Source organism: Melanostigma gelatinosum (assembly GCF_949748355.1).
Source record: "Melanostigma gelatinosum genome assembly, chromosome: 13".
NCBI lineage: Eukaryota > Metazoa > Chordata > Actinopteri > Perciformes > Zoarcidae > Melanostigma > Melanostigma gelatinosum.
In genome coordinates, this window is record NC_136646.1 from 1,326,317 (window position 1) to 1,385,945 (window position 59,629).

The window sequence follows — 59,629 nt, forward strand, 5'->3', positions numbered from 1 at the left end:
TGTGACCGTCTGTGGCTCTTTTTTGACCTTCAAGTCTGTAGACTGGTTAGCTTAGCAGCTTAGCTTAGCTGCTGTGCTAACCCCCCCCCCCCCTTCTTCTACGAGGACTGTTGACCTAACTGGTATGAAAAGGTGCCTCGTTCATGCGAGCTAACCGTGGACTTGCGAGAATAGAACCATGATTGCGTTTTTTGTGAAATGCTACAGTTCGCCCACATGTTGCAGCACAACTTCCCCAGGAGCAATGTCCTCCAGCTTTCAGCTATGGCGTCTCGCAGTTGGGGAACGTTGAAGCCGTCCGTTGTGCAGTGTGTGTGGACATATAGCGGGTTATCTAGAGCTGATCCTTTGCAGTAGTCGATGCGTTTGGATTATCCTTTCTGACAAAGCTGACCAGGCCAACAGGCCAGGACTGCTGTTCTCGATCCAGTTGTTGCTGGACTTGACCTTTTGCACAGATATTTCCTCCAGTGATGTGGAAGACTTGCATGCATTGGTAGCAGTGTGTGCTGTGAACCTACGGTAACTTCCCAAGCTGTCAGAGCTGCAGGTCAGTGAAGAACAGACTGGCACCGAGCTGAAGCCTGCTAGTGAGTTCCAGTGCTTTCAGACTGTGAAACTATGAAGTAGGTGGATTTATTGCTCACATCTTTTCATTAAGATGACGCTTATCAAGAATTGCAGACCAACAATGTCATCACATAAGATGTATATACAACTCGTCTCTCCCGACAGCTGACAGCTTTTTGTGGCGCGGTAGTTGCACGTTCCTGAAACAGCCTCGAACCAGTCTCTGCAAGTGTCCGCCTGTGCGTGAGAACTCTGACTTCAAACTCTTTTTCTCTCCAGCTCCCAGCCATGTATGCCTGCGCCAAGTTCGTCACCTCTCCTGCTGTGGTAGGTCAGCTGTAACACTTCTCTGCCGTTACTTTACTTAAAACATGTAAAAGTACTGACATGAGCATCAGCAGCTCATTGTGAAGCTTTTAACCGTAATGCAGCTACGTGTGTTTATTCTGTGAAGCTAAATCAGTGAAGAGAAGTACAAACCTGTCAGGATCCAGGATCCCTGTCTGACCTGACGCCTCCCATGGCCACACCCTTGAGTGTGCACAGCTGAGGACACTCCAGCTGATCACCTCCTGCTGCCTGACACACCAGACTCAGGGCCCACTAATGAGTCTCCTACACTGTACGGCCCTAACAGCCTGCTGGAGGAGGTGAGAAGTGTCACTGCTGAAAATTGGCTGTTTCGTGCAGGAACTAGCACGGACAGTCAGGTCTCCACCAGTTCCAGCACCTGCACTATTCCCTCCAGTCCTTGCTCCGCCGGTCTGGGAATCCCCTGTGCCGGCTCCAATTCCCTATGATGGAACACTGGGGAAGTGCCATGGCTTCCTGTTGCTTTGCCGACGAGTGTTTGACCGTCGGCCTCAGACGTTTGCCTCGGACGGGTCCAAGGTCGCCTACGTGGTTGGATTACTGCGGGGAAGGGCTTTGGACTGGGCTGCGAGAACATTAAGTTTTGATCGGCCGAATACTGTGGGTTATGTGGACTTTGTGGCGGCTCTGATGAGAGTTTTTGACCCTCTGGGGGACTCGGATTATATGGCCAAGCACCTTCTCAGCCGGAGAGGGAGCCAAGCAAGTGTAGCGGAACACTCGGTGGCCCGGCCGACTCCGGCTCCCCGTATTCGGACGGCATTGCAGCCAGCTCCTGTTCCTGCCACCTCTTCGCCGCAGCCAGCTCCGGTTCCTACCGCCTCTGCGGCACAGCTTTCCCCAGTCCCGGCCGCCGCCGTCTCCGTACCGCAGCGACCTCCAGTCCCGGCCGTCGCAGAGCAGCAGCGACCTCCAGTCCAGGCCGCTGCCGTCGCAGTGCAGCAGCGACCTCCAGTCCCAGCCGCCGCCGTCTCCGTACCGCGGCGACCTCCAGTCCCGGCCTCCGCCGTCTCCGTACTGCGGCGACCTCCAGTCCCGGCCACTGCCATCCCAGAGCAGCAGCGACCTCCAGTCCCGGCCGCTGCCGTCCCAGAGCAGCAGCGACCTCCAGTTCCGGCCGCTGCCGTCGCAGTGCAGCAGCGACCTCCAGTCCCGGCCGCCGCCGCCACCGTGGCGACCTCCAGTCCCGGCTGCCGCCGTCTCCGTACCGCGGTGACCTCCAGTCCCGGCCGCTGCCATCCCAGAGCAGCAGCGACCTCCAGTCCCAGCCGCCGTCTCCGTACCGCGGCGACCTCCCGTCCCGGCCGCTGCCGTCCCAGAGCAGCAGCGACCTCCAGTTCCCGCAGCTGCCGTCCCAGAGCAGCAGCGACCTCCAGTTCCCGCAGCTGCCGTCCCAGAGCAGCAGCGACCTCCAGTCCTGGCCGCTGCCGTCCCAGAGCAGCAGCGACCTCCAGTCCCGGCCGCTGCCGTCCCAGAGCAGCAGCGACCTCCAGTCCCGGCCGCTGCCGTCCCGGAGCAGCAGCGACCTCCAGGTCCCGCCGCTGCCGTCCCAGAGCAGCAGCGACCTCCAGTTCCGGCCGCTGCCGTCGCAGTGCAGCAGCGACCTCCAGTCCCGGCCGCCGCCGCCACCGTGGCGACCTCCAGTCCCGGCTGCCGCCGTCTCCGTACCGCGGTGACCTCCAGTCCCGGCCGCTGCCATCCCAGAGCAGCAGCGACCTCCAGTCCCGGCCGCCGTCTCCGTACCGCGGCGACCTCCCGTCCCGGCCGCTGCCGTCCCAGAGCAGCAGCGACCTCCAGTTCCCGCAGCTGCCGTCCCAGAGCAGCAGCGACCTCCAGTTCCCGCAGCTGCCGTCCCAGAGCAGCAGCGACCTCCAGTCCTGGCCGCTGCCGTCCCAGAGCAGCAGCGACCTCCAGTCCCGGCCGCTGCCGTCCCAGAGCAGCAGCGACCTCCAGTCCCGGCCGCTGCCGTCCCGGAGCAGCAGCGACCTCCAGGTCCCGCCGCTGCCGTCCCGGAGCAGCAGCGACCTCCAGGTCCCGCCGCTGCCGTCCCGGAGCAGCAGCGACCTCCAGGTCCCGCCGCTGCCATCCCGGAGCAGCAACGACCTCCAGTCCCAGCTGTCATCTCGGAGCCGCAGCTATCCCCGGACCTCGCGGTCTCAGAGCCAGAGCCGCTCCCAGTCCCGCCGCTGCCGCCTCTACGCCAGCTCCAGTTCCTGCCGCTGCCGCCTCTACGCTGCAGCCCACTCCAGTTCCTGCCGCCTCAGCGCCGCAGCCAGCTCCAGTTCCTGCCGCCGCAGCGCCAGCTCCAGTTCCTGCCGCCTCAGCGCCAGCTCCAGTTCCTGCCACCTCAGCGCCAGCTCCAGTTCCTGCCGCCTCAGCGCCGCAGCCCGCTCCAGTTCCTGCCGCCTCAGCGCCGCAGCCCGCTCCAGTTCCTGCCGCCGCAGCGCCAGCTCCAGTTCCTGCCGCCGCAGTGCCAGCTCCAGTTCCTGCCGCCTCAGCGCCAGCTCCAGTTCCTACCCCCTCAGCGCCGCAGCCCGCTCCAGTTCCTGCCGCCTCAGCGCCGCAGCCCGCTCCAGTTCCTGCCGCCGCAGCGCCAGCTCCAGTTCCTGCCGCCGCAGTGCCCGCTGCCGTCTCTGAGCAGCAGCGACCTCCCGTTCCCGCTGCCGTCGCGGGGCAGCAGAGACCTCCCGTGCCCGCTGCCGTCGCGGGGCAGCAGCGACCTCCAGTCCCGGCCGCCGCCGTCTCCGTACCGCGGCGACCTCCAGTCCCGGCCTCCGCCGTCTCCGTACTGCGGCGACCTCCAGTCCCGGCCACTGCCATCCCAGAGCAGCAGCGACCTCCAGTCCCGGCCGCTGCCGTCCCAGAGCAGCAGCGACCTCCAGTTCCGGCCGCTGCCGTCGCAGTGCAGCAGCGACCTCCAGTCCCGGCCGCCGCCGCCACCGTGGCGACCTCCAGTCCCGGCTGCCCGCTGCCGTCTCTGAGCAGCAGAGACCTCCCGTGCCCGCTGCCGTCGCGGGGCAGCAGAGACCTCCAGTACCTGCCACTGCTGCACCAGCATCCTATTCTCCAGAGCCCTTCCGCCCGCCCGGCCGTCCGCCGGAGCACCCGTGTCCGGAGCCCTTCCGCCCACCCGGCCGTCCGCCGGAGCACCTGTGGCCGAGGCTCTTCTGCAGCCCCGTGGCCGGTCAGAACCAGTCACCCCTCCTCCGGACCCCCTCCGCCCACCCTGGCCAGCCTTCTAGCTGGGGGGCCATCCCTCCTCCGGACCCCCTCCGGCCGCCCTTTTTTGTGTCGGGTTGTACGTCTGGAATCCGTACCTTAAGGGGGGGGTACTGTCAGGATCCAGGATCCCTGTCTGACCTGACGCCTCCCATGGCCACACCCTTGAGTGTGCACAGCTGAGGACACTCCAGGGTGTGGCCATGGGAGGCGTCAGGTCAGACAGGGATCATGGATCCTGACATTTTTAGAACCCAGGCAAAGCCAGACCGAATATAAAAACATCCTAAAAGTGAGGATTCAGCATCCTCAGTTATGCGTGTTTCATTACATTAACGCATCTCATACTTTGCATACATTTACTCATTCAAACATATTAAAGTTGTTCACTTTTTTAATTGATTTCCTATACTTTTCCGACAGCAACGGATTTTTATTCATTTCTAAACTGTATTAAAATCAACTTGAAACTATTAGAAAATCAATCTCAGCAACCACCAAAAAGCATTGCAATCAGGAGTTAGACGGCAAAATAAACAAACTAAAACTTGGACGATCTGTGATAAATAGTACCTTCGAATATGCTTTAGAAAACGGTCTGGAGTATTTGTCCCTGTTGGACTAAAACATGTAAAACCATTATAGTGCTCCTTATTGAGCAGCTGTAGTGAACTGAGCTGGCAACAAACTGTAAATGCAGTGATCGAATGAAACCTGCAAATAGTCACGCTGTGTCACATGTGGGAAGTTGTCCTGATTAAGAGAGAAAGAGGGCTTAGATTGGAGCTTAAAGTTTCTCCTCAAATAGCTCAGGTCACTAACAGCGATCTGTCCCACACACGTGTCTGGGAGAAGGGGGGTGGGGGGGGGAGAGGCAGAAGGATGACGGCGAGGTGACAGGAGTGAGAGTGGGGGGGTGAGTGAAGAGACGGACAAAGAGGTCACTGAGAGGATTCTGCACAATCAGCAGCAAAGTGTATTAGTCGTAACTGTTTCTATGCACAGTGAAGTAACTTAAAGATCAAGGGTGATTACATCATTGTAACTCATATTTTCCTTCTGGAACAGGTTTAAAGTTTCAGGGATTTATCCAGAAAAATGTAATATGTTTGAAAAAAAAATAATTTATTTTGGCAAAACTGAATGTTTCAGTTGTCCATCTTTTTTCCACATTTACAGAGTGCATCAGAAAAACACAAAATCAATGTCCCAGAGACCATGAATGAGTTCCTCAACATGTCCGACGATGAAGGTATGTGAAGAATGCTCAAATGACTGCTTCATTCTACGATGTTTCACACATTTAGTACTAAAATTGCATTGATTAATACGTGCAAACCATTGCTGTGACTTCACGATTTGATTACAAAAAAGCAATGTCGATACCCTGCATGATTTCCGTACACTTGTGACTGTGCTATGTGATGTCGTTTTTCATTAACATGCGCATGTTTCACTGTATGTGTACTCAAATCACACAGTCCGGGCAAGACATTCTCAATGAGGAGTCTTTTTCAGATGTTGATGAAGGTATTTGTCACCAGTTTGCCTCCACAGCTCTGTTTGTTTGCTTCGCTTTAATAGAACACACTACAGCAGAACTCACCTGTCTCATTGAACAGCTATAGCCGCCAAGCCTTTGCTGTACTACGCTTCAGATTTTGCTGTTCATCGTCAATAGAAAGTCTCCGGGCAAAATCTGAATAGACTCAACCAACAGCCAGAGCACATACACTGTAACCGAATGCTGTGGTCATGCACTTTAGTTATTATGCACTTTATGAATACTGTTGATGTAAACATATTCTCATCCCACGAGCCAATAAGAGGGTCAGACAGCAGATATTCTACTTCTTTTGTTTTATTTACTGTCAGTGTTGCCATCGTCAGACAAAGAATGAATTCTCAGCTGTTTCAATTTGTTCAAGAAAACAGTCAACAAACTTCAACATGTTTTAGCTGTTTTAGCCTTGAATCTGTTCTTGGGTTCCTGGCAGGATTCAGTGTCCTGTTTCTTTTTCGCAAACTGACACTGCCGATGTTATTTTCGCTGCAACTTGAAAGCACATGTGTTATTTTTAACTACTCGCACATCATAGTCTCGTACTGCGTGATCGTCCTCATCGAAGACACTTTGTGAAGTGTCATCCGCTTGAAATCTCTTTGAAGGAGTTGCTGTGAAATAATGAAAACAAGGTCAATGTGACTCACTTTATGTTTTTATTCAGATGAGACAGACGATGAAAAAGGCCTGCATGCATTCAATGAAACTATCGTGTCTCACTTTATGTAAACCCTAATAAATTACATAACAATAATGATGTCAGACCGGAATATCTGCTGGACACAAGCCACAAGCCACATTGTAACAATCCACATTGTTACAAGCCACATTGTAACAAGCCACATTGTAACAAGCCACATTGTAACAAGCCACATTGTTACAAGCCACATTGTTACAAGCCACATTGTAACAAGCCACATTGTAACAAGCCACATTGTAACAAGCCACATTGTTACAAGCCACATTGTAACAAGCCACATTGTAACAAGCCACATTGTTACAAGCCACATTGTTACAAACCACATTGTTACAAGCCACATTGTTACAAGCCACATTGTTACAAGCCACATTGTAACAAGCCACATTGTAACAAGCCACATTGTTACAAGCCACATTGTAACAAGCCACATTGTAACAAGCCACATTGTTACAAGCCACATTGTAACAAGCCACATTGTAACAAGCCACATTGTAACAAGCCACATTGTTACAAGCCACATTGTAACAAGCCACATTGTAACAAGCCACATTGTAACAAGCCACATTGTTACAAGCCACATTGTTTCGGGCCGCCCACTTCAGTCGCCTGCCCTTTGTTCTGGAACCGCAGAGCCAACAGGCCTGTACAATTGATGAGCTTGTTCATGGGCTGTTGCTTAGGGGACAGTAGGAGGGGTGGGGGTGTGGGGGGTGTGGGGGGGGTGGAGTTTCTATGTCAGGTGATACAGCCAGAATCAACAAGTTACGTACTACACACGTATCAGGTGAAGAATGATGAGTTTGCGCCGTAGCTGCACGATGAAGATCCTCATTAGCGATACGATTCGATGTGTTATCGCTACCGCGCAGGAATTATAAATACGAGTCTCCACGGCCTCATGAACTCCACGTAAACTGTTTATACTGTGTGCATAATTCATCAGCATGGTAGTGGTGCAGCGCACACTTGGCTTTTCCACACTTGGCTAGTCCACTATCCCCAAGCTCCTGTGCTACCCACTGTTGCCAGGTCTAGATGGGACAAAGTGTGCATTCCAGGAATAGCAACACGACTCCAACCCCCAAACCCACCTGCTCCCCTCCCCCTCAGACAGGGTTTTTTGTTTTGTTTACCCATTCACCTCTGCACCTTTAACTGTGACTGTGAGGGTTCTCATGCAGTAACAGTTTTTACACAGGAAACTACATGACTCATTTACCTATGAAGCATCTTTATAACTTGTTTGCTCAGCTCAAAGATGTCCTTTTGTCTATTACCCTTGCTCATCTCTTTCCCTTCTTATGTAACAAGACAGATGCCAGAGGCGTGGCTCTGCCAGACAGACGGACATATTACAAATAATTAACACCAGCACATTTCTCCTCCCAGTCTGGGGGCAGCACTGACACAGCTTGTCCGTCAAGCACCATTGAAGAGAGGGAATGAGCATCCAGTTGATCTCAATGCCTGAGAAAGGGGAATATTTGTGAATTATAAAATAAAGCCATCCTGAAGCTGGTAGGGGAGAAGCAAGGAGGAGCATTGGGGAGAGGATGAAGAGGGTCCTGTGCTCAGCCCCTTGGTGGACTGAACCCCTCTGTTTGCGCTTTTTTCGTCCTTGGCACACAGGGCTGCCTGTGAGGAGTGGGTCGGAAATAGGAAGTGGTTGTGTAAGGCGATCTGCAGATGCAGCACAGAGCCCCTTTTCTACGGCAGACCCCTTGGTCCTGTTCTGCACAGCGACACATCAGGTAGTCCTCCTGCTGCAGCCACAGCAAGACACAGGCCACACCCACATGGGACCAGTAGGCAGAGAGAGGCTAGAGATGAGAGGAAAAGATATGACAGGGGACAGGAAGAGGGGGGAACACAAATAATGGGAATAATGCAGAAAGGGGATGGAGTGCAAGGAGTGGGCTTCTGCTACTCTTGTCACTAATCAGATGGGAAAAGATGTTTTCAGGAGCGCTGCTGAGGTCTCTGCCAGAATTTGACATGAATCCATGAAATCCTCTACTACAAAGCAATGAATGATGAAAATGATAATGTGGTTATTATTGTGACATCAGAGAAGGAAGATACATCTACAGGTGTACAGAAGGTTGAACTGCATCTGTCTGTCACAGAAAAGCTGCTGTTTTAACGCATTCTTGATCTTAAGTAGATTGGCAGTCGGCACTCAAAGCCCCAGGAGCTGGAATCTGTCTCCTCTCTGCTTGACTTCCTTATATCTCTCCTCCCTCCCTCTTTTGGACTTTTGGATATCCCGGGTGACCGAACTGATGTAGGTGAATTGCTGATATATCTGATTTCAGATTCAGTAACTGCCCAAGGTCCCCCCCCCCCCCCCCCCGCTATTTATAGATAGTTTTTGGAGCTGCACATAAAAAAGGGCCTCACTCACAAATGTGGCCCACTGATAAAACACTTTGTTTAATTAAACACTGAGCAGGATTATGAGGCACTCCAACTAGTCCATCACTTTCCCCTTCATTTAATTGTCTTGGTTATTTACAAATCATTACCATAAAGTGGTTTTGAGCAAGATGCATACCACCTCGTATCCCCCGCAGTGCAAAAATGAAGATACACAGTAAAAGGATAAAGTTAGAATCCTGCTGAAATTTCACTAAATGACAGCTCAACTGGGCTTCACTTGGTATGAATGAGGCTTTTGTTTGAACACGCTTCATTGTTATTGTTTCAAGCACAAATTTAGGCAGAACTGAAGTGGACCAAAGATCCGGTGCCTCAAAATAGAAACTATTATTTCATGGTGTTTGTTCGGGCAGGGCTGCTTTTGTGTGCGCCCATCACTGCCCAGAGTAGGAACATCAGTATGTACTTTGACTGCACTCTAGTAATGTAGAATGTATTACTGAAACCGCAGTTGCCGTTTGTATTTGTATTGTGTTGTGATATAGATTATTAAAGTGTGATGAAGTGATCTGGTCAGATGTACGTCTCTGGCAAATCGTTTAGGTCCAGTGAACCTTTGAAGGTCTGCCCAGGCCAGGCAAAGCTTTGAGAACCAAGACACAACATAGAGGAACACAGACACAGACAGAATCCAGCTCCCTTACCATTACGCTAATAAAACCAAACAGATGAAAAGCACGCTTCCCTACCACCAAAGTCCTGCTGTTTTGTCGCTATGTATATTTTTGAACACACTGTCACGCGTTGATGCGTGCTACTTAGGAAAGCCTGAGTCGTAAGAAGGTCATTTGGACATTTCCTTGGACTATTTAAAGGGAGGCAGGCAGGGTGAATTTGGCAAATGCTGGCACTGACTCACGCACACTGTGCCTGGAATTCCCTCGTTACCATTGGCCAGGGGACTACTGATTTTGGCATTGGTGCAAATTCGACTGAAGAATTATAAAAAGGAGAGAAAAATATTGCTCAATGTTTTTATTTTCCTTTGCGACCTTTTCCACCCTTCTCTAACCGTACGTACTGGAATAGTGCTGGAGAAAGAAACTACTCGCCCCAAAACACTTAACTCCAAATAACCTCAGCTCCTGATCTTATTCTTTGAGTTAGCTGTGTTGCTCCTAGCATTACTCCATGACTGTCAATCATGCGCTCGCTCCGCTGAGGTTCATCTTAAATCTTCTACAAATGTTTTTACTTCCTCCCAGCGCTAACCCAATCCTGCCCCTCTGTTCCCGTGACCTAATGCCAAACTGAAGAGATTTCCTTTCATGCATGTGGGTTGGAGAAAGAAAAAAAGACGAAAATAACGAAAGAATGAAGGAAAAGAGTGAAGAGGCGGGATGATGCATCTGGCACTGAGGAACTTAAGAAGGTGTTGCTGATGAAGTTTTCAGGTCCTATTCTTTTCTCTGCCCCGCCCTTCTAGTTTTGTTATTGAGCTGTTTCTCTCGGCGTGCATCACATATTACCTGGTGCCAAGACTGTAGAAAATGACTCACTTCCTGTTACAAGTGTGCTCTTTGTTTGATTTAAATCTCTGTGTGCCAGAAAGACAGCAGTAAATTTGACTGGAACACTTTGATTCATCTACTCGGGTAACATTATACCCAGTACTCTATAAAAACCCACTACCAAACTGCAAGTCGGTCCCAAAATGTATGCTGAAATTCTACATGAAATCCTGCTGCACAAGCACACTCAAAACAGTTGCACGTATATACAATTATACCCAATTCAGTGTGCAAATGCATTCACGTGCACTCGTGAGTGCATTCGTGTAAAACCTGAGACTCTCTCCTCTCCTAACTCCAAACATTACTATGACTAAAGGTTCATTCAAATGTAGTGCTTTTGTATATCTGTCTGCTCTGTAGTCTCACAGGGAAATTTTGTTTCATGAAAATGAGTGAGCTTGTTACATTTGGCACTGTTATGCATTTATGTAGCCTACTTTCCTAAGGTTTAAGGAAAACCCCTTTCACAGTCACGTGTTAGAACTTGATTGTCTGGAGGTTTATGCATTGAAATCTCCCTCTAAATCTTACAAGCAAGGGTCTTACCTGAAGGTGGGAGGTTACAAGTCTAACATTCTGGTACGTTGAGTAGACTAATATTCTCTGATGCATTTTGGACACTCCCAAGCAGCCCGAGTGACACTTGTTGGGATCTAAAGGAGCGTGTTTGGGTTATCAGCATTTAAGAAACTGAATTCTTGACATCAATAGAATTATTGATGTATGTAACAATTATTAATGATTATTAATATAAACGGGGCACCACCCTGCGAACAGGGACCAATAACCAAACGATAAAACTAAGTCTCATAATTAGTAGTCACTCATAATGTCAATAGTCTGCGTATGACTATTCATTCAGTGACAGTGAAGGTTTTTGAGTTCGAGCACAGGCTACTACATACAGTCTTATCAAATACATATGCACAAGTAATCACAGACGACTGCTCCTGAAAGTATAACAGAGTTTATTGAATCAAAATAATAAATGATCAAATCAATTAATATTGCAACCAACAAACGTTATCATACAATTTTATATGCCTAAACTAAAGAATGAATAAAATGGATGAGGGTGTATGTCTGTGTGTGTATGTGTATGTGTGTGTGTGGGTCTGTGGGTGAACAGGAAGGAGTCTTACAGCTACGCTAAAGACTACAAAGATGGCGGCGTCGAGTGACGCTGGCCAAAGGGGAGGGGCCTTAAGAACTACAGCTAAAAACTACAAAGATGGCGGAGTCGAGTGACGCGGACCAAAATGGCAGTTAGGCTGCTGTATGTAATTCACGTGTGCCTGGGCAGCACGTGATGTGAGGCTCGTTTGAACGAGGTTCCCCAGGGGTAGAACTAGGAGCTGTGTGTGTGTGTGTTTCGTGAAAGGAGGAAAGAGAAAAAAGGAGCGAGAACTCGAAGTGAATCACGCTTCGGCGTGCGATGTGGTAGGGAGCCTGGTTGCTGGTTCTATCATGCATAAATATACCGCTGTCGTCTTTGAACTGCCGGTAACTTATGCCGTGATAAACCACGCACCTCAGCTCACTCACCGAGTCGAGTTAATGAAAAGAGAACTTCCACACGGAGGGGAAGACAATGAATGAAAATAATCCCAAAAGAAACAGTCATAGTTGATACACAAATACAGCGGAGCTTCTCTGCTCCGTAATGATTGCGTAATACCTCAATATCACGCGACAGTCTTAAACACACAAAAACACGGGAATATTAACATATAAATGAATGGCCTGAATTAAACTTAAGTTAATTTAAGCTAAGCTATGCCCAAATGCCAAGAATCTTACTTGTAGATGCTTCGTTGCAACGTTGAAGGGTTCGTGAGCAAAGTTGTCCTTTTTCTTCGAGAGGAAGGGGGGGGGGGGGTGCTTCTCAGCGCGGCGTTGAGCTGGCGCTGTTTCGGTCTGTCGTGGCGCAGCTCGCTCTGGAGCAAACGCAGACGTGATCTGTCCTCGCGGCAGGGAGGGTGATCTAACTTCGGCTGACGGCGTGGTCCGTGCGTCTTACCGGGAATCGTCGGTGAAGGAGGGAGGCGTTGTCGTCTTTCCTTCGCCGGAATGTGTGCACCAAAAGAAAAAGGAGCAAAAAGCGCTGAACTGATCGCTGAAGCAGATTCGTTATCGCGGGCTGTTTCATCCAGCGAAACGGCTTGTCAGGGTTTGAGTAGGGTTGAAGGGCCGTTGCTTCCTCGTGGCCAGCGTTGCGCTGGCGGGGAAAGTTGGTTCTTCTGTGGCCTGGACGGGGGTGTCCGAGCAAAGAGAGCGTGGTGTGCTCCCTGTTCGACGGAGGTCGACGGGAAAAAGCTGGATTCTCTGTGGCCTGGACAGGGGGGGGGGGTCCGGGCGAAGAGAGCGGTGTGTGCCTCCTGTTAACCCCGGAGGGAGAGTTGGAAAAAGCATAGAAGTGGGGGCAGCAGATAGTTTTATAGAACAGAGGTCGAACCACAGGGGTCCTGGGGTCTCTTGGCTCTCGGCCAATGAGATTGCCGCGGTTACCATGGTTATTTGGGGGGGGGGGGGGAATTCACACCTGAGTGTGAAATCCCTTTGCTCTCCTCAAACTACAAGTCAGGATGAGACCTTTGCTTGAAAAAGTTAAGGCCTGATTGTCTTTGTCCACAGCACATGTTTAAGCCATATGGCCAGAGCCCAACATCCCCCCTTTGTTCTGAAGAGCGAGATGTTGGCTTCGGTCTTTAGAGCAAACCAAGGGCTGGCATGTGCATCCATGTGGTGGGGAAACCTGAAGAGGTGAGACAGTCCAAGTGTTCCTGAGACCAAAAGCAGTGGTTAAAACAGGCAGTGTTCATTGTTCATAGAGTTCAAGGTTCATAGTGGTCAAGTTCATGGTGTTCAAGTTCAGAGTTCATTGGCATCTGGGCAGATGACTAAGGTGGCATCTGGGCAGATGACTTTAACTACTTCTACCTACATCTACTATCATACACAATTCAAATCATAGGTGAGCAAAACATTATTCCCAAATAATTCAATCGCTATTATGATGTTGTGATAATCTAGCATTGCGGCATAGTGTCAAAGAAAGTAACAACCCAAATAAACAAAACAAAACACAAAAGAGAGAGAAGGAAAGAATAGAAAGACAAGAAGCAGGTGAGGGGCAAACAGTGGTTACTGGTTCAACTCCTAGACAGGACTGGAGTCCGTCGGTGGAGCAGTCGTAGGTTGGCTACGTGGTGTTATGAATAGGAGGGAATCCAGTTAGTCTGTCGCTTCTGGATCTATTAGTACATGATATGTGCGTCTATCTCTCTCTCTAATCGGTAGATTTAGAGCGAGTCCTGTGTCTAAGTTTTGGAATCTATCGATATTGGAGTTGCGTTGCCAAGACTATAGGCCAGAGGTACCTGTGAGGGTTGCATAACAGTAGTGGTAGCAGATTTACAGATTTCATTAGCACGGCTAGTGTGACTAGCTAGGCTGGTCTCTCGCTGCTCCAGCTGTTGACAGCTGAGCCTTCTCGGATGAGGTCCTGGGTTAAATCTGACTGCTACGGCAGAGGTTATGTCTTCTCTGGTTACTTCTGGTAGAGTCTATAAAGCATGCAAAGGGTTCTCTATGAGAGTGGAGCATCAGTTTACAGTCGCAATGGTTTGTCAGGTCATGCAACTGTTCTGGTTGAAGTTGGATGTGTTAGCGGTTAGTGCATGTCTACAGGGTGAGTTGGAGCATGCAGTTAAACGTTAGTAGTCAATAGTAAGCGGCCATTCTGCCGGTTGGGTTCGGCACTGGCGAGATTAGAGTGTACTTCCTGTGAAGTACATCTCTCTAAGTTTCTGTTGTCAGAGATCCACCCCCCCTCGCGCTGTTCAAGTGGCGAGGGCGGATATCCCACGTTACCGTCAGCACTCAGGGAAACGTCGCGAACAGTTTCACTCTGGAGTGTGTCATGGCGGGCTGGTGATATCTCCCTCCCCCCACTCTCCTAATTAGAGATGGAGACACGTCCGGCGCACAGGTCAAGTTCAGTTACCTACGGCACTGGCGACTTGACAGGCCCGGGCGATGACTCGGCTGAAAGAAGGCGATGGCTTTGTTGAACAAGCTGGAGGTGGCTCATGATGACAGAGCAGGAGAACAAGGCTTAGTTGACGTAAGATTTTACGAGCTAGGGTGCTCGAAGGGCCTCTAAGGTTGTGGCACCCTAGAGGTGTATGCGAAAAGGTGGGGGAACACATGAGGCTCGTTTCTGACCCGGAGTTGGGTAGAGCAAGAGTGTTATGACCCCCCAGTAAGACTGACGAATATGTATAGATATATACATAACGGGCATTGCCTTTGCGAACAAGGTCGCCCAAGAAGGTTGAAGAACGAGGTGCGAGAATGGGAGTGGTCGTTTCCAGAAGTGTGCTGAGTTATCTTCCCCCCCCCTACCACGTCGACTTGGCAGCAGGGGGAAAGGTCACTTGGCTTAGTCAGGTGGGCTGCGAGTCAGCGTTACCTGATATTGCCCTTGAGGGCGTCTTTCACCCCCCTGGTTCCGTTGGTCTTTCGACCGCCAGGGTCGTTTGTTCCTCGGGGGTGACCAGGGCTCGCTAGGCCAAGTCCTCTCGTCGTCTTCCGACGCTAGGTCGGAGTCGCTCGACTGTTGGATGCCTAAGACTATGGCGGTGTCTTCGTACCGATTTGTCGGCCGTCCGCGTGTCTCCCATGCAAGTTGCGCGTACTTCCTAATCTCTGGCATGGTGAGGTTACTCGTTCTGCAGTGCATAGTAACAGCGTATCTCACGTTGTCGTGGAGATTGTGCAGGAATAGCGACTTGAAGGCATGGTCTTCTTCTAGACCTGGGGCGTTACGTCCTTGGAAGTACGCAGATCTCAAGCGCCTGAAGTAGTCTCTCGGAGACTCTAGCCTTTCCTGGGAAATGGCAAAGGCGCCGAGGGTGGCAGAAGCTGAGTCGGTGTACAGGGAGTACTCCTCCCTAAGGGCGTGACAAAGGGATGAGTAGCAGTCGCGGATGCTCGGCTGGAGCGTTTCAATGAAAGCGTGGACGCTTCGCGCAGTGGTTTTCCACACTAGCTTTAGCTTTTCGCGCGATGAGGGGCGCGATAGGTCGAGGAGGCAGCGATCGATCTCCCTTAGGTAGTCATCGATGCTCGAGTCGTGATTATCGGGATTGAAGCGCTCTACGTCTTTTGCCAGAGACTCAATCTGTCGAGTACGCAGGCCTCCAAGGTTGATGGGGCCTGGGCCGTCCGAGTCGTCTGAGTCTCCATACTCGCGATGGTGGTAACGACTATCATCCTCCCTCCCTGAGGGGGATGGGGTCAGTTCTTGTTGTGCGCGTGAACTGCGTGGAGGATTGCGTTCGCCTGAGGTGGTTTTGAAGCCACCTGGGCTGTCTAGGACCTGGTGTTGGTCCTCTCTCCTCCTGGTTGGGGATGTCGCCTTCAAGAAATGCAAGGTGGTTCGGGTCTCGGGGAATGAGGGAGCCGAGACCAAGAAATGACTGGGCTGAAAGGCTCGGTAGGGGGTAGCAGTACCTACCGGGGTTGCTGGAACACCTTGAAGCGCTTTCAGTTTGTCATCACTCTCTGATGCTTTAGAGAGTTATAGGTTGACCTCTCTGAGGTCACTGCGCAGGCTACTATTTTCTGACTGTAGGGCTCTACAGTCACGTGACAACTCCTGAACCTCTGTTCGGAGTGTCCAGATCTCGCGTTGCTGCTCGTCGCTCTGTGCCCGGGTTCGGGCAGCTTGCAGCTGCATTTTCTGATGGTAGATGAGCAGTATTTCGCCGATTACGTCCTGAATCAGGCGCTCTCTGTTACCTGCTGGGTTATTTACATAAGCCACCAGCTGCTCTAATTGCTCGTCGCATAGGACAGCAGTGTATTTTGCAAAGTACTCTCTTTCCTTTGCTGTGAGTCCGAGGACATCAGCCACCGCATCTCGTAATGCGGTGTCTTCTGGAGCTACAGCTCCAGGAATGGGGGATTTCTCGTCACTCATTCTCTCTAATGAGTGCTACTCCCAGTGGTTGTTAATTCCCTAGTGTTAGAACGGAAACTGTTAGTGTTTACGGTTCTCAGTGAAATGTCTAGTTCTGTAACTTAGGATTTCTACTGTTAGATGTTAATTACTGTTAGTGTTACGGTTCATGCAGGCGCACAGTGAAATGTCTAGCTCTGTGACTTACGTTTCTACTGTTGCTGCTCTGAGGTATCACTACTGCTTTGCAGCCAGAGGTGCGAAAATGCTAATGTGGTTTAGCACTTTGGGCCTGTGACAGCTGTGTGTAACTTCTTTGGAGGGATTTAAGAAAACAAGCAAGGTATTACAAATAAACGATCAAATCTACTACACAGCTGGCTGTTAGTTTAAGAAATGAAACGAATAATTAAACCTGGAAACGAAATAAAATTTCGAGAAGGGAATTAAAGATTAAGATTAAAAATCTGGATTTAAAATCAAAAATTTAATTACAATAAGACAAGATTTTGAAGATCAAAGCCTACCTATTTTGGGAAATAAGTTTCAGGAATTTGGATCATTCAAAAGAAGAAAAAAAATAATTTTTCGAAAAAAATATTTTTTTGGAAAATTAATTATTCAAAAATAATTATGGATTAATGTGCATATATACTGTAACAAAACTGGAATAACGTACCCTCACACGGGGCACCATTATGTTGGGATCTAAAGGAGCGTGTTTGGGTTATCAGCATTTAAGAAACTGAATTCTTGACATCAATAGAATTATTGATGTATGTAACAATTATTAATGATTATTAATATAAACGGGGCACCACCCTGCGAACAGGGACCAATAACCAAACGATAAAACTAAGTCTCATAATTAGTAGTCACTCATAATGTCAATAGTCTGCGTATGACTATTCATTCAGTGACAGTGAAGGTTTTTGAGTTCGAGCACAGGCTACTACATACAGTCTTATCAAATACATATGCACAAGTAATCACAGACGACTGCTCCTGAAAGTATAACAGAGTTTATTGAATCAAAATAATAAATGATCAAATCAATTAATATTGCAACCAACAAACGTTATCATACAATTTTATATGCCTAAACTAAAGAATGAATAAAATGGATGAGGGTGTATGTCTGTGTGTGTATGTGTATGTGTGTGTGTGGGTCTGTGGGTGAACAGGAAGGAGTCTTACAGCTACGCTAAAGACTACAAAGATGGCGGCGTCGAGTGACGCTGGCCAAAGGGGAGGGGCCTTAAGAACTACAGCTAAAAACTACAAAGATGGCGGAGTCGAGTGACGCGGACCAAAATGGCAGTTAGGCTGCTGTATGTAATTCACGTGTGCCTGGGCAGCACGTGATGTGAGGCTCGTTTGAACGAGGTTCCCCAGGGGTAGAACTAGGAGCTGTGTGTGTGTGTGTTTCGTGAAAGGAGGAAAGAGAAAAAAGGAGCGAGAACTCGAAGTGAATCACGCTTCGGCGTGCGATGTGGTAGGGAGCCTGGTTGCTGGTTCTATCATGCATAAATATACCGCTGTCGTCTTTGAACTGCCGGTAACTTATGCCGTGATAAACCACGCACCTCAGCTCACTCACCGAGTCGAGTTAATGAAAAGAGAACTTCCACACGGAGGGGAAGACAATGAATGAAAATAATCCCAAAAGAAACAGTCATAGTTGATACACAAATACAGCGGAGCTTCTCTGCTCCGTAATGATTGCGTAATACCTCAATATCACGCGACAGTCTTAAACACACAAAAACACGGGAATATCAACATATAAATGAATGGCCTGAATTAAACTTAAGTTAATTTAAGCTAAGCTATGCCCAAATGCCAAGAATCTTACTTGTAGATGCTTCGTTGCAACGTTGAAGGGTTCGTGAGCAAAGTTGTCCTTTTTCTTCGAGAGGAAGGGGGGGGGGGTGCTTCTCAGCGCGGCGTTGAGCTGGCGCTGTTTCGGTCTGTCGTGGCGCAGCTCGCTCTGGAGCAAACGCAGACGTGATCTGTCCTCGCGGCAGGGAGGGTGATCTAACTTCGGCTGACGGCGTGGTCCGTGCGTCTTACTGGGAATCGTCGGTGAAGGAGGGAGGCGTTGTCGTCTTTCCTTCGCCGGAATGTGTGCACCAAAAGAAAAAGGAGCAAAAAGCGCTGAACTGATCGCTGAAGCAGATTCGTTATCGCGGGCTGTTTCATCCAGCGAAACGGCTTGTCAGGGTTTGAGTAGGGTTGAAGGGCCGTTGCTTCCTCGTGGCCAGCGTTGCGCTGGCGGGGAAAGTTGGTTCTTCTGTGGCCTGGACGGGGGTGTCCGAGCAAAGAGAGCGTGGTGTGCTCCCTGTTCGACGGAGGTCGACGGGAAAAAGCTGGATTCTCTGTGGCCTGGACAGGGGGGGGGGTCCGGGCGAAGAGAGCGGTGTGTGCCTCCTGTTAACCCCGGAGGGAGAGTTGGAAAAAGCATAGAAGTGGGGGCAGCAGATAGTTTTATAGAACAGAGATCGAACCACAGGGGTCCTGGGGTCTCTTGGCTCTCGGCCAATGAGATTGCCGCGGTTACCATGGTTATTTGGGGGGGGGGGAATTCACACCTGAGTGTGAAATCCCTTTGCTCTCCTCAAACTACAAGTCAGGATGAGACCTTTGCTTGAAAAAGTTAAGGCCTGATTGTCTTTGTCCACAGCACATGTTTAAGCCATATGGCCAGAGCCCAACATCCCCCCTTTGTTCTGAAGAGCGAGATGTTGGCTTCGGTCTTTAGAGCAAACCAAGGGCTGGCATGTGCATCCATGTGGTGGGGAAACCTGAAGAGGTGAGACAGTCCAAGTGTTCCTGAGACCAAAAGCAGTGGTTAAAACAGGCAGTGTTCATTGTTCATAGAGTTCAAGGTTCATAGTGGTCAAGTTCATGGTGTTCAAGTTCAGAGTTCATTGGCATCTGGGCAGATGACTAAGGTGGCATCTGGGCAGATGACTTTAACTACTTCTACCTACATCTACTATCATACACAATTCAAATCATAGGTGAGCAAAACATTATTCCCAAATAATTCAATCGCTATTATGATGTTGTGATAATCTAGCATTGCGGCATAGTGTCAAAGAAAGTAACAACCCAAATAAACAAAACAAAACACAAAAGAGAGAGAAGGAAAGAATAGAAAGACAAGAAGCAGGTGAGGGGCAAACAGTGGTTACTGGTTCAACTCCTAGACAGGACTGGAGTCCGTCGGTGGAGCAGTCGTAGGTTGGCTACGTGGTGTTATGAATAGGAGGGAATCCAGTTAGTCTGTCGCTTCTGGATCTATTAGTACATGATATGTGCGTCTATCTCTCTCTCTAATCGGTAGATTTAGAGCGAGTCCTGTGTCTAAGTTTTGGAATCTATCGATATTGGAGTTGCGTTGCCAAGACTATAGGCCAGAGGTACCTGTGAGGGTTGCATAACAGTAGTGGTAGCAGATTTACAGATTTCATTAGCACGGCTAGTGTGACTAGCTAGGCTGGTCTCTCGCTGCTCCAGCTGTTGACAGCTGAGCCTTCTCGGATGAGGTCCTGGGTTAAATCTGACTGCTACGGCAGAGGTTATGTCTTCTCTGGTTACTTCTGGTAGAGTCTATAAAGCATGCAAAGGGTTCTCTATGAGAGTGGAGCATCAGTTTACAGTCGCAATGGTTTGTCAGGTCATGCAACTGTTCTGGTTGAAGTTGGATGTGTTAGCGGTTAGTGCATGTCTACAGGGTGAGTTGGAGCATGCAGTTAAACGTTAGTAGTCAATAGTAAGCGGCCATTCTGCCGGTTGGGTTCGGCACTGGCGAGATTAGAGTGTACTTCCTGTGAAGTACATCTCTCTAAGTTTCTGTTGTCAGAGATCCACCCCCCCTCGCGCTGTTCAAGTGGCGAGGGCGGATATCCCACGTTACCGTCAGCACTCAGGGAAACGTCGCGAACAGTTTCACTCTGGAGTGTGTCATGGCGGGCTGGTGATATCTCCCTCCCCCCACTCTCCTAATTAGAGATGGAGACACGTCCGGCGCACAGGTCAAGTTCAGTTACCTACGGCACTGGCGACTTGACAGGCCCGGGCGATGACTCGGCTGAAAGAAGGCGATGGCTTTGTTGAACAAGCTGGAGGTGGCTCATGATGACAGAGCAGGAGAACAAGGCTTAGTTGACGTAAGATTTTACGAGCTAGGGTGCTCGAAGGGCCTCTAAGGTTGTGGCACCCTAGAGGTGTATGCGAAAAGGTGGGGGAACACATGAGGCTCGTTTCTGACCCGGAGTTGGGTAGAGCAAGAGTGTTATGACCCCCCAGTAAGACTGACGAATATGTATAGATATATACATAACGGGCATTGCCTTTGCGAACAAGGTCGCCCAAGAAGGTTGAAGAACGAGGTGCGAGAATGGGAGTGGTCGTTTCCAGAAGTGTGCTGAGTTATCTTCCCCCCCCCTACCACGTCGACTTGGCAGCAGGGGGAAAGGTCACTTGGCTTAGTCAGGTGGGCTGCGAGTCAGCGTTACCTGATATTGCCCTTGAGGGCGTCTTTCACCCCCCTGGTTCCGTTGGTCTTTCGACCGCCAGGGTCGTTTGTTCCTCGGGGGTGACCAGGGCTCGCTAGGCCAAGTCCTCTCGTCGTCTTCCGACGCTAGGTCGGAGTCGCTCGACTGTTGGATGCCTAAGACTATGGCGGTGTCTTCGTACCGATTTGTCGGCCGTCCGCGTGTCTCCCATGCAAGTTGCGCGTACTTCCTAATCTCTGGCATGGTGAGGTTACTCGTTCTGCAGTGCATAGTAACAGCGTATCTCACGTTGTCGTGGAGATTGTGCAGGAATAGCGACTTGAAGGCATGGTCTTCTTCTAGACCTGGGGCGTTACGTCCTTGGAAGTACGCAGATCTCAAGCGCCTGAAGTAGTCTCTCGGAGACTCTAGCCTTTCCTGGGAAATGGCAAAGGCGCCGAGGGTGGCAGAAGCTGGGTCGGTGTACAGGGAGTACTCCTCCCTAAGGGCGTGACAAAGGGATGAGTAGCAGTCGCGGATGCTCGGCTGGAGCGTTTCAATGAAAGCGTGGACGCTTCGCGCAGTGGTTTTCCACACTAGCTTTAGCTTTTCGCGCGATGAGGGGCGCGATAGGTCGAGGAGGCAGCGATCGATCTCCCTTAGGTAGTCATCGATGCTCGAGTCGTGATTATCGGGATTGAAGCGCTCTACGTCTTTTGCCAGAGACTCAATCTGTCGAGTACGCAGGCCTCCAAGGTTGATGGGGCCTGGGCCGTCCGAGTCGTCTGAGTCTCCATACTCGCGATGGTGGTAACGACTATCATCCTCCCTCCCTGAGGGGGATGGGGTCAGTTCTTGTTGTGCGCGTGAACTGCGTGGAGGATTGCGTTCGCCTGAGGTGGTTTTGAAGCCACCTGGGCTGTCTAGGACCTGGTGTTGGTCCTCTCTCCTCCTGGTTGGGGATGTCGCCTTCAAGAAATGCAAGGTGGTTCGGGTCTCGGGGAATGAGGGAGCCGAGACCAAGAAATGACTGGGCTGAAAGGCTCGGTAGGGGGTAGCAGTACCTACCGGGGTTGCTGGAACACCTTGAAGCGCTTTCAGTTTGTCATCACTCTCTGATGCTTTAGAGAGTTCTAGGTTGACCTCTCTGAGGTCACTGCGCAGGCTACTATTTTCTGACTGTAGGGCTCTACAGTCACGTGACAACTCCTGAACCTCTGTTCGGAGTGTCCAGATCTCGCGTTGCTGCTCGTCGCTCTGTGCCCGGGTTCGGGCAGCTTGCAGCTGCATTTTCTGATGGTAGATGAGCAGTATTTCGCCGATTACGTCCTGAATCAGGCGCTCTCTGTTACCTGCTGGGTTATTTACATAAGCCACCAGCTGCTCTAATTGCTCGTCGCATAGGACAGCAGTGTATTTTGCAAAGTACTCTCTTTCCTTTGCTGTGAGTCCGAGGACATCAGCCACCGCATCTCGTAATGCGGTGTCTTCTGGAGCTACAGCTCCAGGAATGGGGGATTTCTCGTCACTCATTCTCTCTAATGAGTGCTACTCCCAGTGGTTGTTAATTCCCTAGTGTTAGAACGGAAACTGTTAGTGTTTACGGTTCTCAGTGAAATGTCTAGTTCTGTAACTTAGGATTTCTACTGTTAGATGTTAATTACTGTTAGTGTTACGGTTCATGCAGGCGCACAGTGAAATGTCTAGCTCTGTGACTTACGTTTCTACTGTTGCTGCTCTGAGGTATCACTACTGCTTTGCAGCCAGAGGTGCGAAAATGCTAATGTGGTTTAGCACTTTGGGCCTGTGACAGCTGTGTGTAACTTCTTTGGAGGGATTTAAGAAAACAAGCAAGGTATTACAAATAAACGATCAAATCTACTACACAGCTGGCTGTTAGTTTAAGAAATGAAACGAATAATTAAACCTGGAAACGAAATAAAATTTCGAGAAGGGAATTAAAGATTAAGATTAAAAATCTGGATTTAAAATCAAAAATTTAATTACAATAAGACAAGATTTTGAAGATCAAAGCCTACCTATTTTGGGAAATAAGTTTCAGGAATTTGGATCATTCAAAAGAAGAAAAAAAATAATTTTTCGAAAAAAATATTTTTTTGGAAAATTAATTATTCAAAAATAATTATGGATTAATGTGCATATATACTGTAACAAAACTGGAATAACGTACCCTCACACGGGGCACCATTATGTTGGGATCTAAAGGAGCGTGTTTGGGTTATCAGCATTTAAGAAACTGAATTCTTGACATCAATAGAATTATTGATGTATGTAACAATTATTAATGATTATTAATATAAACGGGGCACCACCCTGCGAACAGGGACCAATAACCAAACGATAAAACTAAGTCTCATAATTAGTAGTCACTCATAATGTCAATAGTCTGCGTATGACTATTCATTCAGTGACAGTGAAGGTTTTTGAGTTCGAGCACAGGCTACTACATACAGTCTTATCAAATACATATGCACAAGTAATCACAGACGACTGCTCCTGAAAGTATAACAGAGTTTATTGAATCAAAATAATAAATGATCAAATCAATTAATATTGCAACCAACAAACGTTATCATACAATTTTATATGCCTAAACTAAAGAATGAATAAAATGGATGAGGGTGTATGTCTGTGTGTGTATGTGTATGTGTGTGTGTGGGTCTGTGGGTGAACAGGAAGGAGTCTTACAGCTACGCTAAAGACTACAAAGATGGCGGCGTCGAGTGACGCTGGCCAAAGGGGAGGGGCCTTAAGAACTACAGCTAAAAACTACAAAGATGGCGGAGTCGAGTGACGCGGACCAAAATGGCAGTTAGGCTGCTGTATGTAATTCACGTGTGCCTGGGCAGCACGTGATGTGAGGCTCGTTTGAACGAGGTTCCCCAGGGGTAGAACTAGGAGCTGTGTGTGTGTGTGTTTCGTGAAAGGAGGAAAGAGAAAAAAGGAGCGAGAACTCGAAGTGAATCACGCTTCGGCGTGCGATGTGGTAGGGAGCCTGGTTGCTGGTTCTATCATGCATAAATATACCGCTGTCGTCTTTGAACTGCCGGTAACTTATGCCGTGATAAACCACGCACCTCAGCTCACTCACCGAGTCGAGTTAATGAAAAGAGAACTTCCACACGGAGGGGAAGACAATGAATGAAAATAATCCCAAAAGAAACAGTCATAGTTGATACACAAATACAGCGGAGCTTCTCTGCTCCGTAATGATTGCGTAATACCTCAATATCACGCGACAGTCTTAAACACACAAAAACACGGGAATATCAACATATAAATGAATGGCCTGAATTAAACTTAAGTTAATTTAAGCTAAGCTATGCCCAAATGCCAAGAATCTTACTTGTAGATGCTTCGTTGCAACGTTGAAGGGTTCGTGAGCAAAGTTGTCCTTTTTCTTCGAGAGGAAGGGGGGGGGGGGTGCTTCTCAGCGCGGCGTTGAGCTGGCGCTGTTTCGGTCTGTCGTGGCGCAGCTCGCTCTGGAGCAAACGCAGACGTGATCTGTCCTCGCGGCAGGGAGGGTGATCTAACTTCGGCTGACGGCGTGGTCCGTGCGTCTTACCGGGAATCGTCGGTGAAGGAGGGAGGCGTTGTCGTCTTTCCTTCGCCGGAATGTGTGCACCAAAAGAAAAAGGAGCAAAAAGCGCTGAACTGATCGCTGAAGCAGATTCGTTATCGCGGGCTGTTTCATCCAGCGAAACGGCTTGTCAGGGTTTGAGTAGGGTTGAAGGGCCGTTGCTTCCTCGTGGCCAGCGTTGCGCTGGCGGGGAAAGTTGGTTCTTCTGTGGCCTGGACGGGGGTGTCCGAGCAAAGAGAGCGTGGTGTGCTCCCTGTTCGACGGAGGTCGACGGGAAAAAGCTGGATTCTCTGTGGCCTGGACAGGGGGGGGGGGTCCGGGCGAAGAGAGCGGTGTGTGCCTCCTGTTAACCCCGGAGGGAGAGTTGGAAAAAGCATAGAAGTGGGGGCAGCAGATAGTTTTATAGAACAGAGGTCGAACCACAGGGGTCCTGGGGTCTCTTGGCTCTCGGCCAATGAGATTGCCGCGGTTACCATGGTTATTTGGGGGGGGGGGAATTCACACCTGAGTGTGAAATCCCTTTGCTCTCCTCAAACTACAATTCAGGATGAGACCTTTGCTTGAAAAAGTTAAGGCCTGATTGTCTTTGTCCACAGCACATGTTTAAGCCATATGGCCAGAGCCCAACATCCCCCCTTTGTTCTGAAGAGCGAGATGTTGGCTTCGGTCTTTAGAGCAAACCAAGGGCTGGCATGTGCATCCATGTGGTGGGGAAACCTGAAGAGGTGAGACAGTCCAAGTGTTCCTGAGACCAAAAGCAGTGGTTAAAACAGGCAGTGTTCATTGTTCATAGAGTTCAAGGTTCATAGTGGTCAAGTTCATGGTGTTCAAGTTCAGAGTTCATTGGCATCTGGGCAGATGACTAAGGTGGCATCTGGGCAGATGACTTTAACTACTTCTACCTACATCTACTATCATACACAATTCAAATCATAGGTGAGCAAAACATTATTCCCAAATAATTCAATCGCTATTATGATGTTGTGATAATCTAGCATTGCGGCATAGTGTCAAAGAAAGTAACAACCCAAATAAACAAAACAAAACACAAAAGAGAGAGAAGGAAAGAATAGAAAGACAAGAAGCAGGTGAGGGGCAAACAGTGGTTACTGGTTCAACTCCTAGACAGGACTGGAGTCCGTCGGTGGAGCAGTCGTAGGTTGGCTACGTGGTGTTATGAATAGGAGGGAATCCAGTTAGTCTGTCGCTTCTGGATCTATTAGTACATGATATGTGCGTCTATCTCTCTCTCTAATCGGTAGATTTAGAGCGAGTCCTGTGTCTAAGTTTTGGAATCTATCGATATTGGAGTTGCGTTGCCAAGACTATAGGCCAGAGGTACCTGTGAGGGTTGCATAACAGTAGTGGTAGCAGATTTACAGATTTCATTAGCACGGCTAGTGTGACTAGCTAGGCTGGTCTCTCGCTGCTCCAGCTGTTGACAGCTGAGCCTTCTCGGATGAGGTCCTGGGTTAAATCTGACTGCTACGGCAGAGGTTATGTCTTCTCTGGTTACTTCTGGTAGAGTCTATAAAGCATGCAAAGGGTTCTCTATGAGAGTGGAGCATCAGTTTACAGTCGCAATGGTTTGTCAGGTCATGCAACTGTTCTGGTTGAAGTTGGATGTGTTAGCGGTTAGTGCATGTCTACAGGGTGAGTTGGAGCATGCAGTTAAACGTTAGTAGTCAATAGTAAGCGGCCATTCTGCCGGTTGGGTTCGGCACTGGCGAGATTAGAGTGTACTTCCTGTGAAGTACATCTCTCTAAGTTTCTGTTGTCAGAGATCCACCCCCCCTCGCGCTGTTCAAGTGGCGAGGGCGGATATCCCACGTTACCGTCAGCACTCAGGGAAACGTCGCGAACAGTTTCACTCTGGAGTGTGTCATGGCGGGCTGGTGATATCTCCCTCCCCCCACTCTCCTAATTAGAGATGGAGACACGTCCGGCGCACAGGTCAAGTTCAGTTACCTACGGCACTGGCGACTTGACAGGCCCGGGCGATGACTCGGCTGAAAGAAGGCGATGGCTTTGTTGAACAAGCTGGAGGTGGCTCATGATGACAGAGCAGGAGAACAAGGCTTAGTTGACGTAAGATTTTACGAGCTAGGGTGCTCGAAGGGCCTCTAAGGTTGTGGCACCCTAGAGGTGTATGCGAAAAGGTGGGGGAACACATGAGGCTCGTTTCTGACCCGGAGTTGGGTAGAGCAAGAGTGTTATGACCCCCCAGTAAGACTGACGAATATGTATAGATATATACATAACGGGCATTGCCTTTGCGAACAAGGTCGCCCAAGAAGGTTGAAGAACGAGGTGCGAGAATGGGAGTGGTCGTTTCCAGAAGTGTGCTGAGTTCTCTTCCCCCCCCCTACCACGTCGACTTGGCAGCAGGGGGAAAGGTCACTTGGCTTAGTCAGGTGGGCTGCGAGTCAGCGTTACCTGATATTGCCCTTGAGGGCGTCTTTCACCCCCCTGGTTCCGTTGGTCTTTCGACCGCCAGGGTCGTTTGTTCCTCGGGGGTGACCAGGGCTCGCTAGGCCAAGTCCTCTCGTCGTCTTCCGACGCTAGGTCGGAGTCGCTCGACTGTTGGATGCCTAAGACTATGGCGGTGTCTTCGTACCGATTTGTCGGCCGTCCGCGTGTCTCCCATGCAAGTTGCGCGTACTTCCTAATCTCTGGCATGGTGAGGTTACTCGTTCTGCAGTGCATAGTAACAGCGTATCTCACGTTGTCGTGGAGATTGTGCAGGAATAGCGACTTGAAGGCATGGTCTTCTTCTAGACCTGGGGCGTTACGTCCTTGGAAGTACGCAGATCTCAAGCGCCTGAAGTAGTCTCTCGGAGACTCTAGCCTTTCCTGGGAAATGGCAAAGGCGCCGAGGGTGGCAGAAGCTGAGTCGGTGTACAGGGAGTACTCCTCCCTAAGGGCGTGACAAAGGGATGAGTAGCAGTCGCGGATGCTCGGCTGGAGCGTTTCAATGAAAGCGTGGACGCTTCGCGCAGTGGTTTTCCACACTAGCTTTAGCTTTTCGCGCGATGAGGGGCGCGATAGGTCGAGGAGGCAGCGATCGATCTCCCTTAGGTAGTCATCGATGCTCGAGTCGTGATTATCGGGATTGAAGCGCTCTACGTCTTTTGCCAGAGACTCAATCTGTCGAGTACGCAGGCCTCCAAGGTTGATGGGGCCTGGGCCGTCCGAGTCGTCTGAGTCTCCATACTCGCGATGGTGGTAACGACTATCATCCTCCCTCCCTGAGGGGGATGGGGTCAGTTCTTGTTGTGCGCGTGAACTGCGTGGAGGATTGCGTTCGCCTGAGGTGGTTTTGAAGCCACCTGGGCTGTCTAGGACCTGGTGTTGGTCCTCTCTCCTCCTGGTTGGGGATGTCGCCTTCAAGAAATGCAAGGTGGTTCGGGTCTCGGGGAATGAGGGAGCCGAGACCAAGAAATGACTGGGCTGAAAGGCTCGGTAGGGGGTAGCAGTACCTACCGGGGTTGCTGGAACACCTTGAAGCGCTTTCAGTTTGTCATCACTCTCTGATGCTTTAGAGCAGCGGTTCCCAAACTTTTTAGGCCGCGCACCCCCTTCTACATCCCGACCGGGTTCGCGCACCCCCCCCCCCCCCCCCCCTTAAAAAAAAAAAAAAAAAGAAGCAACAGAGCCTTTTAAGCCTTCATAGCCGCATAAGAATCGGACCAATGAGAGAACAGTTTGCTCGCGCGTGGCATTTGTTTACAATATTTAGTCCGCTGTTAAATGTTGCAGTGTGAACACAAACCGAACAAAGGAGCAACTGCAACATTGTATCATATTAATCCCTGAATCAGAACAAAGCAAATGAACTGAAGGTGTGAAAACGCCCTGAAACACTGCAACAAAGTTTCAATAACTTTCAGTGACACAAGGCGTCACTTTTAAAGAGCAATACGGATCGCGAGGACACACGCACAGGCTCAGAGGCAGATTATCACATTTAATTTACAATTAATGAGCGACTAATGCAGCCAGGATGTCTTCGGACAAAGCATCGATGTGGCGCGACACAGTGTTGTTGGACACCGGGATCATGCACAACTTTTTTGCTTCTTTCTCCCCAATCATACATTCCACCATCTCTCTGGCAGCTGGCAAGCTCACGTCTTCGGCGATTGTGTGCGGTAGCCCCTTTCTCGCTGTTCTGTAACCAGATATGAAGCCCGTAGTGCGTCATTTATAGACCCAACACATGAATGAGACTGCAGTTGTTTTTGGCTGTTTTGTCAACTCCTCCAATTTCGATTTAAAATATGTAAGGGGCTTTTGACTTGCACTGGCATGCTTGGTGTTCAGGTGGCGACGTAAATAAGAGCTTCAGACTGTTAGCCAGAACCTCACTGCACACCACGCACTGTGGCTTTGGGCAATCTGCGTTGCCAATCCAAGTGAAGCCCAGACACAGATACTTTTCATCATATTTCCTCTTGTTTTCCCAGTCTGATGCTCTCTCTCGTTTCCTCTTTTTTCACCTTGACTCCGCGATGGGCCGATGTGCTCCCGATTTGTCTGTGCTGCACCTCTCCGTTCCCCTCGCCTCTGATTCCTCTCTCTCTCTCTGTCCCTCTCCTCTTTTACGACTGATAGCTTCAGATGTCCCACCTGACAGCTTTTAAATTAAAATTAATTTTTTTTTAAATATTTAATATTATTACACCATCAGACCGCCATTACACTTTTCCTCTCGCGCACCCCCTAGAGGCAGCTCGCGCACCCCCAGGGGTGCGCGCACCCCACTTTGGGAATCCCTGCTTTAGAGAGTTCTAGGTTGACCTCTCTGAGGTCACTGCGCAGGCTACTATTTTCTGACTGTAGGGCTCTACAGTCACGTGACAACTCCTGAACCTCTGTTCGGAGTGTCCAGATCTCGCGTTGCTGCTCGTCGCTCTGTGCCCGGGTTCGGGCAGCTTGCAGCTGCATTTTCTGATGGTAGATGAGCAGTATTTCGCCGATTACGTCCTGAATCAGGCGCTCTCTGTTACCTGCTGGGTTATTTACATAAGCCACCAGCTGCTCTAATTGCTCGTCGCATAGGACAGCAGTGTATTTTGCAAAGTACTCTCTTTCCTTTGCTGTGAGTCCGAGGACATCAGCCACCGCATCTCGTAATGCGGTGTCTTCTGGAGCTACAGCTCCAGGAATGGGGGATTTCTCGTCACTCATTCTCTCTAATGAGTGCTACTCCCAGTGGTTGTTAATTCCCTAGTGTTAGAACGGAAACTGTTAGTGTTTACGGTTCTCAGTGAAATGTCTAGTTCTGTAACTTAGGATTTCTACTGTTAGATGTTAATTACTGTTAGTGTTACGGTTCATGCAGGCGCACAGTGAAATGTCTAGCTCTGTGACTTACGTTTCTACTGTTGCTGCTCTGAGGTATCACTACTGCTTTGCAGCCAGAGGTGCGAAAATGCTAATGTGGTTTAGCACTTTGGGCCTGTGACAGCTGTGTGTAACTTCTTTGGAGGGATTTAAGAAAACAAGCAAGGTATTACAAATAAACGATCAAATCTACTACACAGCTGGCTGTTAGTTTAAGAAATGAAACGAATAATTAAACCTGGAAACGAAATAAAATTTCGAGAAGGGAATTAAAGATTAAGATTAAAAATCTGGATTTAAAATCAAAAATTTAATTACAATAAGACAAGATTTTGAAGATCAAAGCCTACCTATTTTGGGAAATAAGTTTCAGGAATTTGGATCATTCAAAAGAAGAAAAAAAATAATTTTTCGAAAAAAATATTTTTTTGGAAAATTAATTATTCAAAAATAATTATGGATTAATGTGCATATATACTGTAACAAAACTGGAATAACGTACCCTCACACGGGGCACCATTATGTTGGGATCTAAAGGAGCGTGTTTGGGTTATCAGCATTTAAGAAACTGAATTCTTGACATCAATAGAATTATTGATGTATGTAACAATTATTAATGATTATTAATATAAACGGGGCACCACCCTGCGAACAGGGACCAATAACCAAACGATAAAACTAAGTCTCATAATTAGTAGTCACTCATAATGTCAATAGTCTGCGTATGACTATTCATTCAGTGACAGTGAAGGTTTTTGAGTTCGAGCACAGGCTACTACATACAGTCTTATCAAATACATATGCACAAGTAATCACAGACGACTGCTCCTGAAAGTATAACAGAGTTTATTGAATCAAAATAATAAATGATCAAATCAATTAATATTGCAACCAACAAACGTTATCATACAATTTTATATGCCTAAACTAAAGAATGAATAAAATGGATGAGGGTGTATGTCTGTGTGTGTATGTGTATGTGTGTGTGTGGGTCTGTGGGTGAACAGGAAGGAGTCTTACAGCTACGCTAAAGACTACAAAGATGGCGGCGTCGAGTGACGCTGGCCAAAGGGGAGGGGCCTTAAGAACTACAGCTAAAAACTACAAAGATGGCGGAGTCGAGTGACGCGGACCAAAATGGCAGTTAGGCTGCTGTATGTAATTCACGTGTGCCTGGGCAGCACGTGATGTGAGGCTCGTTTGAACGAGGTTCCCCAGGGGTAGAACTAGGAGCTGTGTGTGTGTGTGTTTCGTGAAAGGAGGAAAGAGAAAAAAGGAGCGAGAACTCGAAGTGAATCACGCTTCGGCGTGCGATGTGGTAGGGAGCCTGGTTGCTGGTTCTATCATGCATAAATATACCGCTGTCGTCTTTGAACTGCCGGTAACTTATGCCGTGATAAACCACGCACCTCAGCTCACTCACCGAGTCGAGTTAATGAAAAGAGAACTTCCACACGGAGGGGAAGACAATGAATGAAAATAATCCCAAAAGAAACAGTCATAGTTGATACACAAATACAGCGGAGCTTCTCTGCTCCGTAATGATTGCGTAATACCTCAATATCACGCGACAGTCTTAAACACACAAAAACACGGGAATATCAACATATAAATGAATGGCCTGAATTAAACTTAAGTTAATTTAAGCTAAGCTATGCCCAAATGCCAAGAATCTTACTTGTAGATGCTTCGTTGCAACGTTGAAGGGTTCGTGAGCAAAGTTGTCCTTTTTCTTCGAGAGGAAGGGGGGGGGGTGCTTCTCAGCGCGGCGTTGAGCTGGCGCTGTTTCGGTCTGTCGTGGCGCAGCTCGCTCTGGAGCAAACGCAGACGTGATCTGTCCTCGCGGCAGGGAGGGTGATCTAACTTCGGCTGACGGCGTGGTCCGTGCGTCTTACCGGGAATCGTCGGTGAAGGAGGGAGGCGTTGTCGTCTTTCCTTCGCCGGAATGTGTGCACCAAAAGAAAAAGGAGCAAAAAGCGCTGAACTGATCGCTGAAGCAGATTCGTTATCGCGGGCTGTTTCATCCAGCGAAACGGCTTGTCAGGGTTTGAGTAGGGTTGAAGGGCCGTTGCTTCCTCGTGGCCAGCGTTGCGCTGGCGGGGAAAGTTGGTTCTTCTGTGGCCTGGACGGGGGTGTCCGAGCAAAGAGAGCGTGGTGTGCTCCCTGTTCGACGGAGGTCGACGGGAAAAAGCTGGATTCTCTGTGGCCTGGACAGGGGGGGGGGTCCGGGCGAAGAGAGCGGTGTGTGCCTCCTGTTAACCCCGGAGGGAGAGTTGGAAAAAGCATAGAAGTGGGGGCAGCAGATAGTTTTATAGAACAGAGATCGAACCACAGGGGTCCTGGGGTCTCTTGGCTCTCGGCCAATGAGATTGCCGCGGTTACCATGGTTATTTGGGGGGGGGGGAATTCACACCTGAGTGTGAAATCCCTTTGCTCTCCTCAAACTACAAGTCAGGATGAGACCTTTGCTTGAAAAAGTTAAGGCCTGATTGTCTTTGTCCACAGCACATGTTTAAGCCATATGGCCAGAGCCCAACATCCCCCCTTTGTTCTGAAGAGCGAGATGTTGGCTTCGGTCTTTAGAGCAAACCAAGGGCTGGCATGTGCATCCATGTGGTGGGGAAACCTGAAGAGGTGAGACAGTCCAAGTGTTCCTGAGACCAAAAGCAGTGGTTAAAACAGGCAGTGTTCATTGTTCATAGAGTTCAAGGTTCATAGTGGTCAAGTTCATGGTGTTCAAGTTCAGAGTTCATTGGCATCTGGGCAGATGACTAAGGTGGCATCTGGGCAGATGACTTTAACTACTTCTACCTACATCTACTATCATACACAATTCAAATCATAGGTGAGCAAAACATTATTCCCAAATAATTCAATCGCTATTATGATGTTGTGATAATCTAGCATTGCGGCATAGTGTCAAAGAAAGTAACAACCCAAATAAACAAAACAAAACACAAAAGAGAGAGAAGGAAAGAATAGAAAGACAAGAAGCAGGTGAGGGGCAAACAGTGGTTACTGGTTCAACTCCTAGACAGGACTGGAGTCCGTCGGTGGAGCAGTCGTAGGTTGGCTACGTGGTGTTATGAATAGGAGGGAATCCAGTTAGTCTGTCGCTTCTGGATCTATTAGTACATGATATGTGCGTCTATCTCTCTCTCTAATCGGTAGATTTAGAGCGAGTCCTGTGTCTAAGTTTTGGAATCTATCGATATTGGAGTTGCGTTGCCAAGACTATAGGCCAGAGGTACCTGTGAGGGTTGCATAACAGTAGTGGTAGCAGATTTACAGATTTCATTAGCACGGCTAGTGTGACTAGCTAGGCTGGTCTCTCGCTGCTCCAGCTGTTGACAGCTGAGCCTTCTCGGATGAGGTCCTGGGTTAAATCTGACTGCTACGGCAGAGGTTATGTCTTCTCTGGTTACTTCTGGTAGAGTCTATAAAGCATGCAAAGGGTTCTCTATGAGAGTGGAGCATCAGTTTACAGTCGCAATGGTTTGTCAGGTCATGCAACTGTTCTGGTTGAAGTTGGATGTGTTAGCGGTTAGTGCATGTCTACAGGGTGAGTTGGAGCATGCAGTTAAACGTTAGTAGTCAATAGTAAGCGGCCATTCTGCCGGTTGGGTTCGGCACTGGCGAGATTAGAGTGTACTTCCTGTGAAGTACATCTCTCTAAGTTTCTGTTGTCAGAGATCCACCCCCCCTCGCGCTGTTCAAGTGGCGAGGGCGGATATCCCACGTTACCGTCAGCACTCAGGGAAACGTCGCGAACAGTTTCACTCTGGAGTGTGTCATGGCGGGCTGGTGATATCTCCCTCCCCCCACTCTCCTAATTAGAGATGGCGACACGTCCGGCGCACAGGTCAAGTTCAGTTACCTACGGCACTGGCGACTTGACAGGCCCGGGCGATGACTCGGCTGAAAGAAGGCGATGGCTTTGTTGAACAAGCTGGAGGTGGCTCATGATGACAGAGCAGGAGAACAAGGCTTAGTTGACGTAAGATTTTACGAGCTAGGGTGCTCGAAGGGCCTCTAAGGTTGTGGCACCCTAGAGGTGTATGCGAAAAGGTGGGGGAACACATGAGGCTCGTTTCTGACCCGGAGTTGGGTAGAGCAAGAGTGTTATGACCCCCCAGTAAGACTGACGAATATGTATAGATATATACATAACGGGCATTGCCTTTGCGAACAAGGTCGCCCAAGAAGGTTGAAGAACGAGGTGCGAGAATGGGAGTGGTCGTTTCCAGAAGTGTGCTGAGTTATCTTCCCCCCCCCTACCACGTCGACTTGGCAGCAGGGGGAAAGGTCACTTGGCTTAGTCAGGTGGGCTGCGAGTCAGCGTTACCTGATATTGCCCTTGAGGGCGTCTTTCACCCCCCTGGTTCCGTTGGTCTTTCGACCGCCAGGGTCGTTTGTTCCTCGGGGGTGACCAGGGCTCGCTAGGCCAAGTCCTCTCGTCGTCTTCCGACGCTAGGTCGGAGTCGCTCGACTGTTGGATGCCTAAGACTATGGCGGTGTCTTCGTACCGATTTGTCGGCCGTCCGCGTGTCTCCCATGCAAGTTGCGCGTACTTCCTAATCTCTGGCATGGTGAGGTTACTCGTTCTGCAGTGCATAGTAACAGTGTATCTCACGTTGTCGTGGAGATTGTGCAGGAATAGCGACTTGAAGGCATGGTCTTCTTCTAGACCTGGGGCGTTACGTCCTTGGAAGTACGCAGATCTCAAGCGCCTGAAGTAGTCTCTCGGAGACTCTAGCCTTTCCTGGGAAATGGCAAAGGCGCCGAGGGTGGCAGAAGCTGGGTCGGTGTACAGGGAGTACTCCTCCCTAAGGGCGTGACAAAGGGATGAGTAGCAGTCGCGGATGCTCGGCTGGAGCGTTTCAATGAAAGCGTGGACGCTTCGCGCAGTGGTTTTCCACACTAGCTTTAGCTTTTCGCGCGATGAGGGGCGCGATAGGTCGAGGAGGCAGCGATCGATCTCCCTTAGGTAGTCATCGATGCTCGAGTCGTGATTATCGGGATTGAAGCGCTCTACGTCTTTTGCCAGAGACTCAATCTGTCGAGTACGCAGGCCTCCAAGGTTGATGGGGCCTGGGCCGTCCGAGTCGTCTGAGTCTCCATACTCGCGATGGTGGTAACGACTATCATCCTCCCTCCCTGAGGGGGATGGGGTCAGTTCTTGTTGTGCGCGTGAACTGCGTGGAGGATTGCGTTCGCCTGAGGTGGTTTTGAAGCCACCTGGGCTGTCTAGGACCTGGTGTTGGTCCTCTCTCCTCCTGGTTGGGGATGTCGCCTTCAAGAAATGCAAGGTGGTTCGGGTCTCGGGGAATGAGGGAGCCGAGACCAAGAAATGACTGGGCTGAAAGGCTCGGTAGGGGGTAGCAGTACCTACCGGGGTTGCTGGAACACCTTGAAGCGCTTTCAGTTTGTCATCACTCTCTGATGCTTTAGAGAGTTCTAGGTTGACCTCTCTGAGGTCACTGCGCAGGCTACTATTTTCTGACTGTAGGGCTCTACAGTCACGTGACAACTCCTGAACCTCTGTTCGGAGTGTCCAGATCTCGCGTTGCTGCTCGTCGCTCTGTGCCCGGGTTCGGGCAGCTTGCAGCTGCATTTTCTGATGGTAGATGAGCAGTATTTCGCCGATTACGTCCTGAATCAGGCGCTCTCTGTTACCTGCTGGGTTATTTACATAAGCCACCAGCTGCTCTAATTGCTCGTCGCATAGGACAGCAGTGTATTTTGCAAAGTACTCTCTTTCCTTTGCTGTGAGTCCGAGGACATCAGCCACCGCATCTCGTAATGCGGTGTCTTCTGGAGCTACAGCTCCAGGAATGGGGGATTTCTCGTCACTCATTCTCTCTAATGAGTGCTACTCCCAGTGGTTGTTAATTCCCTAGTGTTAGAACGGAAACTGTTAGTGTTTACGGTTCTCAGTGAAATGTCTAGTTCTGTAACTTAGGATTTCTACTGTTAGATGTTAATTACTGTTAGTGTTACGGTTCATGCAGGCGCACAGTGAAATGTCTAGCTCTGTGACTTACGTTTCTACTGTTGCTGCTCTGAGGTATCACTACTGCTTTGCAGCCAGAGGTGCGAAAATGCTAATGTGGTTTAGCACTTTGGGCCTGTGACAGCTGTGTGTAACTTCTTTGGAGGGATTTAAGAAAACAAGCAAGGTATTACAAATAAACGATCAAATCTACTACACAGCTGGCTGTTAGTTTAAGAAATGAAACGAATAATTAAACCTGGAAACGAAATAAAATTTCGAGAAGGGAATTAAAGATTAAGATTAAAAATCTGGATTTAAAATCAAAAATTTAATTACAATAAGACAAGATTTTGAAGATCAAAGCCTACCTATTTTGGGAAATAAGTTTCAGGAATTTGGATCATTCAAAAGAAGAAAAAAAATAATTTTTCGAAAAAAATATTTTTTTGGAAAATTAATTATTCAAAAATAATTATGGATTAATGTGCATATATACTGTAACAAAACTGGAATAACGTACCCTCACACGGGGCACCATTATGTTGGGATCTAAAGGAGCGTGTTTGGGTTATCAGCATTTAAGAAACTGAATTCTTGACATCAATAGAATTATTGATGTATGTAACAATTATTAATGATTATTAATATAAACGGGGCACCACCCTGCGAACAGGGACCAATAACCAAACGATAAAACTAAGTCTCATAATTAGTAGTCACTCATAATGTCAATAGTCTGCGTATGACTATTCATTCAGTGACAGTGAAGGTTTTTGAGTTCGAGCACAGGCTACTACATACAGTCTTATCAAATACATATGCACAAGTAATCACAGACGACTGCTCCTGAAAGTATAACAGAGTTTATTGAATCAAAATAATAAATGATCAAATCAATTAATATTGCAACCAACAAACGTTATCATACAATTTTATATGCCTAAACTAAAGAATGAATAAAATGGATGAGGGTGTATGTCTGTGTGTGTATGTGTATGTGTGTGTGTGGGTCTGTGGGTGAACAGGAAGGAGTCTTACAGCTACGCTAAAGACTACAAAGATGGCGGCGTCGAGTGACGCTGGCCAAAGGGGAGGGGCCTTAAGAACTACAGCTAAAAACTACAAAGATGGCGGAGTCGAGTGACGCGGACCAAAATGGCAGTTAGGCTGCTGTATGTAATTCACGTGTGCCTGGGCAGCACGTGATGTGAGGCTCGTTTGAACGAGGTTCCCCAGGGGTAGAACTAGGAGCTGTGTGTGTGTGTGTTTCGTGAAAGGAGGAAAGAGAAAAAAGGAGCGAGAACTCGAAGTGAATCACGCTTCGGCGTGCGATGTGGTAGGGAGCCTGGTTGCTGGTTCTATCATGCATAAATATACCGCTGTCGTCTTTGAACTGCCGGTAACTTATGCCGTGATAAACCACGCACCTCAGCTCACTCACCGAGTCGAGTTAATGAAAAGAGAACTTCCACACGGAGGGGAAGACAATGAATGAAAATAATCCCAAAAGAAACAGTCATAGTTGATACACAAATACAGCGGAGCTTCTCTGCTCCGTAATGATTGCGTAATACCTCAATATCACGCGACAGTCTTAAACACACAAAAACACGGGAATATCAACATATAAATGAATGGCCTGAATTAAACTTAAGTTAATTTAAGCTAAGCTATGCCCAAATGCCAAGAATCTTACTTGTAGATGCTTCGTTGCAACGTTGAAGGGTTCGTGAGCAAAGTTGTCCTTTTTCTTCGAGAGGAAGGGGGGGGGGGTGCTTCTCAGCGCGGCGTTGAGCTGGCGCTGTTTCGGTCTGTCGTGGCGCAGCTCGCTCTGGAGCAAACGCAGACGTGATCTGTCCTCGCGGCAGGGAGGGTGATCTAACTTCGGCTGACGGCGTGGTCCGTGCGTCTTACCGGGAATCGTCGGTGAAGGAGGGAGGCGTTGTCGTCTTTCCTTCGCCGGAATGTGTGCACCAAAAGAAAAAGGAGCAAAAAGCGCTGAACTGATCGCTGAAGCAGATTCGTTATCGCGGGCTGTTTCATCCAGCGAAACGGCTTGTCAGGGTTTGAGTAGGGTTGAAGGGCCGTTGCTTCCTCGTGGCCAGCGTTGCGCTGGCGGGGAAAGTTGGTTCTTCTGTGGCCTGGACGGGGGTGTCCGAGCAAAGAGAGCGTGGTGTGCTCCCTGTTCGACGGAGGTCGACGGGAAAAAGCTGGATTCTCTGTGGCCTGGACAGGGGGGGGGGTCCGGGCGAAGAGAGCGGTGTGTGCCTCCTGTTAACCCCGGAGGGAGAGTTGGAAAAAGCATAGAAGTGGGGGCAGCAGATAGTTTTATAGAACAGAGGTCGAACCACAGGGGTCCTGGGGTCTCTTGGCTCTCGGCCAATGAGATTGCCGCGGTTACCATGGTTATTTGGGGGGGGGGGAATTCACACCTGAGTGTGAAATCCCTTTGCTCTCCTCAAACTACAATTCAGGATGAGACCTTTGCTTGAAAAAGTTAAGGCCTGATTGTCTTTGTCCACAGCACATGTTTAAGCCATATGGCCAGAGCCCAACATCCCCCCTTTGTTCTGAAGAGCGAGATGTTGGCTTCGGTCTTTAGAGCAAACCAAGGGCTGGCATGTGCATCCATGTGGTGGGGAAACCTGAAGAGGTGAGACAGTCCAAGTGTTCCTGAGACCAAAAGCAGTGGTTAAAACAGGCAGTGTTCATTGTTCATAGAGTTCAAGGTTCATAGTGGTCAAGTTCATGGTGTTCAAGTTCAGAGTTCATTGGCATCTGGGCAGATGACTAAGGTGGCATCTGGGCAGATGACTTTAACTACTTCTACCTACATCTACTATCATACACAATTCAAATCATAGGTGAGCAAAACATTATTCCCAAATAATTCAATCGCTATTATGATGTTGTGATAATCTAGCATTGCGGCATAGTGTCAAAGAAAGTAACAACCCAAATAAACAAAACAAAACACAAAAGAGAGAGAAGGAAAGAATAGAAAGACAAGAAGCAGGTGAGGGGCAAACAGTGGTTACTGGTTCAACTCCTAGACAGGACTGGAGTCCGTCGGTGGAGCAGTCGTAGGTTGGCTACGTGGTGTTATGAATAGGAGGGAATCCAGTTAGTCTGTCGCTTCTGGATCTATTAGTACATGATATGTGCGTCTATCTCTCTCTCTAATCTGTAGATTTAGAGCGAGTCCTGTGTCTAAGTTTTGGAATCTATCGATATTGGAGTTGCGTTGCCAAGACTATAGGCCAGAGGTACCTGTGAGGGTTGCATAACAGTAGTGGTAGCAGATTTACAGATTTCATTAGCACGGCTAGTGTGACTAGCTAGGCTGGTCTCTCGCTGCTCCAGCTGTTGACAGCTGAGCCTTCTCGGATGAGGTCCTGGGTTAAATCTGACTGCTACGGCAGAGGTTATGTCTTCTCTGGTTACTTCTGGTAGAGTCTATAAAGCATGCAAAGGGTTCTCTATGAGAGTGGAGCATCAGTTTACAGTCGCAATGGTTTGTCAGGTCATGCAACTGTTCTGGTTGAAGTTGGATGTGTTAGCGGTTAGTGCATGTCTACAGGGTGAGTTGGAGCATGCAGTTAAACGTTAGTAGTCAATAGTAAGCGGCCATTCTGCCGGTTGGGTTCGGCACTGGCGAGATTAGAGTGTACTTCCTGTGAAGTACATCTCTCTAAGTTTCTGTTGTCAGAGATCCACCCCCCCTCGCGCTGTTCAAGTGGCGAGGGCGGATATCCCACGTTACCGTCAGCACTCAGGGAAACGTCGCGAACAGTTTCACTCTGGAGTGTGTCATGGCGGGCTGGTGATATCTCCCTCCCCCCACTCTCCTAATTAGAGATGGCGACACGTCCGGCGCACAGGTCAAGTTCAGTTACCTACGGCACTGGCGACTTGACAGGCCCGGGCGATGACTCGGCTGAAAGAAGGCGATGGCTTTGTTGAACAAGCTGGAGGTGGCTCATGATGACAGAGCAGGAGAACAAGGCTTAGTTGACGTAAGATTTTACGAGCTAGGGTGCTCGAAGGGCCTCTAAGGTTGTGGCACCCTAGAGGTGTATGCGAAAAGGTGGGGGAACACATGAGGCTCGTTTCTGACCCGGAGTTGGGTAGAGCAAGAGTGTTATGACCCCCCAGTAAGACTGACGAATATGTATAGATATATACATAACGGGCATTGCCTTTGCGAACAAGGTCGCCCAAGAAGGTTGAAGAACGAGGTGCGAGAATGGGAGTGGTCGTTTCCAGAAGTGTGCTGAGTTATCTTCCCCCCCCCTACCACGTCGACTTGGCAGCAGGGGGAAAGGTCACTTGGCTTAGTCAGGTGGGCTGCGAGTCAGCGTTACCTGATATTGCCCTTGAGGGCGTCTTTCACCCCCCTGGTTCCGTTGGTCTTTCGACCGCCAGGGTCGTTTGTTCCTCGGGGGTGACCAGGGCTCGCTAGGCCAAGTCCTCTCGTCGTCTTCCGACGCTAGGTCGGAGTCGCTCGACTGTTGGATGCCTAAGACTATGGCGGTGTCTTCGTACCGATTTGTCGGCCGTCCGCGTGTCTCCCATGCAAGTTGCGCGTACTTCCTAATCTCTGGCATGGTGAGGTTACTCGTTCTGCAGTGCATAGTAACAGCGTATCTCACGTTGTCGTGGAGATTGTGCAGGAATAGCGACTTGAAGGCATGGTCTTCTTCTAGACCTGGGGCGTTACGTCCTTGGAAGTACGCAGATCTCAAGCGCCTGAAGTAGTCTCTCGGAGACTCTAGCCTTTCCTGGGAAATGGCAAAGGCGCCGAGGGTGGCAGAAGCTGGGTCGGTGTACAGGGAGTACTCCTCCCTAAGGGCGTGACAAAGGGATGAGTAGCAGTCGCGGATGCTCGGCTGGAGCGTTTCAATGAAAGCGTGGACGCTTCGCGCAGTGGTTTTCCACACTAGCTTTAGCTTTTCGCGCGATGAGGGGCGCGATAGGTCGAGGAGGCAGCGATCGATCTCCCTTAGGTAGTCATCGATGCTCGAGTCGTGATTATCGGGATTGAAGCGCTCTACGTCTTTTGCCAGAGACTCAATCTGTCGAGTACGCAGGCCTCCAAGGTTGATGGGGCCTGGGCCGTCCGAGTCGTCTGAGTCTCCATACTCGCGATGGTGGTAACGACTATCATCCTCCCTCCCTGAGGGGGATGGGGTCAGTTCTTGTTGTGCGCGTGAACTGCGTGGAGGATTGCGTTCGCCTGAGGTGGTTTTGAAGCCACCTGGGCTGTCTAGGACCTGGTGTTGGTCCTCTCTCCTCCTGGTTGGGGATGTCGCCTTCAAGAAATGCAAGGTGGTTCGGGTCTCGGGGAATGAGGGAGCCGAGACCAAGAAATGACTGGGCTGAAAGGCTCGGTAGGGGGTAGCAGTACCTACCGGGGTTGCTGGAACACCTTGAAGCGCTTTCAGTTTGTCATCACTCTCTGATGCTTTAGAGAGTTCTAGGTTGACCTCTCTGAGGTCACTGCGCAGGCTACTATTTTCTGACTGTAGGGCTCTACAGTCACGTGACAACTCCTGAACCTCTGTTCGGAGTGTCCAGATCTCGCGTTGCTGCTCGTCGCTCTGTGCCCGGGTTCGGGCAGCTTGCAGCTGCATTTTCTGATGGTAGATGAGCAGTATTTCGCCGATTACGTCCTGAATCAGGCGCTCTCTGTTACCTGCTGGGTTATTTACATAAGCCACCAGCTGCTCTAATTGCTCGTCGCATAGGACAGCAGTGTATTTTGCAAAGTACTCTCTTTCCTTTGCTGTGAGTCCGAGGACATCAGCCACCGCATCTCGTAATGCGGTGTCTTCTGGAGCTACAGCTCCAGGAATGGGGGATTTCTCGTCACTCATTCTCTCTAATGAGTGCTACTCCCAGTGGTTGTTAATTCCCTAGTGTTAGAACGGAAACTGTTAGTGTTTACGGTTCTCAGTGAAATGTCTAGTTCTGTAACTTAGGATTTCTACTGTTAGATGTTAATTACTGTTAGTGTTACGGTTCATGCAGGCGCACAGTGAAATGTCTAGCTCTGTGACTTACGTTTCTACTGTTGCTGCTCTGAGGTATCACTACTGCTTTGCAGCCAGAGGTGCGAAAATGCTAATGTGGTTTAGCACTTTGGGCCTGTGACAGCTGTGTGTAACTTCTTTGGAGGGATTTAAGAAAACAAGCAAGGTATTACAAATAAAAGATCAAATCTACTACACAGCTGGCTGTTAGTTTAAGAAATGAAACGAATAATTAAACCTGGAAACGAAATAAAATTTCGAGAAGGGAATTAAAGATTAAGATTAAAAATCTGGATTTAAAATCAAAAATTGAATTACAATAAGACAAGATTTTGAAGATCAAAGCCTACCTATTTTGGGAAATAAGTTTCAGGAATTTGGATCATTCAAAAGAAGAAAAAAAATAATTTTTCGAAAAAAATATTTTTTTGGAAAATTAATTATTCAAAAATAATTATGGATTAATGTGCATATATACTGTAACAAAACTGGAATAACGTACCCTCACACGGGGCACCATTATGTTGGGATCTAAAGGAGCGTGTTTGGGTTATCAGCATTTAAGAAACTGAATTCTTGACATCAATAGAATTATTGATGTATGTAACAATTATTAATGATTATTAATATAAACGGGGCACCACCCTGCGAACAGGGACCAATAACCAAACGATAAAACTAAGTCTCATAATTAGTAGTCACTCATAATGTCAATAGTCTGCGTATGACTATTCATTCAGTGACAGTAGGGCTGGGCGATAAATCGATTTAATCGATTAATTCGAATGTGTGCTTTAAGGCGATGTGTTTTATTGAAAATCGAGAAAATCGCCCCCACCCCTCCCCCCGTTGGGTTCCCGTAGTAGAGTGTGCGCGCATTGTTTACAAACGAAAACAATGGCGGCTAGCAGTGAAGCTCTCGTTCTTAAGAGAGGCAAGAATGTGTCTTCGGTGGTCTGGAAATGGTTCGGGTTCGTGTCATCTGACACAGAACAAACAGCACCACGATGTAAGGTCTGTCTAAAAGCTATTGCTACAAAATCAAGCAGCACAACAAATTTAATGCAGCACGGAGAAGTTTAATGCAGGGAGAAGTGTTGTTGCCCTGAGGAGGGAGCAGGACCGCGGGAGCACAAGCGCCGCCGCCGCCGCCGCCGCCACCTCACAACAACAACCCAGCATTTTGGAGACATTCACCAACTGTACTCCGCATGAGAAGAAGAGTGCCCGGTGGAAAGCCATCACGGATGCAGTCGCGATGTATATCGCAAAAGATATGGTGCCCATATACACCGTGGAAAAGCCGGGGTTTATTCACCTTCTCAAAGCTTTGGACCCCAGGTACGTGCTACCAAGCCGTAAACATTTTTCTGACGTTGCCTTGCCTCGGCTGTACACGCCAAAGGATCTCTGCGGAGCTGGAGGGGATGTCATTCTACTCCGCAACAACTGACCTGTGGTCCAGCAGGTTGACGCAGACACCGATCCACTTGACTGGTGGAAGCGTCACCAACGTAACTTTCCAAGGCTAAGTACTTTAGCAAAGAAATACCTCTCTGTGCCAGCTACAAGTGCCCCCTCTGAGAGTCTTTTCAGTGTGTGGGGGGGCATTGTTACATGCCACCGTGCATGCCTGAAGCCAGAGGTAGTAGACAGGCTTGTCTTCCTGGCAAAAAATATTTAGAAAAAACATGCACTACTGTTTAATACTGTTGGTTATGTTGTGAATGCACTTGATTTTGTTTACATGCACTTATTTACTGTGCAAAATATGTTATGTTGATGTTAGAACAGATGTTGCACTTTTGAAAATGTGAATGTTAAAGGGTCACATACATTTTATTTCATGCTGTGTTTGTATCAGTGTATTCAGTTAGAAAAGCTTACTGTAAAAAGTTACATTTGCACAGTTGTTTACAATGGAAGGCTACTATTTAATGCCATTTAATGTTATGTTTAATTAAATTGTATATTTAAATGATTCAGGGAAACAAAAGAGTGACCAAATACTTTTTGTATACTACAGGCACCTTTCTACAATGTTCAGGTTTTGTTTGCACTTTATTTTTATCAACCTACGAGGGAAAATCATCACAAAATGAAATAAAAAATTGTTTTCAACAGCTTCTGTCATCTGCAAATTTTTTTGGGAAAATAATCGATTTAAATCGTGAATCGGATTTTTTGTAAAAGAATCGGAGTTTTTTTTTTAGGCCATATCGCCCAGCCCTAGTATATATATATGTATACGTATTTATTCATGGCCTTTCACAGTATTTACATAGCACCTGCTTTTTAATAAAAAGAGACAAAGAAAACTCACTTTTTACAACATGGGACCTTTAATGTCTTTCTGTGCAGAAGTCAACCTTCCATCGTCCCCAGACACTGAAGTACAACAAAGGCTATGCTCTGGCCCCTCGCCCCACTGTGGGTATTGGACAGGACCCTCTTTTATCTGAACAGTTGCTTCAGCAGGAGATCAGTAATTTGTCTATTGAGACGCCAGACATTACTTATGGCTCCTCTGACCAGAGCACAGTCAAAGTCTTCATCCCAGCTCACGTGGCCCTTGACAAAAAGGTACAATAATATTATCTATTCATTCATTTTATTTGGATTGTTGTTGCTGTCCAATAAACCATCCAATTAATTGCTTGTTTGTTTGTTTTGTACCACCCTCTTGTCTTGTAGGTGCTGCGCTACAATGCATACTTTCAGGAAAATATCCATTATTCCCCTGAAGAGGAGTGCTGGGTGCGTCCCGTGGTCATTAACTACTACCTCGAGGATGACTGCATGTCCATCTTTGAGCCCATAGTGGAGAATTCTGGATTATCTCAGGGAAAACGGCTCAAACGCCAGCGGCTGCCCAAGAATGAACGTGGAGAGCATTACCAATGGAAAGACCTCAATATTGGCATGGACTTGGAGGTGTACGGGGTCAAGTACCACATCACACAGTGTGACACTTTTACAAAGGTACAACATTCACTTATAGGAAAGCTCTTGAAGTGTGTCATGCATATTCGTTATCTTCTATGCATGTCTTACAAAACAATATGTTCATGTATGTATATATATGCTGTGTCTCATTCATCACATGTAGGACTTCATGGAAAGTGAGGGCATTGTTTTAAACGAGCCTGAGCCAATCCCTGTGGATCCCTACAGCAAACGTGGCAAAAACCCTCAGCCTGCCTTCACAAAAGCCTCTGGATTTGACAACTTGCACAAGTTTCTGACCATGGATTGTATGGTAAAGGAAATTTGTGAAGTTTGCGTTTCTTCTAGTTAGGATCGGGCCAATATATACAGTAATAGTGAAGCCAATTTTAAGTTAATTTAACCTTACAGTATAAATCATCTACAAAAGCAAAGTAAAACTCAGGATAAGTTTTGTACTAAACCACTGACATTTTTCAAATATAAGTGATGTTTTGAAGTGATCTTGCATCGTTAACCGGGTGTTTGTACCGTGACATTTTGCATTTGACTTTCTAATTCTAATCCAGGCTTTTAACCTCTTCTTGGTCAGGTGCTGCGTTTCTTTGCTCTGTGGGAGGATACGGATAATCTGTTCGGGGAGACCAGGCCTGTTACCATCCAGTATTACCTTGTGGATGACACGGTGGAGATCAATGAGGTCTACGTACGCAACTGTGGACGATTACCCTTCCCTGTCCTGATGCGCAGACTGAAGTTGCCCAAGACAAGGAAACCGCCTGGTAAAATGCAACGTTGTGATTCTGTCACGTTCAGCTTTGTATATAATTGGATCTGACGCGGTGCTTTGGTTCAGGAGCCTCTTTGTATCCAGTCACGTCATCAGAGCGAATGACCCTAGAAAGTGTCTCTCATCTTAAAACCAGCATCACATGAACACAATTTACATCAAACTGCTCTTAATTGACTTTTGGTTATATATATTGTTGTCAAATATTGTTTGCAGTGCAGAAAAAAAAACCACAATTGTATTTTTTTTAAAAGAGACAACGTAAAAAGATTTCTAAGCGAATTAACAGCAATGACGATACTCGTATTTCCATCCAGAGCTCTTTCCCAGCTGTGTGCTGGAGGTTTCAGCAGCGGAGGTAGACGAGTACTACTCCCCCAAAGACTTCCAGGTGGGAGAAAGGATAGAGCTGCTGAGCCGTCGCTTCCTGCTGTATGACTGCGACGGCTTCACTAAAGAGTATTACCAAAAGAATCACCCTGACCTGGAGATGAAACCCTTAGAGCAGGCATGTCAAACTCAGTTTGGCTCGGGGGCCGAATCCAGACTTTCTGTTCTCAGGTGGGCCGGATCAGTAAAAGAATGTCAACTCCAAATATTTAGCTTTGTTTTTCAGTACTATGCTTTATCATTCAGCCTACATTTGTAGCCCACCCTACATATTATAATCACGGATGACAAGGGATCTTTTCTAAGCACAACACATGTATTCACAAACAATGGAGAAAAAAATGATTTTCATGTTTGGCTGTGAATGTGTTAACAACTGGTTTATTTGACAGTTGAGTGAATGCAGTTTTACACCTGAACCAACTCACCACACTAAACAAACTCAAGTGGGAGCTATGAAAAAAATATTTTTGCCTTATGTCATACTGCTTTGAAATAAATAAAATACAAAATAAAAGTTATAGCAGTGCATGGGCAATAAGATTACATCAGATCAAACTAGTAGGCTCTGAAGATGAGAATATACTGCACATTAGATTATGCAACAGGGATATAATTACATCCAGTGTAATGGTAGGGAAAACACAGAAACAAGTCTTTTGAGAGCTTTTTGCTCTGCTGCCTGCACTTCCCAACAACAACAGCAGCAGCAGCAGCAGAGAGTTAGTTCAGGACCTTGGAGTCTGCACCAGCCACCTGAGAGCTGTTTATCATGACACTTCAAAGCAGACTTTTAAGTGGCACAAGATATTGATAAAACGTATCCAATCCCACAGACCCAAATTTATCCTTCATAGCAGAATCGCACTGCAAGTCAATAAGCTCGAGTTGAATGTCAGCTGGCATATCAGAAGGCTTCACTGTAAATGGCGAGCGAAAAAAGCCAAGTTTGTTCTCAAGTTCACTGAATGCCTGAAACCTCTGCTCAAACTCTCGCAGCAAATCTGTTATGTTGTCTTTATATTTATCCAAATCATTATCGTGACGGTCCGGTGCCTTCGGACGCACAGCTGTGAGACAAGAGAAATGCGCGGTGTCGCCGTTGGATAGCTGCGTCTCCCACAGTGACAGTTTCATCTTGAACGCACTTATGCTGTCGTAATATTGAGTGACAACCCTGTTACGGCCCTGCAATGTAGTGTTAAGTGTGTTGTGTAATATCAACCATAAACGCAAGATCCTGCACCCATTCCTTGCATTTAAGTTCCTTTACTGGGCGTCCCTTCTTCTCCATAAATTGTCCTATTTCCCCTCGCAGCTCAAAGAAGCGCTTGAGTACTGCACCTCTGCTTAACCACCGCACCTCAGTGTGGTATGGGAGGCCAGCATGAATGTCATTATCACTGAGAAATGTGTCAAACTGATGGTGATTTAGACCACGCGCTCTGATGAAATTGACAGTTTTCACAACCACACTCATAACATGGTCCATTTTCAGTGTTTTGCAACATAACGCCTCCTGATGCAAAATGCAGTGAAATGCCCAAAACTCTTGTCCTCCATTTGACTGTACTTTGTCACGGAATTTTGTGGCAACACCTGCCTTTCTCCCGACCATTGATGGCGCACCGTCGGTAGCCAGGCTCACGGCACGGGACCAGTCCGCTCCCACCTTGTCCAGCGCTCCAACGAGAGCGCTGAAAATGTCATCTGCTGTTGTGGTGTCATTCATGGGCACCAATTCAAGCAGCTCCTCGGTGATGGTCAAAGTTTCATCAACACCTCTAATGAATATGGCCAGTTGAGCAATATCTGTGACATCGGTGCTCTCATCTATTGCAATTGAAAATGCGATAAATGACTTGATTTTCTCTTTCAGTTGGCTGCTCAAGTCACTTGAGAGAGCTGTCACCCGATCTGCGACAGTGTTCCTCGTTAGACTGATATTGGCAAAGGCAGGTCGCTTTTCAGGGCACACGACTTCTGCAGCCTTCAGCATGCATGTTTTTACAAACTCCCCATCAGAAAACGGCTTGGATGCCTGCACCAGCTCGTTGGCAATAATGTAGCTGGCTCTTACAGCCCCATCAGAGATATCGCGGCTGCGCGTAAAAGTAGACTGCTGTTTCTTCAGACCAGCGACCAATTTGTTTATCTCGTCTTTCCTTATTTGTCCTTTCAAGTGGTCATACTTTTCTTTATGAAGAGTCTCATAGTGGCGCTTAATATTAAACTCTTTGAACACTGCAATAGGCTGATTACATACCAGGCACACCGGTGTTGCATTCACTTCTGTGAATAAGTAATTCTCAGTCCATTTTTCCTGGAAAACTCTGCACTCCGTGTCCACTTTTCTTTTTTTTGACAGTGCCATTTTGGGAAGGGTGTGTTGACAAGTGTGTTAGTGGTGAATGGTGAAGCAAGATTGCCGGTTAGTTTTTACCTGGACACATCAGGGGGCGGTGCCGCATGCTGGACGTGAGCTCCTTTACATTTGCTGCCCTCTAGTGGCCGGGGGGAGCATTTGATTTGTATTTATTATTTTAAAAAATCACAACTTTTGATAGAAATGAGCTAGAGACTCGCTTTTTTTTTGACATTCTCAGAAATTTATGCCGGGCCGGATTAAATCATCCAACGGGCCGGGTCCGGCCCGCGGGCCGTATGTTTGACATGCCTGCCTTAGAGGTACCAAAAAAAACTGACCTGCTTCAGGAGAAGAAGACGGTAAGAACCGGAAATGTATTTTTCATCTGAAACTCTATCATCTCTATTGCCTGAGGATAGGTGACTTTTTGTCGCGATAGATGATGATGTTTTGTCCTTCATTACCCTCATCTGTCCATGTTTACATGTTTATTCATTGTACATTTATTGTACATATTGACCAGCTAAATATTGAACTTATTTTTGAATATGTGTGTGTTTTACTGTTGTGTACTGATGTGTCTGTAGCTGCTGTGACGTTTTATTATCTATTCTGTCCACCTCTATATCTCACACTGTCTACAGCCCAGCGCTGTGTTGAACAGTAGGCTGGCTCCCATAAGAATTGGCCTTCGAGTGTAGTATTCTTGAACGGGTGTTGAAAATATTTGATATGCTACAATTTGTATTTCTATTATGAATCCATCTACAGGAGGCTCCTCCCTATAATGCTTTTGGTTCACAAGAAGAATGTGCTAAAGACTTCAGGCGCCAGAAGCCGGGTATGCGGAAAGCAAATAACCAGCCGACCAAAGAGGTAAAACATCAGACCAGCCATTTAAAATAACACACCCCTCTAGAATCTTCACTTTAAAAACAAAATGTGACGCACACAACAATTGATGTCCATTCTCTATCAGTTGATTATGTAGCAGAGCCATCTTCATGATGTCATGGAAGGTTGGATTGCCTCAAGAGTTCACTCCACAAGACCAAGTGAAAGCCTTTGCAGAATGTTTAACATAATAAACAAAACGATTGCCTGATATCAGACAGAATTGTCATTTTGTCACACTCTTGCTCTTTCCATTCTCAGTCTGACATTGCCTCCACACTCACACGCTTACATTCGACAGGCGATGTGTTGCCATGTCCTCAGACTTTGTTCTGGTGTTTTAAGAGTGAAGCGAAGTAAATAGTTCCTAAAATATTCAATTCATGCCATTAAAAAAAAAAAAATGCCCATCAATCGCTAGTATTTGCTTATTCCGACTCAGAACTTCAAGAGAAGCCTACCAGAGGGGAGAGTTGGTAGAACCAGTGGGGAGAACTGGTTCGACCTTGAGGCCAAAGTGAATTATAACGTTACCATGATGTGTTCACGTGTGATCTCGTAAAATGTAGTTTCCATTGACAATCCAGTTGTTTGAAGGAGATTTTTTACATTAATATTAAATAGATATTAAAAGGGGAATCATGACCTGTTTACAAAACCTCTGAACAGCTTATAATACATCATTCAAACTACTAATGACAAGGTTTGTTTTAATCAATAAAAAACACAATCTTTTATTTCATTGTATATATATATACATACGTATATATATATATATATGTGTATGTATGTATGTATGTATGTATGTATGTATGTATGTATGTATGTATATATATATATATATATGTATATATTAGGGCTGGGCGATAAATCGATTTAATCGATTAATTCGAATGTGTGCTTTAAGGCGATGTGTTTTATTGAAAATCGAGAAAATCGCCCCCACCCCTCCCCCCGTTGGGTTCCCGTAGTAGAGTGCTTCACAGCTAGCAGTGAAGCTCTCGTTCTTAAGAGAGGCAAGAATGTGTCTTCGGTGGTCTGGAAATGGTTCGGGTTCGTGTCATCTGACACAGAACAAACAGCACCACGATGTAAGGTCTGTCTAAAAGCTATTGCTACAAAATCAAGCAGCACAACAAATTTAATGCAGCACGGAGAAGTTTAATGCAGGGAGAAGTGTTGTTGCCCTGAGGAGGGAGCAGGACCGCGGGAGCACAAGCGCCGCCGCCACCGCCGCCGCCACCTCACAACAACAACCCAGCATTTTGGAGACATTCACCAACTGTACTCCGCATGAGAAGAACAGTGCCCGGTGGAAAGCCATCACGGATGCAGTCACGATGTATATCGCAAAAGATATGGTGCCCATATACACCGTGGAAAAGCCGGGGTTTATTCACCTTCTCAAAGCTTTGGACCCCAGGTACGTGCTACCAAGCCGTAAACATTTTTCTGACGTTGCCTTGCCTCGGCTGTACAATAGTACACGCCAAAGGATCTCTGCGGAGCTGGAGGGGATGTCATTCTACTCCGCAACAACTGACCTGTGGTCCAGCAGGTTGACCCAGACACCGATCCACTTGACTGGTGGAAGCGTCACCAACGTAACTTTCCAAGGCTAAGTACTTTAGCAAAGAAATACCTCTCTGTGCCAGCTACAAGTGCCCCCTCTGAGAGTCTTTTCAGTGTGTGGGGGGGCATTGTTACATGCCACCGTGCATGCCTGAAGCCAGAGGTAGTAGACAGGCTTGTCTTCCTGGCAAAAAATATTTAGAAAAAACATGCACTACTGTTTAATACTGTTGGTTATGTTGTGAATGTACTTGATTTTGTTTACATGCACTTATTTACTGTGCAAAATATGTTATGTTAGAACAGATGTTGCACTTTTGAAAATGTGAATGTTAAAGGGTCACATACATTTTATTTCATGCTGTGTTTGTATCAGTGTATTCAGTTAGAAAAGCTTACTGTAAAAAGTTACATTTGCACAGTTGTTTACAATAGAAGGCTACTATTTAATGCCATTTAATGTTATGTTTAATTAAATTGTATATTTAAATGATTCAGGGAAACAAAAGAGTGACCAAATACTTTTTGTATACTACAGGCACCTTTCTACAATGTTCAGGTTTTGTTTGCACTTTATTTTTATCAACCTACGAGGGAAAATCATCACAAAATAAAATAAAAAAATTGTTTTCAACAGCTTCTGTCATCTGCAAATTTTTTTGGGGGAAAAAAATCGATTTAAATCGTGAATCGGATTTTTTGTAAAAAAATCAGAGATTTTTTTTTTAGGCCATATCGCCCAGCCCTAAGTGACAGTGAAGGTTTTTGAGTTCGAGCACAGGCTACTACATACAGTCTTATCAAATACATATGCACAAGTAATCACAGACGACTGCTCCTGAAAGTATAACAGAGTTTATTGAATCAAAATAATAAATGATCAAATCAATTAATATTGCAACCAACAAACGTTATCATACAATTTTATATGCCTAAACTAAAGAATGAATAAAATGGATGAGGGTGTATGTCTGTGTGTGTATGTGTATGTGTGTGTGTGGGTCTGTGGGTGAACAGGAAGGAGTCTTACAGCTACGCTAAAGACTACAAAGATGGCGGCGTCGAGTGACGCTGGCCAAAGGGGAGGGGCCTTAAGAACTACAGCTAAAAACTACAAAGATGGCGGAGTCGAGTGACGCGGACCAAAATGGCAGTTAGGCTGCTGTATGTAATTCACGTGTGCCTGGGCAGCACGTGATGTGAGGCTCGTTTGAACGAGGTTCCCCAGGGGTAGAACTAGGAGCTGTGTGTGTGTGTTTCGTGAAAGGAGGAAAGAGAAAAAAGGAGCGAGAACTCGAAGTGAATCACGCTTCGGCGTGCGATGTGGTAGGGAGCCTGGTTGCTGGTTCTATCATGCATAAATATACCGCTGTCGTCTTTGAACTGCCGGTAACTTATGCCGTGATAAACCACGCACCTCAGCTCACTCACCGAGTCGAGTTAATGAAAAGAGAACTTCCACACGGAGGGGAAGACAATGAATGAAAATAATCCCAAAAGAAACAGTCATAGTTGATACACAAATACAGCGGAGCTTCTCTGCTCCGTAATGATTGCGTAATACCTCAATATCACGCGACAGTCTTAAACACACAAAAACACGGGAATATCAACATATAAATGAATGGCCTGAATTAAACTTAAGTTAATTTAAGCTAAGCTATGCCCAAATGCCAAGAATCTTACTTGTAGATGCTTCGTTGCAACGTTGAAGGGTTCGTGAGCAAAGTTGTCCTTTTTCTTCGAGAGGAAGGGGGGGGGGTGCTTCTCAGCGCGGCGTTGAGCTGGCGCTGTTTCGGTCTGTCGTGGCGCAGCTCGCTCTGGAGCAAACGCAGACGTGATCTGTCCTCGCGGCAGGGAGGGTGATCTAACTTCGGCTGACGGCGTGGTCCGTGCGTCTTACCGGGAATCGTCGGTGAAGGAGGGAGGCGTTGTCGTCTTTCCTTCGCCGGAATGTGTGCACCAAAAGAAAAAGGAGCAAAAAGCGCTGAACTGATCGCTGAAGCAGATTCGTTATCGCGGGCTGTTTCATCCAGCGAAACGGCTTGTCAGGGTTTGAGTAGGGTTGAAGGGCCGTTGCTTCCTCGTGGCCAGCGTTGCGCTGGCGGGGAAAGTTGGTTCTTCTGTGGCCTGGACGGGGGTGTCCGAGCAAAGAGAGCGTGGTGTGCTCCCTGTTCGATGGAGGTCGACGGGAAAAAGCTGGATTCTCTGTGGCCTGGACAGGGGGGGGGGGTCCGGGCGAAGAGAGCGGTGTGTGCCTCCTGTTAACCCCGGAGGGAGAGTTGGAAAAAGCATAGAAGTGGGGGCAGCAGATAGTTTTATAGAACAGAGGTCGAACCACAGGGGTCCTGGGGTCTCTTGGCTCTCGGCCAATGAGATTGCCGCGGTTACCATGGTTATTTGGGGGGGGGGGGGGAATTCACACCTGAGTGTGAAATCCCTTTGCTCTCCTCAAACTACAAGTCAGGATGAGACCTTTGCTTGAAAAAGTTAAGGCCTGATTGTCTTTGTCCACAGCACATGTTTAAGCCATATGGCCAGAGCCCAACACACTTCATAATAATTATTTTTCAAATCACACCAGGGGCATACAGTATATATCACGAGCCTATCACTCTTTTTATTCCATACTTGCCGTAAAATAAAGTCCATCAAAAGGTGATGTTGTGGAGACTCATCAGCCCTAAAGCACAGAGTCACCGCTGTGTACATAAGAAACAAATCAAGCCAGGCTGTCACGTTTATTTGAACAATATTTTACTTTACATGGTCTGTTCTGTACTTGTAATTTATTTACAAACACATGAAATGCTTAAAATTACAAATGCTTGTAGGTTTGCATTACTATGCCGCCTTAAAAAAATCATTATCAAGCTTTTGTGACACTACGTCCTTCAGTCATGCTGTAGAAATAGGAGCATGTGTATTGCTGAATGAGTGTTTTGCCATGGATGCATTACGTATGATGATAAAGAAGCTTCTGTCAAGTGACAGGAAGACACAGTTATCTACTGCCCAGCCTGCCTCTGCATGTTTGTCTTAGGTGTGTTTGCTCATTGATTGATGGGTTTGAGTCCCCCCAGGCCACTGACACTCAGGTCTCTGAGACTCGGCCTCTGCAGGCCCAGTCTCCTCTCTAGACTTTCACCTATGTGGTAGTGGGCCTGAACTCCTCTCACTGCCTCTGGCTTCCGTGTGGTAAAGAATATGTGAATGTTAATGGAGCAAAACATGCAGTTTCTACATAAATAAAAGGCTTCCTCTGTAATGCAATCCTAAATTCATCAATGGGATCTTGTGAAGTAATGCTTGTTGAAACTACTGAATAACTGGCAAACTGTGGAACTACAACAAAACATTGATTTATTAGATGAATATGAAGTTCATACTGTATACAAAGCTAACATGCTATTGCAGCCCTTATGTGCATGAGCTCCAGGGTTGTAAAAATGAAGGTGAGAAAGGGAGAGAAAATGAAAAATAACATTCGTCATGTGCAGATAAAAATTAACTTTGTCCAGACTGTGTTTTTATGTGGCAGTAATGGCAGTAATATGCTGCTGTGTCCAGCTCATATGTGTGCGGTGCAGAGGAGCTCCCTCTTGTGTTCGCTGTCAGGTATTGCGATAACATTGTCAATTAAAGCTACACAATATCAGTTATTTCTTATCTTTTCCATTCCTTTTTTGTGGATTTCATGCTGAGACTGTTAAGTTGTTCACAGCCGATGTCGTCGAGAGCTGTGGATCTACAAGATGGCCGCCAGAGTGCATGTTACATCACCTGAGACGTGCACCTAGCACAGGATGCCCCTACCAGTGCGTTTCTACTGCGCAGCCATAATAAATGAGCAGGGAGTAGGGCGGGACACTGTTGAGGGATTAATAATGAATGAACAGAGACAGACAGAAAGACGGAAAAAGATCACTGGAATCTTTCGCACACACACACACACACAACCATATTCAAGCCCAGTTTCCATAACCGATCGAAATGCAATTTAAACCTGCTACACACTGCTGCTTGAAACAAAGTACTGTCAGATACCCAGTCACACCCACATTAATGGATCATATGTCACACCTGCGTTGAAATGATTTGCTGCTCAGCATTTAACTTATATTATTTTATTGCGTGTCAGGTAAAGTACCTGTCAGAAGATGAAATACCATTTGCATTCTTGTCGGCCTTTATATGAAAGATCAAAAGAGGAGTGTGTGTGTGTGTGTATGTGTGTGTGTGTGTGTGAGTGAGAGAACGCGAGCCTCAGTGCCATCTGGTCAGTCTCCAGGTGATGAAGCTCCCTAGAGCCAGGCCGGTGATAAAGATGACGATGAGGCCGTAGCTGTGGGAGCTCAGCGACGACCCACTCTGCACGGACGCCACCTCCAGCTCCGAAAAACTGTTGATCTGTGGAGAGACAGCTCCGATCACCTGGTGTGGAAAACATGCATCTGGAAAACATTCATGCCACTAAATGCCGATTACTTTTTTACAAATGTGATTGACTATCTGTCGTCCATGTGGCTCTGGAATGTTTTATTGTCGGTGCAGGAAGTGACAACAAACATGAGAAATATCCATCCGCCTTGCTATGCTGCTGTGCACTTCACGGTGAGCAGAACTGTGAATAAAGCTTCACAAGTTGAAGCAGCAGCTGGGTCAGTGATGTTCAGCCCCTCAAACTCCTTTGAAAACTTTTCCACCACCGGAACTTAACCCCTAACGTACTGCGCAGCCAGTGTGTTGTCTCATGTGTGAACACTACCATCGTTTGTCAATCCCGTATCAGACTAATGCCGCGTCTCCACGGTACAGCTCTGTTCTCAGCTCTTCTCTATTCGTTTTCCACTGCGCACCCACCCCCAAGATCTGGGTCCAGTGAATACAAAACATATTGCGGTCGCTGTTGATGTTTGGCAATTTAAAAACAGCAGGTTTGTGCAGGAAGTGCCGTGTCGAGGTGGTGAAGGTTCTCTCTCATTGGCTGGTCTGCAGTGTTGTAAATCCACCTTCCAGTACAACGTACTAGCTACACGTGGAACTAATTTACATTTTCAATTGTGCCTGGTGATGCTAGTCAATGTCGTTTAGTCGGGTGCATTCAATTTCTGTGTATCAGAATGTAGCATCAATAAGACAACAGTTAGGACTACAGTATGTGATGGAGGGACACACACACACACACACAGGTAACTTCTGCTGGGGTGTCAGACTTTGTGTATATCCAAGTAAATGACAAATACTAAAGTTACGTTGGCACGGCAGGTAGAGATAATATTAGCAAAGGAACGTTAGCGTGATCTTTTCTGGCTAACGATAATTCATCTTAATAATCTCTCTCACGTTACCACAGAGATCAGAGGAAGCTAACATGTCTGAATCTCACATTAACAGATCAACTTAGCTTTAGCCCTACATTAGCTAGTTAGCTAGCATTTCGCTAACATTAGCCAACTTAAGATGTGTCTACATACACAGTGAGCGCGTATAATAAAACTTCAGTTCCATAGTAATGCTACCTTTGAGCAGACGTAGCATATCGAAGTACAACAGGAAATGGGGAAATTGATTGGAGCACTGAGCAAACGGGCGGGACTAAAACACAGAAATGATTCAGCATTTTTGCACTTCCTGTTCAGTCGTCTCAAAGTCAATGGTTGTTTTGATGTGTTTTTGGTAGGATGCCTGAAATAAGGTCTGTGGTTAACACAAGCTTATGATAGTTTACGCGTTGTTCTACAATATAAAATACATCAGCAGATACCCTTCTCGTGAATTTTGAGGCTTTTAGGTGGCTTAAGCCGGTTGCTAACATGTGGGTAAATGAGACTAAACGTGGATGGGAAAATCATGTACGCTGTCTTTGGTCAAGAGAACCACTGCTAAGCTAACTTGTGGGATTGCTCTACAAAATGACGTCATCCCTGCGGCACTCTATGGAGGAGGGTCCCCCCCTATTTATTTTAAAAGAGCAACGGCCAACGGGGAAACTCCAAAAACTATAGTCCGTACATCAGGGCCAGACGTTGGCATTTATAGGGCTGGCCCCGCCTTGTTGCAGTCCCACCAAGAAGGAAACGCAGAGAGCTTCATCTATACAGCTGTATCATCTCATACAGAGAGGCTAACTGAACAAAGGTCGCAGTGTCGCTGCGTTCCGCAGAACCACAGAACCAACATGGTAGAGAGGAAAGTGCTCTGAGAGTAAGCACATGGAAGAAATGAAGGCCCAACATACCCATCCTCCATGATCCACAATCCAGCCCAGCAGAGTGTTCCTGAAAAACTCCACGGTCCACTTCAGGATGTCCCTCATTGACTGAGGGAGGTGAGCCTCCACCATCTGATGGACAGCAGAAACACAAAACTTTTGGGCCAAAACGATTAGGCCCCTCAAGCTGCGCGTTCTCAGAGTGTCGTGCACACAGACAGAGAGCACGAGCAGAGAGCACACAGGCAGAGAGCACGAGCAGGAAAGGCATATATTTTGCGCAGATATCATACTTTACACACATTACTGGGTACATTCCATAGTTCAAAAACACAAATATTGACAATTTATATAATTTATGATTATTATAATTTTTTTTTTTGTTTTTGCGTGGCTCATGGTGGGGCCATGCCCCTGTATTGACCAGCCGCCACTGGTTTCCTGTTAAAGGGAATTATTACGGTAACCCTCAAGTTATTAAAGGGAAATAGAAAACAGCCCTACCTAGAACATGTGCACCAGCTGCCACTGCGTATAACCATATTCATCTAGCAAACGATACCTACCTTGGATTGTTACAATAGCCAGTGTCATTTTATTCAATGTGTCCATCTGGGCAAATTGGTGGATCCAAATGTTATAAAAAAAAACATGTATGATGTAATTTCTTTGTAATCATCCAAAATAATGTTAAGTGTATGTTATTTTTCCAAGTAGGCCACTGACTGGTCGATACGTGCGATGCATTGAGTGGGCAACGCGCCGTGTATTGAGTGGGCCGGTCTGACAGTAACTCCCGGGCCACTTTTTTCCGCCAGTCCGGCCCTGCCCCCATCTAAATGTTCACAATGGTGTCACTGTGCGGGATACAGCCAGGCGATGTACACAAATACAGCCATGATAAATAGGAATATGCAGTTTAACTCGAATGGACGTCTTTAAGTGTGCGTTGAGCTTACCTGACATGCCGCTCCCTTCACACGCCATGGCAACCAACTAGTAACACTTCTAAAGTTAACGTTAAGTGAACTCTTCTTCCCTCAGAAACTCCGCCTCCTTTCCTTCACTGTCGGATAAACGCTCCTTTAAAAACTGTATCCGGTGATTAAACACGACTCATATGATGCGTGTGTAATTACAACAAACACACATTCACTAGCTTAGGGCCCCACCTCGGCGATTTGGCCGGCTGGAGAGTTTTAGGGATGGTTGGTGGAGGGTAGCCTGAGCGAAGCGGTTTGGGGAAAGGCTAGTTTGAGGGTCCACTGCGGCTCCCGGGCCTTGCACACCCCCCCAGTCCATGTGGGACAGTAGTGGCTGTGGAGGCAGGTGGCCTTCCGCGAGTAGTTTTAAAGAGGGGCGGGAGGGTGGGGTGCGAAAGGCGTAGCAGGCTGAGCTATGGTGGCCGTGGGTATTTGTAGGGTGTGGCCGGGAGTGGCCCCGTGGAGGTGTGGCCCTGCTCCTGAAATTCAGCTAAGGTTTATCTCCAATTCACTAGCTTAGGGCCCCACCTCGGCGATTTGGCCGGCTGGAGAGTGTTAGGGATGGTTGGTGGAGGGTAGCCTGAGCGAAGCGGTTTGGGGAAAGGCTAGTTTGAGGGTCCACTGCGGCTCCCGGGCCTTGCACACCCCCAAAAGCCTGCCTACGGGAGCAGTGCCGCCTGCCCGTTGCGCATGTCGGTGGCACTGTGGCGAGTGTAGAGTTGGTAGGCGGGGGAGGGCCAGCGGCCCAGGCTTTGATGGTGGTCTGGGACTCCTCTGCGCGCTGTGGTGGAGTGGCCGGGGAAGGAGCCGGGATTGATCCCGGAGATGGTTAGGATTCCCCTGAAGTGCCAGAGGAACCAGGCCGGTCTGACAGTAACTCCCGGGCCACTTTTTTCCGCCAGTCCGGCCCTGCCTCCACCTACATGTTCACAATGGTGTCACTGTGCGGGATACAGCCAGGCGATGTACACAAATACAGCCATGATAAATAGGAATATGCACTTTAACTCGAATGGAAGTATTTAAGTGTGCGTTGAGCTTACCTGACATGCCGCTACCTTCACACGCCATGGCAACCAACTAGAAACACTTCTAAATAATAATAATAATAATAACTTTAATTTATATAGCGCCTTTCAGGGGACCCAAGGCCGCTTTACAAGAGTAACAAAACAGTTTAGACAAACAGTCAGAAAAACAAAACAAGTAAACTAGGGGCCGAAAGCCTTGGCGAACAGATGGGACTTGAGGGCCCTTTTGAAGGCGTCCAGAGTGGAGATGTTGCGAATCACCGCAGGGAGAGAGTTCCAGAGGGTGGGGGCTGCCACACTGAAAGCTCTGTCCCCGAAGGTTCGCAGTTTGGTGCGGGCGGTGGTAAGCAGGCCAGAGTCTGAAGACCGCAGGTTCCGGGGAGGGGCATGTGGGCGGAGGAGGTCCGATAGGTACTGGGGGGCATGGGCATGGAGGGACTTGTAGGTGAGGAGGAGGATCTTGTATGAGATGCGGGACTTGACCGGGAGCCAGTGGAGGTTGATGAGGGTGGGGGTGATGTGCTGCCAGGGCTTTGTGTGCGTGAGAACCCTGGCAGCAGAGTTTTGTACATACTGGAGCCTGTCCAGGGTTTTGTTGGGTACCCCGAACAGGACACCATTG

General features: G+C 47.7%; 1 protein-coding gene across 1 annotated transcript; it reads left to right on the forward strand.

Moving 5' to 3' along the window:
• Positions 1-858: 858 nt before the first annotated feature.
• On the forward strand, positions 859-47,299 carry LOC306787314 (EF-hand domain-containing protein 1-like; the record flags this gene model as incomplete). Its single annotated transcript, XM_079282432.1, has 7 exons — positions 859-897; positions 44,181-44,402; positions 44,514-44,801; positions 44,929-45,078; positions 45,358-45,547; positions 45,873-46,063; positions 47,264-47,299. 7 exons carry the CDS (start codon positions 859-861, stop codon positions 47,297-47,299), a joined length of 1,116 nt encoding a protein of 371 aa, XP_079138558.1.
• Positions 47,300-59,629: the final 12,330 nt, after the last annotated feature.